This window comes from Anabrus simplex, chromosome 1 (assembly GCF_040414725.1).
Source record: "Anabrus simplex isolate iqAnaSimp1 chromosome 1, ASM4041472v1, whole genome shotgun sequence".
NCBI classification, from domain to species: domain Eukaryota; kingdom Metazoa; phylum Arthropoda; class Insecta; order Orthoptera; family Tettigoniidae; genus Anabrus; species Anabrus simplex.
Window position 1 is genome coordinate 541,226,098 of NC_090265.1, and position 72,089 is coordinate 541,298,186.

The window sequence follows — 72,089 nt, forward strand, 5'->3', positions numbered from 1 at the left end:
GCCTTATGATAGAATTAATTTGAGATTACTTACGACTTACAGTGGACTTGAATTTGCTTATATGGAGATCAGACATTGTGAAATATGAAACGAACATGGAAATTTTCAAACTTATTTTATTTGAAGGCCTAAGGAAACAAACATTGCTTTCTCACACGATTTTCTACTGTGCATGGACACGGATGTTAAGTTTTCAACAAAGTGATACTCATTTCACTAGTCACATGTGAATTAAAGATTAAATGATAGAATTTTTGGTAACTTTTATGAGCAATCCAGCTCACTAAGAAAAGATTCCAGATCTTAATTAATTAATTCATTATTTATTGGTTATTTTCACTGCGTTTTCACATTCTGCAATTTGAACTATAATTTGAAATGTTGTATATAGTAGGGAGTATAATTTTCTTTTCACTTTAACCAATTGGACGCATCTAATTATTTCAACTATATTTAATATGTTTCATTTGATTATATATGTACCGGGCGGTACACCTCCACGCCGCTAATTTAAAATGTGCGCCAATTGAAACTCCTCTGCCGGAGGAAGTCTGAACTTTATCTACGGTATTAATTTTCTACTTTATCAGAAGATGTTACTACCTGGAAATTTTGGAGTTTTTGAACTGTGTAATTTTCGACGTAATTTTGTTTTGCTTGTAGTAAGAAGTGTGAACTTTCTCTTCTAGAGGACACTACTGAAGATCAACAATAGTGCACCCTAGTGCGACGTGAAAGAACTATTTTTTGGAGAATTTTTTTTTCAAAAGTTTGTTTCTTGTTAATTTTTTTTCTGTTATTGTTTAAGTTGGCTGTATACCCCTCTCTTTCCCCTTGTTTTGTATTTAGCCAATCCCGAATTTATTTTATTAATTTCTGACCAATCTGATGTATCTTCCCCAACTTGAATATGTTGCTGTATCCTACCCAATAAAGTGATTGTGGGCGGGTGTTTTCTTCCCTAAAACGCCTTGAACTTTCCGCGAGAGTATATAAACTGCTGATTTTTGGGTCTCTGAGCCACTTCTGTTCCATCTTTTCGTGTGTAAAGTACATAGCAGGGGTCGGGAAGCGCCTCTTTCTTCGGCGGCAGTCAACAACCAGGTAATGGCCGATTAATTACTTCTTTTCTTGCTTGCTCAGCAGTTTAACTCTCGGGGCGGGTCCGAAGTTTTTCCATTATGTAACCTTCCTTAAAATGTAAAGAAACTTGTATCTATTCTATCTTTTAAACTACATATTGGGGTAGAGAGTGCTTAACCCTCTCGAGCTCCCACTCATATTGTTTTGAGGTGAACTTATTTTCTCAACCTATTCTTCCTTAACATTATGTAAATTTGTTTCTTTTCTAAAGTCACCTCCGTAGTATGGGATTAGCCCTTGCATCAGTGGCCTAGAGCCAAATTAGGTTTTGAAACAAATACATTAGGAGTGCAGATCGCCTCCTCTCAAATTGTTACTTTAGAGGTCATTGTAATTACCCTTTTTCATTTAATCGACCTCAGTAGGTTGGGTATGTTACCCCTGTGTCTATGTCCTGAGAGGACAACTTGAAGGTGGAGTTTGGTGTGGCCTTTGAGAGGCTTAAATTTTGAGAGCGTGTGGCTCTTTCTTGAAAATTAAGTGTTGTATGCCTCGAGGAGGCTTTTCTGTGTAATTTGGAGCAAGTGCTCTTGAACATGAATGGGGTTTTCTGCCCCTCTGGTAAAACTTATTTTTGGGCTAATTGCCCTATAAGTGTGAATTCGGGGCTCGAAGCCCAAATACTGTAAATACTGTAATGGCACCTTTTGTTGCCTTGCTACTCTGTACCTGCCGTACTTGTTATTTCTTAATTTTGAAAAGAAAATATAACCTTGTTAAATTTTAAATTAATTTTACTTTCGTAGCTTGAGACCTGTTCACCACCCCGCACCGTCTTTCACGCATAACTACCGCAAAAACACGGTAACAATATATATTTTAATTTTTCTTTTCATTTGATTTTTACGGACATTACCTAACTGCAACCTAGTATTTCGACAGGCCAGAATTAGTGTGTCGATGATTAAGGCCTAGTTTTCAATTACTTGTCAAAGGTTTTTCAAAACCTGTTTTCCTTTATTTCAATGTAATCACGACGCATAGAGATGCTGATAGCATTATGAGACTGTCTACGTTATATGAGGCAATTTCTAACGATATTTTAAATAACATTTAAACGATAATTAGACTGAATTGCCAATAAAAGCTGAGTAGTGAAACTATAAAATTCTTTTAATGCCTACTTAGAATAAGAGCTAGATATAAGGCTATAGTAACTCATTTTCTGATTGCGATTTCGGTAGCAACATGCACGAATTTCCTGAAATGCCGTAATAACCTGGATTTTGCGATAAATTTCGGCGACATGCGAGTATGGTATTCGACTGATAGCGTGTTGGAGACGTCCTTCTGCGTAGGTTGAGATTTACCATAGGCCATCGGCAGACTTTCTCACGCGGAACCCACAACCCAGCAATGTTAAACAGATAGAATCGATTATCAAGAGCTAGTCTGGAACTCATGTATCCTCACCTGGACGCGGGAACGGTGCATGTAGTTTTGTCGCCCATACGCGTGGCAATTTAAGAGAAAGACACCGAGGTCAAGAACCGTTGGTCGCCAGAGCATGTAGATTTGTCACACTTGAAGTTGGCAAAGAGAGAAAAACACCGTGGGAGAGAGAAGTTGGTCATCAAGCCATGTACATTTGATGCCACAACGTGTTCATAATGAAGAGAAAGGCATTAGGGTCAGGAAATAGAGTCGTCGAGTCTTGTAAAATTTGGTTACGCAAACATGTGGCAGTCTGAGAGAAAACTTACTGAGGAAACCTTGATAAGAAGGAAAGGTATTTTAGGAGTTGATTGACAGAGGATTTTGAACGTACGAACAAGATGATTGAATGGAAATGGGAGTATCGTACAAAACTTAGTTGTATCTGGTAAAAGAAGTTGTCGTTTGACCACATAATTATTTTTTATATTGGGATCGAAGAAAACACAGGGGGACAACGAACTGTGAAGTCTAGTAGATGCCCAATAATAATAATAATAATCAGAGGTAAGAGAGAGAAGAAATGGATGGATGAGCTGAAGGAAATGTCCGAGGACAACTGGAAACAATCGAATTTCAGTATAGAGGAAGCTGATGTAGAATATGAAGACTTTACAATTGTAAATATGAATAGTTGGGAATGAATTTAAGGAATGATGTCAATATGTTAGTCACAATTTATTATGAAATAACTGATGGTAAGAAATTAAGTCATTTGAACCTTTTTAAATTATTCATGCCAGAATTAAGATTTGGAATCTCAGTCATTAGGGTAAACGTTTCATATTTCATAGTGTAATTGGGTCAACCTCGTAAGCAAAGCCTAGTCAGAGTAGTTAAGCCTATATTTAAGCATAGTACAAGTACAGTTGAGTGAATTAAGTATAAGAGTATTGGAGAAATTGAATTATAGAGAAGTTAGGGCAGAATTAGAGTATTATTAGGAATAATAGAGAATTCGGAAATAATACGTGAAAGTCAAGATGTCGACGTTAAGCCAATTAAAAGCACAATTTGAAGAGTACCAGAAGGTACAGGAGGAGAAGCAAGAAAAATACCAGAAAGAACAGAAAGAGGAACGACGGGAAATGTTGCAAGCCATGAAGGAAATGATGGAAGAAATGAATAAAAACAGAAGGAAGAAACTAAGAGAGAAAGGCAAGAAGAAATGAGGAAGCAAGAAGAAAGACTAAAGGAAATGATGGAAAAAATAGATAAGCAGCAGGAATTGATGGTAGGAAACCAAAAACGGCAGGAAGAGAAAGAAGGAAAACAGAAGGAAGAACAGGAAGAAAAGGAGAAGAGGCAGGAAGAAGAGAGAAAAAAGAGAAGCAAGAATGGGAAGAGAAATATCAAAGACTCGTGGAAGAAATGAGGAAGGAAAGGAGAGAAGATCAACAGGAGATGATCAGAGAATTGGAGAAAATGGAAAGCACGAATGAAGAGAAGAATGAAGAGTGGCAACAGTCAACAAAGAAAATGATGGAAGAAATCATTAGTAAACAGGAAGAGAAGCAGAAGCAGATGATGGAGGAGATGAAGCAGGAAATGAAGGAAGAGATCCTGAAAATAGGATCAGATATGGACAAGATCAAGAATCACATGGATGATTGGAAAGCAGAAATTAGCGGAAATACGGAGGAGAAGAACCAGAAAATACAAGAAATAAATGATATCAAGAAAGAGATGATAGGGAACAATAACTCTCCAATCTTTAAAGGAGAATGAGATAAAGAACCTGACAGACAATATGGAAAGACTCCATATAGATTCCCAAGAAAAATGGAAACAATGTGAGAAGAAGATTGGGAAGTTAAGCGATGAAATACAGACAACAAATACCGATTTGGAAAATAAATATGAACGAGCTGCAGATCAGATCGGGAATAAAATAACGGAAATAAGAGACGAAATTGAACACAACAAAGAAGAACTAAATCAGAGGATGAATAAATCTGAGGAAGGACTTCGGCAGATACAGGCTCAAATACGAGAGATCCGAGATGAAGAACAGGGAAGAACCGTTACGATATCCAACGGCGAGCGTAGTAAGAACGTTGAATTCCAGATGAATGAGAGAGAAGCTACATCTATACCAGTTACGCGTTCGAATCACAGTATTGTGGAAATGGATACAGAGAACGGAAGCAATGGGAGTCCCACTATAATTAATGTAATAAAAACATTCGACGATAGGCGGAAACATTTTAATAACACAACTAGTATTTCGCCAAAACGTTTTCTTCGAGAAATGGATGACTATTTTAAGGAGCATGGTATTCCCGAGGAGAAAAGACTGAAAGTAGTAGAAAAACACTTGGACGCAAATCCTAGTTTGTGGTTCCAAGCATTCAAGTACACCTTTCATGAGTACAATGACTTTAAAACAGCATTCTTGCAGCGCTTTTGGAATCCAGACGTTCAGCAGAACCTACGTTTAGAACTCTGTTCCCGGAAATATGCTTCACATGGTCAAACAGGGTACAGCGATTACTTTGCCTACCAGTTTCACCATTTTCAGGACCTGGATTCACCACCCAGCGAACTTGAAGCAATTAAGACCATACAACGTCAATTTCCATTAGACGTTCAACGATTATTAGCTACTGCTAACCCGTTAACTGCAGTACAGATGGAGACAACGCTAAGGCAGATTGACATGACCACTGTACCACATCCTTACAGGATAGTTAGGAACAGTTACGGTGAAGAAACTGTTAACATACTTACGCAAGATGACACGAGCAGAAATACCCTGGAAGAACGTAGGAATGCAAACAGAAAAAGACAATGGGGTAACCCAGAAAATGGAAGAAAGGAGGAAGAAAAATGCCATTGCAGAAAGGGATCCTATGGTCAAGGAACATATATGGGAAACAGGAGACACAAGCCCAATATGCGACTTAGGAACCAGTGTCGAGAAGGCATAGGAAGAAACAACTTCAGAGCGAGACCCCGATACGAAAGAAGGAATGTTAGGGATAGCCAAGAAAAGGAAAGTTTCAACAGAAGGTACATTCAGGAACTGAATGAGGCTCGAAACGATAAAATTAAATGGGAAAAGACTATAAGAGATCAAGACGTAAAAACTGACGTAGAAGGAGCCGTGAGTCTTGAACTACAAAGATTTAAGAAAAGAAGACAGGAAGAACAGGCGCTCAACCCCAACACAAAGGAATTCGAGTGTAGGAGAGAGAGCGAAAGGTCAATAAGCAAAAAAAAAAAAAAAAAAACGCTGATTTCAGATTAGAGGGCGAAATTGAGAATGTTGAAAACGCAGGAAATTTCAAAATTAACAGTTATTTTATAACGCAAGTGGATTCGTGGGAGATTGATTCTGAAGAATTGGTGAAGGACCTAACAGAGCATAATGTGAAGAAAAGATATAATTTACCTATTATCGTAGCAAGGGTAGGCGAACTTAAAGTACATTGCCTCGTGGATTCTGGAGCCAGTATTAGTGTGCTATCCAAAGAGCTTTTCCAAGACATGAATAAAAGGATGAAACTACTAACAATACCAGTGTCAAAAATTAAGATACGGGGTATAGTACCTGACAAGACAGTGGAGTGTAACGTACAAACGTATCTGGAGATCAATATAGGAAACAGAGATTTTGAACACCCATTCGTAGTTATGAACCGAATCAAATATAACATCATACTAGGAATAGATTTTATGACAGTCACAGGAATGACCATCGACATGGAAAACAAGAGGTAAGATTTCCTATTTGCGATGAGAATACTGAAGAGAAGCAGGAAAGAATTAAGATCAATGATGACGTTGGTGTAGTTAATAGTGTGAGAGTCGAGGAAGAAGGAGAGGACTCACAGTCAGAAAGGAATTCGAAATTGCAGACAGAAGGAAATGAGATGTCAACGTAATGTGAGAATATACTAGAAAGTATTGAGAAGGTCATGATTACGGTGGAGGAAGAAAATATGCCAAACATCTCAGAGGCAGTTGCAAATGCCAAGATTTCACCTGTTGAAAAATCCAAACTTCACGGAGTCTTGCAGGAATATTCAGATTTATTCAGGAACAAGCCAGGACAGATTCCCAATTTCAGGTACAAGTTGTTGGTGAATGATTGGACACCTTTTAAAGGGAAATTATATGGGGTACCGGAGAAATATTTCTCAGAAGTCAAAGAAATTATAAAAGGCATGGAGGATGATGGAATCATCATGAAAACATCCAGTCCATACCTGAACCCGTTAGTAATTGTAGTGAAAAGCAACGGGAAACTGAGAATTTGCCTAGATGCGGATGTTTAAATACCCGGCTAATTCCTGAATACAATACAGTACCGAAGATTAAGGATATTGTACAAAAATTCTGAGACATGAAGTATTTTTTTCGACGATGGATTTCACGTCTTCCTATCATCATATTGCTCTAGAAGAAAGGTCTCGACTGCTAACTGGATTCATGTTTGACAGTCAGACTTATGTCTACTGTGGCCTGCCCTTCGGTCTGAAGAATAGTTGTGCCGTTCTGGTGAGAGCCCTGGATAGGAATTTAACACCAGAAGTGAAGGAGTTTCTAACTTATTATTATGTAGACGATCTTATTTTGGCAACCAAGACATTCGATGATCATTGTGATAAGCTGGAGAAGTTATTTCAAAATCTAAGAACAGCTGGATTTAAGATTAACATATCCAAGTCCAAGTTTTGTCAGGACCGGGCGAGTTGGCCGTGCGCGTAGAGGCGCGTGGCTGTGAGCTTGCATCCGGGAGATAGTAGGTTCGAATCCCACTATCGGCAGCCCTGAAAATGGTTTTCCGTGGTTTCCCATTTTCACACCAGGAAAATGCTGGGGTTGTACCTTAATTAAGGCCACGGCCGCTTCCTTCCAACTCCTAGGCCTTTCCTATCCCATCGTCGCCATAAGACCTATCTGTGTCGGTGCGACGTAAAGCCCCTAGCAAAAAAAAGTTTTGTCAGGAAGAAGTCACATGATAGATGGCACAGGGGTACGACCAAACCCAGTAAAAATCCAGGCGATATGCGACTTTCCTCGACCAAAACGCATTAAACATGTCCGACAATTCCTCGGAATGGCCCAATTCTTCTCTAACCACTGTAAAGGCTACACTCAAACCGCAGCACCTCTACAGGATATGTTGAAGACAAATAACAGATGGAAGTGGGATGAAAAAGCAGAAAGGGCATTCCAAGAGTTGAAAACTTTGCTGACCAGAAGCATAAAGTTAGGCTATCCTAATTATGAAAAAGAATTTATTATCCAGTCAGACGCCTCGAATGTCGGTATAGGAGCGTGTTTATATCAAGAGGAAGAGGGATCACCTCCTAAAAGAATATATTTAGCCTTCACCAGTCGAAAGTTGAGGAGTCATGAAATTCACTACACTACTACAGAACAAGAACTATTAGCGATAGTCTATGCTTTGCAGCAGTGGAAAAAGACCATCTATGGATATCCAATAACGGTCAGATCGGACCACAAGGCATTGACTTTCGGACTTAAAGCAGCGATGACTAACGAAAGGATAACAAGATGGATGTTGTTCACCCAACAATTCCAGATAAAGATCGAATACTGTAGTGGGAAGGAAAATATCCTAGCAGATGCTCTAAGTCGAAACCCCGTGGACAACGTGGAGGATGTCCATAAAATAGAGCTAGTTCCAGAAGATGAGGATATCCTAGAAAAACTACGGAATATTGTACAATTGCAACGTCAGGATGAGAAGTTGAGGCATATCATAGACAAGTTAGAAAATGGAGATTGTGGATCTGAAGCAAGGTCGAAAATAACAAGGGTATACAGCATTGAACGGGGTATGCTCATGGCTAAGACAGGCAAAGATGAAGAGAAAGTACGCATCGTGTTACCTTCAGTATTGTATAAAGAAGTAATCTGGCACGTACATAGAATCACAGGTCATGGCGGTATGGAGAAAGTGACCCAAGTCATCCTAGAGAAGTTCACTTGGAAAGGAATTAGAAAGACTATAAGGAATATAGTAAGGACTTGTGATATTTGCCAGAAAGTTAAACAAGGTAATTGTCTAATAAGGCACGAACCAAGGGCCATATTACCACAGAAAGCCAGAGAGCTATATGCTATTGATATATTTGGTAAGCTCCCCACGGCTAAAAAGGGAAATAAATTCATCGTGGTAGTTAAGGACATTTTCTCGAAGCATGTATCACTTCAACCAATACAGCGTGCTAATTCAAAACAAGTAATACGACGTCTAGTTAAACGCATATTGCCTAGCATGGGAAAGCCCGAAAGATTGTTGTCCGACAGAGGAACCCAGTTTACATCACTTCAATTTAAAGAGGCTATGGAAGAGATGGGAATCAAACACACTCTATGTTCAATAAGACATCCAGCATCCAACCCAGTCGAAAGATATATGAAAGAAATAGCTAAATTTTGCCGGATATACTGTTCCAAGCAACACTGGAAGTGGATAGACGTAATTGAGAAAATTGAAGAAAGCATCAATAACACAATACACGAATCCAGCGGCCAAATTCCAAAGTTTATTCACCATAATATTCGACCTGAGAGACCATGGGACAAAATAATTCAGCTACCTACCGAACCAAGCCTAGACCAAGACAAGCTTAACCAACTAGTTCGAGAGAGGATGTATAAACAATCCCAGGGAAGACTGAGGAGGATACAACACAAGAAATTTCATCCCGAATTGAAGAAAGGCGACCTAATATTAGTAAAGAAACCCGCAATCTCGAATGTGTCAACTAAAGTATTTGCCAAATTCATGCATTTGTTCGATGGACCATTCGTTATACATCGATCATTTGGGAACAACGCATACGAAGTTCACGACTTGAACGATAAAAGTAAAGGAGTACACAACGCCGCAAATATTAAGTTGTACTTCAAGGAACAAAAGAATTAGAGTCCATCAGGCATCGTGGTTTAACAAGGAATGAGAACCGAAATTGACTACAGCAAGAACGAACGAATTGATCTGTAGAAGTTTGCAATAACGCACTCTAAACTCTGATTAAGAACAGTGAAAAGTCCCATTATGATATTAAAAATAGATAAAATAAATATATAGCAAGCCATATATTTAAATCAACGTGGGAGGAGTAAATGTGCCATTTCACCGTTCTATAGTTGCAGCATTAGGAACAAAAATGGCGTTCCAGCCATTAAAAGATCAATATGAAAGCAATTAACATCAGTACGAGCCGAAAAGATAATCCTTTCAACCGGTAGTCACCGAAAGAACCATTCTTAGAAGGCGGTGAGAAAAGAATGACAGAAGCGGATTATTTAAACTGATTATTAAAAAAAAGAGACTTCCATTAGAACACTAGACTCAATCCAGCACTGCAGCAAAAAGGACGGAATCGAGTAAAGAATCAAGCCGGTTATCTGATTTTATGATCAATTATTGGAGGAAAATTAAATCCGCGGCAGCCCGCTCAACGTCAACTGTATAGATTGACATATATACGCGAAATTTAAGACCAGCGATAAGGAATCGTCAAGTCTTGTTCAGCTACTACGTCACGGTTGGACTTGGAAGCATTATATTTTGTCCGATACTGCACACCGTAGAGAGCAGAATTCAATCAGCTGTAAAGTGCAATTCTAAAGCACGGAAAAATTACATCCGTTCAGCAAGCAAGAGAATTGACAAATAATAGCACATTTAGAGCTGTTATAGCCAAACTAGACGGCTTAGAACACATATATTCCTATATCATTGGCAGTACGAAACGAATTGCAGCATGTCAATATTAACTAATGGATTGTATTATTCTGTTCCTGACGTACTAGAGACCACTATGATGTACTAAAAGACTAAGGCAGAGACTACTCCGACTATGGTGGCGCTTCACGAGATTGATGACCCAGGAGGTTTGGTAATCAGCTGAGAGGACGAGATGGACCCGATTACCTAAGCAGAACCATGAAGCGAGGCCTACCATTCCCGATGAACAACACCGAGATGGGAGATTCGACCCAATAAGCAAAGTTAAGTCCCCTATGAGTCGTTTTTCGTAAGTAGAAACCTTTACTTTTTGGCTATGTGTGACATGATTTGTGACATTGTGCGTGCGTAGATGATATTCAAGTGTAGTTACAAGGAAGTAGGTATTCATCTAAAGTTACCGTTAATCCCATATATAGGCGTAAAATACCAGTGAATGCCGTTCGTAAATTTATCAATGTGATGCGAGAGAGAGTGATTGATATTTTTAAATCGTTGTCAGTGAAGTGTTAGAGTATTATATGAAGGTTAATATACATGTGTGATGGCTTTAACAGAATAACAAGCTTGGAGATCGTATTTAGGGAATGTTTACGACGAAGTATAGTAGCACAATTTAGTATTGTGATGCACTTTTCTTTGATACTATGACGGTAAGGATAATGTTTTTATATGTGTTGGTTATGGCACATATGCAGCGTATTAGATGAGATGAGTGTCTGAGACGCACTAATATGAATGGTACGTGATATTTGAAGTGATAAATGGTGAATGAAGTAATAATATGAGTTGATGTTAAGTTGTGATGGTGATAGTTATTGTTATTTGAAAAGTTGGTCATAGTATTCTTCTTAGAGATGATAGTATGTGTAAATTGTGCATGCTAAGGTATATATTGAAACGTACTGTTTTCAATTGCTATTTTTATTCCCTGATACACAAAATAGGTTAGGATACGATCTCAATGCCATCAATACAGAGTTATTTGACTATGTAGAATCATCATTTGAGCCAAGAGGCGAATAACGTTAATATTTAGGCCTTCACTGACTTATCTACGATCATTTTTTGAGTACTCTCACACACAGTAACTTAATTTATGATTTTTATGGGAGCAGTTTGACACATCACTGGTGACTTAGTCATTCATATATGGACTTTAGATGAAGGTAGAGTCTTCTAGTATGCCAATTTTTCCACTTATGGTATAATTTGTTGGAAGGTTAGTTAAATACACTTGGCAATGCTACATTCAGCCAGGTACGCACTTAAATTGAATTTCAATCATGGATTAAAATAATAATTGAGTGATTTAGCCACATAAGCCTTATGATAGAATTAATTTGAGATTACTTACGACTTACAGTGGACTTGAATTTGCTTATATGGAGATCAGACATTGTGAAATATGAAACGAACATGGAAATTTTCAAACTTATTAATTATTTGAAGGCCTAAGGAAACAAACATTGCTTTCTCACACGATTTTCTACTGTGCATGGACACGGATGTTAAGTTTTCAACAAAGTGATACTCATTTCACTAGTCACATGTGAATTAAAGATTAAATGATAGAATTTTTGGTAACTTTTATGAGCAATCCAGCTCACTAAGAAAAGATTCCAGATCTTAATTAATTAATTAATTAATTATTGGTTATTTTCACTGCGTTTTCACATTCTGCAATTTGAACTATAATTTGAAATGTTGTATATAGTAGGGAGTATAGTTTTCTTTTCACTTTAACCAATTGGAGGCATCTAATTATTTCAACTATATTTAATATGTTTCATTTGATTATATATATTTTAATTTTTCTTTTCATTTGATTTTTACGGACATTACCTAACTACAACCTAGTACTGTATTTCGGCAGGCCAGAATTAGTGTGTCGATGATTAAGGCCTAGTTTTCAATTACTTGTCAAAGGTTTTTCAAAACCATTTTTCCTTCATTTCAATGTAATCACGACGCATAGAGATGCTGATAGCATTATGAGACTGTCTACGTTATATGAGGCAATTTCTAACGATATTTTAAATAACATGTAAACGATACTTAGACTGAATTGCCAATAAAAGCTGAGTAGTGAAACTATAAAATTCTTTTAATGCCTACTTAGAATAAGAGCTAGATATAAGGCTATAGTAACTCATTTTCTGATTGCGATTTCGGTAGCAACATGCACGAATTTCCTGAAATGCCGTAATAACCTGGATTTTGCGATAAATTTCGGCGACATACGAGTATGGTATTCGACTGATAGCGTGTTGGAGACGTCCTTCTGCGTAGGTTGAGATTTACCATAGGCCATCGGCAGACTTTCTCACGCGGAACCCACAACCCAGCAATGTTAAACAGATAGAATCGATTATCAAGAGCTAGTCTGGAACTCATGTATCCTCACCTGGACGCGGGAACGGTGCAAAATTTACATGATATTTCTATGGTGACATCTTCTGAGTAAAGTTCCAAGTTGGTGTAGTTCCAGTTTCATTGTTTCACCAATAGAGGAGTTCATTTAGGTGCTAGTTTTGAATGCGCGGTGTTGAGGTGTACCTCCCGGCACAATTATTATTATTATTATTATTATTATTATTATTATTATTATTATTATTATTATTATTACTACTTCTAGTACATGTACCCGTTCTTCGCACAGGAATTGGTAATCGATTTCACGATTCGTTAATGAATTTTTGCGAAGTTACATGTGTGTATTCAACCGTTTAATATGGCGTGTTAAACTGAATAAAGTGAATAAAGTAGAGACAGAATGATGACGATCACAGAGTTTAGAGAATGATACAGTTCCTGGTCCGAAGTTGTGCGTATTTCTCCCTATTTCTCGGTTACACATTGTTGTTCATCTGAATCAGGGAGTGGCACTGAGGCTGAATATTTATGAAACCAATCGTTGACGATAACCTCTCTCATTATCTGTTCTGTCGAAAAGACTAAAATGGCTCTTTAGTTAAACCATTTAACCCAACTTGAAAAGACACGACAGCCTGTAAAACAGTCCATTAATGAGAATTCCAAAAAAGTGCACATGTGAAAAAGCTCTTTAGAAATTGATTTCCATTAAGGCTAGTAGTTTTCCATTCAGATCGGTCATGTATGTTTTGTGGGAGGGTAACGTCACTGTTTCGGTTTCCTATAAAGCCCAAACCCAATCCGGGATTTAGAAATAATATTGACCCTAATACCTACCCAAAGACAGACATAAAGTTTGGTAGAAATATACAGAGTAGTTTCCCAGTTATAAGAACTCAACACACCGGGAAATGTAGCCGTGCGGTAAGGGGCGCGCAGCTGTGAGCTTGCATTCGGTAGATAGTGAGATCGAATCCCGCTGTCGGCAGCTCTGAAGATGCTTTTCCGTGGTTTCCCATTTTCACACCAGGCAAATGCTGGGGCTTCCTTCCAACTCCTAGCCATCCCATCGTCGCCATAAGACCTATCTGTGTCGGTGCGACGTAAAGCCACTAGCAAGAAGAAAAGAACTGAACAAACGGACGAACAGACAAATCGATAAAAAAAGCAAGGGAAAATAGTCCGCTCGACTTAGACTGAGAAACGGTCCGGTAATGATATCTGCCGTATTAATCCTCATATCACAATGATGCACATCAGAAAAAAAGCTTTAGAAATTGATTTCCATTAAGGCTGGTTGATTTCCATTAAGTTTGGTTGTGTATGTTTTGTGGGAGTGAAAAATCACGGTTTCGGTTCGGTTTCGTATAAACCTCCAGTCAATTCGGGGATTTAGGAACAATATTGGCCCTAAAACCCACCCAAGGACAGGACAGACAAACAGACACCAAAGCTAAAAAGTATGCAGATGGTCATTATTATAGCTGAAACGAACAACTGAATAAAAATTTCGTCAAAATAGCCAACGTACAGACACATGTTCGTTAAGATTTTATTTATATAGATTATTACTATTATTATTATTATTATTATTATTATTATTATTATTATTATTATTATTATTATTATTATTATTATTATTATTATTAAATGTCAGCTACTTGTCGGCTGTTAACGTTACAACACCGAAAATGTATTAGTTAATGTCAAACCACAAACTATGTGTGTACTGGAACTGGTGCACAGCTGTAAACACATGTCATAAGGCAACATTTGTCCAGGGTTCTCGTAAACCAAATATCCACACCAATTAATTCATTTGCTGTCTACATCATTAGTTACCTCGCATGGCGAAAACTTCTGTCCATGAGTGCTCCTGCTCTCACTGTACCCGACTTTTATAACCCTAACTTCGCTTTGAAACATCCACTATGATATAGGGCTTACAGATGTTTAGGTACCGACACAGATCGGTCTTATGGCGGCGATGGGATAGGAAAGGGCTCGGTGTGGGAATGAAGCGGCCATGCTCTTAATTAAGGTACAGCCCCAGCATTTTACTGATGTGAATGTGGGAAATCACGGAAGACCATCTTCAGGGCTGCCGACGATGGGTTCGAGTCCATTATCTCCCGAATGCTAGCACACATCTGCGCGCGCCTTGCTCGTTCCACTAACTTCTCGTCATGAAGTTCAAATCTCGCTGAATACAAGTTAAATTACGAAAATAAAAGGAAAAGGTCCAGTGGTTTGCATTCAGCGTAAAATGGTGTTCTTCTTGATTTGTGCATTTCGAATAATAATAATAATAATAATAATAATAATAATAATAATAATAATAATAATAATAATAATAATAATAATAATCACCCACCTGACTTTTCCTCTCTGATTTGTTTCTTAATTTGATTTCTTACTGCGTGAATGACGTAGTCTCTTAATACGGACTGTGAAAGCATCAATCTTAATTTATTTGTTGTTGACATGAAGAGTTTACCTAGTGAGACTAAGACTTGGCATAACTTTCTCACACGGGAGTTTTAAATGCAGGGTGGCGTGCTTTAGTTAGTAGGCGTAAACACGAAATGTTACACATGATTCTCAGAGACATACGTACAGATCTTAACATAAATATGAATGATTTATGAGGGTAAATTTCCCATAAAAATTGGCTTCTTCAATAAAAAACTAAAGGTACATCATATTTTTAATGAAGATAATTTTGAAGATTTTGGCTTCAAAAGAACTGGAGCCGAGAAAAAGGCGACTTACTCGGGAGAGTGTCCTCGACTTCCCTTCCTCTCAGCACAATGAAATTTAAATTTCAGGTATATTGAAAACGGTATTTATGGAAATTGTTAATGCAAGTAAAAGGTCATTGCGGATACTCTTTCCAACCACCGATAACAGAATATTTTTTTCAAAATATAATCTCGTGATGTCAAGGGGACCCTGCACAAATGCGGGACTAAACGATAAAAAGGAAGTAGTCTCATATTGTCACATATGACAACTACGACGAAAGAAAATACTATAGCATATAGTATAGCATAATGTTTGATGACTAAAAATAAATGTGAAATGGACTTTTTGTATAAACGCAGCTTTATTTTTAAATACTGCTTTTGTATAAGGGGCTGCCTGGCCGAGGTGGTAAAGGCGTGCTCGGTTCGCCCAGAAGGACGTGGGTTCGAATCCCCGTCAGGAAGTCGTAAAATTTAAGAAACGAGATTTCCACTTCCGGAAGTGCATATGGCCCTGAGGTTCACTCAGCCTACACCAAAAATGAGTACCAGGTTAATTCCTGGGGGCAAAGGCGGCCGGGCGTAGAGCTAACCGCTCTACCCCATCACGTGCCGAGGTTAACAATGGTGGAAGCCTTTACCTTCCACTCCTCCAAGGGCCTTGATGGCCTGCTTTGCTTTGTATAACTGATTTATTTCACTACGAATCTTACACATATTTTACAATATGCATAAGATTATTCCTAATTGAAGCCTATGTAAAATGTGTGTTTTGGTAAATGAAATTACTATATTGTTAACAATAAACGCGATTTTAACTCCGCCATTGTCCGGTCCCAAGTCCGGAATGAGAAAGGAGAAGGGTTTGCTGGTCTGGCACCCAGCTGTAAAATTGCCAACGCCGAGTGTTGGGCGGCGGGAAATAACCTGACTCCCTAAGGGGGCCAACGGCTTCGGGCGAATGAGCCCCTTTGGGTGGGGTGATGGTCCCCACAGTGGAGGAAATGCCACTGGAATCCATTATGCAGCGTCTGTTCTCCAGGTTAGGGGCGGCTGCACAAGGCGTCTGTACTCCAGAGGAGCGGCCTCATTATCACCTCACTGGATCACATCCAGAGTTGTAATTCGGGACCTAGTCCCACACAGGTGACACCTTGACAGTCAACCATGGAAGGTCTTTTAAGGAATACTCCACCGGCTGAACCAAGAGTTCAGAGAAGGCAGCATTCGGATACGGTGGGCTGCCACCTGAAAGATACCGTGAAGTCGGAGGCACGGAAATACCCCAGTACTACATACACGAATGAGACAAAATCAAGAATCAAACCAAAGCAGATAACATACTTCTCTACACACAACATAAACTCACTCATGCAAACCGGTAAACTAAAAGTGATCACCGACATAATGGACCAACACAAAATTCTTATCATGGGATTACAGGAAATTAGAAACACTGACCAGGATGCCTTGGAATCTCAAGGGTACAGACTTTATAAAGGTATACCCGGGAAGAGAGTGATGAAGAATGTCCCACAATTTGGAACAGGATTTTTGGTCAGCCTTAAAATAATAAACTCAGTTCAAGAATTCAGATCACAGTCTCCACGACTCTCAACGCTCACCTTAAAGGCATCTAATAAAATCTATACTACATAAATGCCCATGCTCCCACTAATGATAAAAACAACTCCTCAAAAGACCAGGAGGAAACAGGAGAATTTTGGGACCTATTGGACCAGACCATAGATAACATCCCCAAACACCATATAAAATTATTAATAGGCGACTTCAACGCTCAACTAGGCAGAGAAAGAAAATACCGTGACATCATCGGAAAATGGCCAGCACACAAGAAAACAAATAAAAATGGAGAGAGACTAGTTGACCTGTGTAGAAACCATAATTTAATCTCAAAATCTACATGTTTTAAGAGGAAACCTCAAAAACTCAAAACATGGAAACACCCTGACTACACTAAAGGAGAATGGCAACTGGACCACGTCTGCATGGACAAATACCACCACAAAGAGATCTATAACGTCAAAGTCCTCCGAGGAATAGACACAGGTTCAGATCACTACGTAGTTAAAATTAAAATTAAACTCACTCCCCAGAGGAGACAACAAAAGCAAGCCCTTAAAACTAAAAGAAAAATAGATCCTACCCAGCTAATCAACAACAAAAATTACCAGAAAGCAACTGAAAAAATAAAAATCACAGACAAACTTGAAGACTTAGTACACAACCTTAAACAAATTGCAGAAGACCTAGCTCCAATTAAACCACGTAAAAAACACCAATGGTGGAACAGTGAATGTGATGAAACAGTGGAGAAAAGACATCAGGCATGGCTATTACATCAGTCCCAAAAGACAGAAATATCCTATCAAAAGCTAGTAAAACAGAGAAAAGAAACTACCCAAGTCTTAAGAAGAATAAAAAGACAACATCATAAGGACACCCTGCAGTTAATTGAAGAACAGTTCAGTAAAACTAAATCAAGGGACTACTACAAAACCTTCAGAAAGCAGCTCCAAAAATATGAACCCCCGACCCTACTGATGAAGGATGAAGATGGTAAGCTGGCCCATAACAATAAAGACAATGCAGAAATTCTGGCTAAACATTTCAACAAGCTTTTAAATTGTGAGGAACCTACAGAACTCCTTCATTTGGACACCAACACCCCGATAAAAACATCACCAGAAAACATCAATCCCCCCACAATAAAGGAAGTCTACCAAGCTCTGAATAAATTAAAAAACTACAAAGCGCCAGGAGAAGATCAGACCTTTGCGGAAATCTGGAAATATGCAGGAACCTCAGCAAAAGTTGCCCTCCATCAACAACTTGTCTCTATCTGGATTAAAGAAGAACTACCAGAACACTGGACAACAGCCCTCATTCATCCTCTGCACAAAAAAGGGGACAAAACCAACCCTAATAACTACAGGGGAATCTCTCTCCTAGACATAACATACAAAATATTTTCAATAATCATCCTTAATAGGATAAGTTTACAACTTGAGAAAGAACTAGGAGAATATCAAGGAGGTTTCAGACCCTGGAGGAGCTGTCCTGATCAGATCATGAGTCTTAAGTTGATAATGGACTATAACAGGAGAAGAAACAGAGATATGGTGATAACATTTGTAGATTTCAAGAAAGCTTATGATTGCATCCATAGAGAATCTCTGTTTAAAATTTTAAGGCACCTTGGACTACACCCCAAATTAATAAACATGATAAAATTGACTCTCACCAATACCAAGTCAAAAGTGAAGTTTAGGGGGGAAACATCAGAGACATTTGAAATTAAAACTGGACTACGGCAGGGAGATGGGCTCTCACCACTATTATTTAACTGTGCTCTAGAAATGGTAATGAGGGAATGGTTTAGAAAATGTCCCCCCAAAATAAAGATTGGCCGAAAAATCAAAACAAACTGCCTGGGTTTTGCTGACGATTTAGCATTACTAGCAGTGGACATAAAAGAAGCAAAAACCCAGATATCAGAACTTCAAAACATTGCAAATAAAATTGGCCTCAAAATATCATTTGAAAAAACAGAAATTATGCCCCAAAAACCAACACAGCTAAAAGAAGTCACCATAAATGGTAATAAAATCAAAATAGTAACTCAGTTTAAATATCTTGGAGAAGTAATAACACATAACTTAAATGAAAAAATCTCAATCCAAGTAAGAACAAATAGATTAGCTAAAGCACAAAAATTAACATGGGATATCTACAAAAAGAAATGTCTATCAATAAATACAAAAATAAAACACTACAACACAGTTATAAAACCGGAAGCTACATATGCAGCAGAAACACTCTTTTACCTGAATAAACAATCAAAGACTGACAGACTTCAGAAAATTGAAAGGAGGATTGGAAGAACCTGTATCAACAAAAAATATCAGAAAGATGGACAGTGGCGGTTAATACCTAACAAAGTCGTGTACAAAGAGCTAGAACCCATTACAGATACTATGCGTAAGAGGAGACTGGGATTCTTTGGACATATCATGAGGATGCAGGACTCGAGACTACTGAAACAACTAGTACAACACAATCTCGTCTCAAAAAATACCACAACAGGATGTAAATGGATCAGAGAAGTAAGAGAGGATCTGAAGGAAATAGGCCTTACAACAGAAGACACCAAAAATAAGATAAAATTGAATACAAAACTCAAGAATACAAACCTCCGCTTTACCCTTACACAAAACAAACCAACAACACGCACATTTTCAACTGAGGAAAGGGCACGAAGATCGGAGCGTCTGAAGAAGTACTGGGAGGACCGCAAAGCCCGAACAATCCCTTCAAAGAGACCTGAACGACGGACTGACTAAAGTGATCCTATGTGGTCATAAAAGAAGAAGAAGAAGAAGAAGAAGAAGAAACGCGATTTTTCATATTATTCCTGAGGAACATTACTTAAACGTTACTTAAAGTAAAAGAAACAATTTTAATCTTACTTAAAATATACATTTTGCAAAATATTAGTTCAGTAAACTTAAAACAAGTATTAATAGCAGCCCTAATATTTTCGTTGTAACTGCAAGGATACAGGTGCATGAACTTGACAAATGTAGCTTTTGCGTTATAGGGCATTCCAGTTCACCGTCTTCTTCTTCTTCTTCATCTTCTTCTCCTCCTGGCATTTTCCCACTTTCTTAGGGTCGTCACATTGTATGGATTTAGCCCAGTTTTACTGTCGGTTGCCTTTCTCGACGCCAAACCCATGTGGAGAGATGTATTCGCTGTTACGTGTTTCTGTGGTGGTTTTGTAGTGTCATGTGTTGTGTGTAATTGAATATGTGGATTGAGACGAACGCAAGGAGCTAATGCCCGAGCTAGACGAATTACAAGTCCGCCTCCGTGGTGTAGTGGTTAGTGTGATTAGCTGCCACCTCCTGATGTCCGCGTTCGACTCCTGGCTCTGCCAGGAAATTTAAAAAGTGGTACGAGGGCTGGAACGGGATCCACTCAGTCTCGGGAGCTCAACTGAGTAGAGGTGGATTCGATTCCCACCTCAGCCATCCTGGAAGTGGTTTTCCGTGGTTTCCCACTTCTCCTCCAGGCAAATGCCGGGATGGTATCTAACTTAAGGCCACGGCCGCTTCCTTCCCTCTTCCTTACCTATCCCTTCCAATCTTCCCATCCCCCCCGCAAGGCCCCTGTTTATCATAGCAGGTGAGGCCTCCTGGGCGAGGTACTGGTCATCCTCCCTCGTTGTATCACCCGACCCAGAGCCTGAACCTCCAGGACACTGCCCTTGAGGCGGTAGAGGTGGGATCCCTCGCTCAGTCCGAAGGAAAAACCGACCCTGGACTGTAAACAAAAGAAGAAGAAGAAGAATAAGAAGAAGAGGAATTACAAAGTTATAGTCCCCACCCGAACGGGAATCGAACCCAGGGGTCTCTCAGCTGAGGGCACTGCGCTGAACATTCAACTAAGGACCATTCCAATTTACCTTAACAAGTGGTATTTTTAACCGATGTATGTAATTTATTCTGCTCACGTTTTGATTGCAAAAATCTCAGAAGAATTTGAAAAATAATTTTTCTGCTTCTGATTACACTTAATACCTTCATTATTATAGTATTTCTTGTGGATTTTTCATACCACGTAAATCAAGTTACAGCTGTTATGTATCATCAAGATGGCTTTATTACATATACGTGGACAGTGCACCTCTCTTCTAAAAAAAGAAAAAAATGACAAAACGGGCAAGTTGGCCGTGCGGTTAGGGGCGCGCAATGGAGCTTGCATTTGGGAGATAGTGGGTTCGAACCCCACTGTCGGCAGCCCTGAATATGGTTTACAGTGGTTTCCCATTTTCACACCAGGCTATACGTTAGTCAAAGCCACGGTCGCTTACTTTCCATTCCTAGCCCTTTCCTATCCCATCGTCACCGTAAAACCTATCTGTGTCGGTTCGACGTAAAGCAACTTGTAAAAAGAAAAAATACTGGATGTCCTTATCAAGGAACAAGTATGAACTTAAAATTATTATCAGGGTTTCCTTACTAGGATCTGTGAAATGGGCCGTTCAGCCTGGTCAATCTGAAACATTAAAATAGAACAGTTGTTTTATGTATTTACTTATTAAATTGAACATTGATTTATTAGATTGACACTTATTTTATGTTATTACTTTTATTTATTTAGTGTAGTGCAGAACTATTTCTTTCTGGCAGAGCGCTAGTGTAGAATTGAACGTAACTATGACGTAGCATACAGTACGTCATTGGAGTCTATAAGGTGGTCTGTTAGGGGAGGAGAGCACCTTCACTTGTTTTCAAACATGGTAGTGCGCGGTGGTATTTCGGTACCGAACGTGTGTGGGCTATTGGACTGGCGCTTTCGATTCCATGCGTGAGTATTTGATTATTTAGAGGTTTTCCACAAACACTTGTGAAAAAAGATATGTTTTATAGAAATCGTTTATACCTTCTAAAGATTTTCATCAGTGATAATGGCATATCACACTAATTGGTTGAGGAGTTTTGAGAAAATTGAAACAATTTAACGTCTCCGTATATTCCCAGCAACATTATATTCTAAACAAGTAGAAACAGCAAGTAATTTCTTGATTCTAGTTATTCCTAACAATGAAGAAACATTACTTTATTGATATAGAAGTAGTAATTGCTGTGTCATTCCTATTTTCATGTCTGTTTCTCCAGTCCAGCAGTAGAGTGGGGGACTGAAGTATCAACTCCATCTGCTACTTGTCGAATGTTCCCGCATTACTCTTGTCCATAATCATGCGTGAATATTAAATTTTCAATTATTATTTCTTCACTTCTATTATTTATTAATTTTTGTATAAATTACATGCAATTACACTTATACGCAATACTTGGTGAAAGTTTAAACGGACTGACTAATAAGTTTTTAGTGCAAATTAGTCATTATAACGTATGTATTGCTTATATGTCAGCCCAGTTATCATATTCTTGATTTAGATTTTTAAAATTAACGTACAATGTTTGTAAATATAACACGTTTTCCCACTCGTCTGGTGAGATGTAAATCTGGCCTTAATCTTGCCGTAGAATTATATATCATAAATCATTTTATCAATGTCGAATTCGATGTAATATTCATAAAGTTAATCTCAAAGGCATAATTAAATGCAGTTCATTTGTGGAGTAAACGCTTGTCATTCGCATGTACGAAGTACAAAACTGTTACAATGAATACATCGGACTTGGTATTAGTCACCTCGTCCATGACCATTTTATTGGTCACTTTTAATTTCCGTACGGTATTCCTTAAATATTTGTGCGTCACGTAGCTACGCGAGTAGTATCTTTTATATACCGCTATACAATTACGTATTATAAATTTGCCATAAGACTTCCTTCCAGTCTTTAAATATTCATCAAACGTGATGATGAACTTAAAAATGTGCTAAGGTACTTGCAGAGTGTCTAGTTCAGTAAAAGTCTGTCACTGCCAAATCGCAGAGTTTCTTTTCCTTCCCGCGTGTCCAGTTTCACGTGTGTAATTTAATATCAGAAAGTAAATGGTTTTAGTTGTGAAGTATCGGAAATGTAAGGAAATACAATCGACTGGTGCTTAGAGACTATCTTTTTTCCAGAAGTTTAATACGGAGTATTAAGTAGGATTGTTTGACATGTTCGAAAATGTTCATTCATGTACCTGCGTTGTACTTCTTTGTACAATTTTATAAAATATTTCTTTCAGGCTAATATACACGACCGATGTCTTCAGTTATTTTTGAGTGATACACCTGGTTAGCAAGTTGTTGAAACTTGTTTTCCGGGTTTCAAAGGATAAAATATTAAGCGATGTCTAAAGCTCTTAAATTCGTGAGTCCTTTCAAAATAACTCTAGTCTACGAACTACTGAAGTTCGCTGTTCTCAACAGATGTATTTCAGAGTATCGAAACTGGTTCGGAAGAACACTGAAAGCAAATTTAAGTGAGATTGAGGTAAGGATTGTTGGTATACCACGGCCGGTTTCTCTGAACTATTTCAGCAGCGGTAGAAACTAAATAGAAAAGAAAAAATGCACTCAAGTCGTCCCAATTCTACAACTACATGTGACTAGACCCTTCAATGTCCTTGACACGAGACAGGTCTCGCTTTCCGTCTAAACTAGTTTGTAGCCATACGGTACAAAAATTATACCTGGCATTGGTGGTCTCTTTGTGCTGTTATCAATCGTGAAGCTTAGCTTTTGTCCGCGAAGTGTTACAATTGGGTAGCCAGACAGTCCGGCTTTGGAACATCAAACGGCTTTGTACCAGTAGCGGCCAGACCGTAGGGACTTCCGGACGGTGTCCTCCCGAGAGAACGCATGGAATTAATTTTCTCCCGGTATTTCAAGTCAAAAACTGGACCCGAATAACTTTATGAAAATTAATTTTTACGCCCTAAAACCGTAAATTCTCATCAATAAGGAAGACTGTTAGGCAATATCAAACAGGTGAGTGCCTTTTACCGCGCATTTCGCTGGTAAATATTTTCGGGTTGAAGGTACGGTGTTACGGACTCTCGAGCTTCAGTCAGAGGCTGTCGAGATGAGGGGAAGAGATGTAATAGGGGAATCACGTAGATGGAAGGTTTCGGCGAAGGGTGAGGGAAAAGACTTTAAGCTCGGCAGAGTCTGTAGCAGTAAGGTGTCTTAACAAATCCCTCTACGAGCATGCGCCAGCCAAATCTCCAAGGCTGCATATAATAAAATTAAATAATTCATGACCTTGTTTTAGACGGTGCGTATACGTTGATAATGAAGCTATAAAATGAGGACGTATCGAAAAACAGTTCGATACTCAGTAAGCTGATTGACTGCATGAAGTTTTCTGGAACATTTGAGCTCGCAATAAGGAAACGATGAAACCGATTCATCCGATAATCCTGGAATATTTCGTAGGTTTGCTAATTTAAAGGTCGAGCACATTGACAAAACTAAGACAGGTATTTTTATGGGACTAAGGCTATAGAACGAATTTTGACACAAATCTATTCCGCGAGCCTTCGGTTGATATTGCACGAGATTTCTCGGTTACAACCATTCCAGTAATCCAAAATCTTTACTTAAGTTCATTTTTATAGACGATTCAATCTAAAAGACCAATTTTTCGGGATACGTTTCTAAACTTATCTTGTCCAGTACGGCTGTCCCTTTAGAAGATTTGGAGTAAAACGCGGAAAATTTTAAATTGCTATTTAAAAATCTTTCACTTGCTTCTTTTGGGTTGCACAGCGCTCGATAATGAAGTTCAATTTATGGGCGTAACATTGAACAAGGAGCGCATTTTTGTACACGACCTTCAATTCTTGCTTGTACATCTGTGTTTCCTGGTTATCACATTCGAATCATAGTTCTGAGCTGTTACTTTCCCGGGGGACTTATTTACCTTCGATTTATCTAGTTCGACAAATAAATCTTGATTCCGTAGATACGTAATTTTCACATCAGATCTTCGGTGATGGTATCCTTCAAACGTAATCATTGTATATCCAAATGTCAAAAACAGCTGATAAGGCAGTCTTAAGATCTGGAGTCTAAAACTTTGTGATACTTTTCATTTAATATAAGATAAACTCCTGTACGGTTAGGGGCGCGCTGCTGTGAGCTTGCATTCAGGATATAGTGGGTTCGAACTCCACTGTGAGCAGCCCTGAAGATGGTTTCCCGTGGTTTCCCATTTTCACACCAAGAAGATGCTGGGGCTGTACCTTAAGGTCACAGCCGCTTCCTTTCCACTGCTATTCCTTTCCTATCCCATCGTCGCCATAAGACCTATCTGTGTCCGTGCGACGTAAAGCAACTTAAAAGAATAAAAAGCCAAATTTGCTCTTCAATTTTCTGCCAATGTTGTCAAGAAAGAGGCGAGGAAACAAGTAATGTGCCCCCCCCCCCCGACCTAACAGTCCACTGGCCGCTACTGCTTTGTATGTAATCGGAACGAGTTTTATTATAATTTATTGCTTTCTGCAGTTGTTTTAGCCCCAATCACAGCAGCATTATTTGTGATATAAAGTGAAATTACAAATAATTACTTTCAAAATGTTTCCTAGCTTAACTTAAAATCAAATCTAATCATCTCCTGTTACTGTGGGCCCGGGCTTGCAAGTGATTGTTCCATTATAGTTTAACATACAGAGCTAGTGTTTATCTGTTAATGCTAGCCGTGAATTCATTTAAAAATAGTTATGTTCATACTAAAATCAAGAGCATTATTTTTCCGAGATACTGCAGTCTCTAAAGTGGTGAATTTTCATTGGCAGGTGTTCTACATTGTTTTTTATTCGAAAATATTACATGAAATCATGAATTTGGGCGCAGCTCATGGAAATTCAGGAGGAGAAGGAACTCAGGATTATCGATTTGCGAATTTATTATTTTATAAATCAACTTTACCGCATCTTCTTGCCTTCGATCTTCTAAACTTTCCATTTTTAAATTCAACAAAAGCTTGTTGTACGAAACCATTTTCTCCTTTTTGTGTTCCCACATTGAACTTGGATATAGTGAAGGCTGAACTTCAAATGTTTAACAAAGTCCATCGCAGTGGTGATGGTGAATCGTAAAGCCGTAGGCCTGTGTGGTACAAGAGTTCTTAAGTGACAAGCAAGTGAGAAGCAACACACAAGAAATACCATTTGAAGGTGCTCAAATACGCCAGCCTCGCGTCGGTAGATTTACTGGTACGTAAACTAACTCTGCGGGACTAAATTGCAGCACCTCGACGCCTCCGCAAATCTTGAAAGTAGTCTGTGGAACTTCAGGCAAATAACATGATGATGATAACAAATACCACTAGAACTGAAGTACGCGAGTGATTCATATGTGTATTACCGCTTTTTACTAGTCTCAACACCCGTCGCCTATAATCCATCCCCTCACCTTAATTTGACTATTATTTGGGAAAATATAATTTAAAAATCTTTCAAGTGACCAGGCAGCAAGTGCAAGTGTTCAGTTAACAGTAAAAGGTACGCTTCTGTACCACTTGTGCATTAGCCTCGGCTGCTCTTTCCCCTACACTAGATTTCTCGACACCGGGTGAGTTGGCCGTGCGGTTAGGAGAGTGCAGCTGTGAGCTCGCATCCGCGAGATAGTGGGTTCGAACCCCACTGTAGGCAGCCCTGAAAATGGTTTTCCGTGATTTCCCACTTTCACACCAGGCAAATGCTGGGGCTTTACCTTAATTAAGGCCATGGCCGCTTCCTTCCCATTCCTAGGCCTTTCCTGTCCCATCGTCGCCATAAGACCTGTCTGTGTCGGTGCGACCTAAAGTTGCGCGGGAAAAACTGTTACAAAAAACTTACTCCTACCGATAGAAATGATATATTGCAACAACCTACCTCTCACGGCTTTCCATGTACCGGTCAGTCAATGATACATGCCATTCTATCTAATACAAATAAGAACTGATATAAAAAAGTGAATTTATCATAACCCTGAGGTATACACGGGGGTGCAATAAAATATATATACACTGTTCATGAATAACTTTGACAGAGATAAGTTTGAAATTTGGAGAAGATACACAGTAGCTCAACGGCCAACTTACTGAAATCGAAGTGGCCACAATCGGCAGTCGGTCAACGGTGCCATGAACAGCATTCTGTAGTGTGTCCAGTGGGACTGCTTCACACCATAATTCAATGTTTTGCGTAGTGGAAGCAGTGTAGGTGGCTTTGCTCGATATACATCCTTCAGGGTCACTCAGAGGGACCTAAAAGACACTGAGCTACTCTTTCACCAAAGTTGACTTGTATCTCAATTTATTATAAAAGTATTGAATAGTGTTTACATGTTGTTGGAATCCTCTGTATAAATATTACAACGCAAGCAAGAACTCATTTTTCCAACCACACAGCCCAGAAAAAGTTACCGTACATAATTGATAACGGCTTTTTCTCGGAAACATACCATTCTGAAAGTTATAATGTATAAAACACTCTATTGTATATTGTGTAATATTTGGATTGATCAGATGACGGGTTTTTGAGAAATTTTTGAAGTTGAGGTAGGCCTATTTTTTCTTAACATACTTTATTCATTCTAGTGATATAGTTAGCTTAAAGTATCTTATCATTAAAAGTACGTACAATCTAAGATGGTTATTATGACTTACTGTGTGTGTGTGTGTGTGTGTGTGTGGGGGGGGGGGAGGAGAGTGTCCAAGAAAAAAAAATAAAGATCTGCAGCTACTGTAGTTTTGGAGTTAAGAGTAATGGTAGTAAGGGCAGTTTTGGGCAAGTCGCGGATGTTGAGCAGGATAGGGAACAGGAAGGCGACACCCCTAAGATGTCCACCATTTTGGTTTTGATATCACGGTCAGATATTGTAGTCTATCCTTTTAGATTCGGCGCTTTCTCGAATAGTCTCGTCTAAATGATCTTCATCAGCCAGGCCTTTCAGTTTAACAGTTTTAGAACAGTGCGAAGGTATGTTAGTACATCATTTTCTGTAAGCTTAGGCATTTTTCCCCAGTACTCTATCAACTTCCCTTCTAACGTAGAAACAGGGGCGGCCGTGCCTTACGTGCTGAAGTGCTACAGCACATGACGTATTTGAAAAATAAATTACTTTAATAACATTATCTTCAATCAAATGCAGTGCATTGAAAAAGACTTAAGCCAAATAATAGGAAATTATTCAACTCCCCTCACAACCAGGTAACTAGTCGTGTGCTCCACCTCGGGTGGCTGTGCTGCGCTGTGCGATCACAGCTCAGCGAGAATTTCTAAGCTTTTTTTTGTGTGTGACAAAGCAGGAATTCTGCCTCTTGCGCATGCGTGCCCAACTTTTCCGATAGGCTGTGGAAACAACAGCCAAGACTGCCAAGACATCACTTCACAGCGATTCTTCTTTCAACCGCAGAGGCAGCACTTGCGTTACGACTGATATGAGAATGCGGCAGGTGGCACCCTCATGACTCAGCGGTAATGTTTGAGGGCATCGTTCAAAGCAAACGGGGAACCAAAATACTGTAGAGCTGTTCCCGTCAGGTCTTGTAATACCAAAGAGGATAGAATACTCCCAACTTGCCTATTCCACACCCACCTTTCTAAATCGATGAACTATAAAAATTGTACTATTTATGTTGTCCAAATAAGGACATGCAATTGTGATTTTCTTTAATAATCATGTCTAGTTTATAAATGTACATAACATGTAATTTTGCATTACGACGTTGCTGCTTTTATTTCAATGATTTTGGTAACATTGGGAAGTTCTGTTTTTGTTCGCTTACAAAAAGTGTTTTGAGTTCGTGAATATTTTGCCATTGCAGATGTTATTGTGAGTTTAATTATATAGTTTTATAGTTGTTTTAATGAGGGATGTGTATATGTGTTGGGGTTGCTTGCGTGTTTGTTCAATGTGGAAAACTCAGTGGAGAGCCTCTTGAAAACCGCATACCGGTATGTTTCTCAATATTTCTATTTTTTGGAGGGGGGGATGGGTTACGGCACAAAACTGATTTTCTGCACCAGCCGCCACTGCGTAGAAATCCTGGATATTCTGATAAATTATTCCGAAAATTTATTGGTGTATACAGCGGGATGTTTGATCAATTTTAATTGATAACTACACGTGAACACTTCTGAAGGTCTAATATATGCCTGCCCCTTAGTTCCGTTCCCTGATACAGAATCAGGGATGAGGAGAGATTAAATTATGACATGTTTTAAGATTGAATTCCTTCCGGTCACCCACCTCGGTTGAGGAGCTAATACGGATAGAATTAATGATTGTCAATGGAATTTGGTAAGGAGGAAGTTTTATCTGCTGCTGTTTAACGTCAGACTAACACAGTTTACGGCGATGGAGGGGTGTAAAAGTAGCATCCGTGGCCCTAAGATGCAGCCTGGTGTGAAAATGGAAAACTACGAAAACTCATATTCAGGGCTACCGACTAAGGGTTTCGAAACTTCCCCCCCCCCCCCACACATCGCCCGAATGCAAGCCCACACATACACGACCCTAACCGCATCGCCAACTAGCTCGGTAGGTGAAGGATTGGTCTATGGACAGGAGCTGCCCCAGCATTTGCCTGGAAGTGAAAATGTGAAACCTCAGAAACCTTTTTCTCAGGACAACCGACGGTGGGGTTCGAACCAACCCGTCTCCAGAATGCAGAGCTTTACTTCCTACCCGTTGTACGATAACACGCGAGGTCACACCGCTCGGACGGAAGGTCTAATATTTAACAACAACGTGTATTATTTAACAAGTTAAATAACTTGGGCAAGTGCGTGAATCTGGTACAATTTATGCACTGGAATAGGTATTTAGCCTAAGTTTTAAAAGGATAAACAGCAATTTATGTGGTCAATTCTAACGAACCTGTGGTTAAAAGTGCCTTCTATTAAATTTGTATGAATTGCTCTGTGGATTGTTGCCTCAAAGTAAACGAGTCTTCGGTTCGAAACACACTTCTGTTGGAACATTCCTGTTTAACACAGTCGAGAACGCCAATGTAAGTTGCCATCTTCTTATCTTTATGGAGGCAGAAAACCAGCGGGATATAGCCTAAATTCCATCGCTATATCCATGAATTGTAAATAACTGCAGGCTGAACTTAAGAGCATATTCAAACATGCCATCCATCAAAACTGTCCTATTCATAAAAGTGGCGAAGTTTTGTGTTGGCTGCATTGACGGTAAAGTATATGTGGCCAAGTGTGCTGATCTGGACAATTTCGGATGTTACTTCCGAAGTCTTTCACTGTGAATATTGTTCCTTATGTATGTAATGTAGGGGCTGCCTGGCCGAGGCGGTAAAGGCGTGCTCGGTTCGCCCGGAAGGACGTGGGTTCGAATCCCCGTCAGGAAGTCGTAAAATTTAAGAAACGAGATTTCCACTTCCGGAGGTGCATATGGCCCTGAGGTTCACTCAGCCTACACCAAAAATGAGTACCAGGTTAATTCCTGGGGGCAAAGGCGGCCGGGCGTAGAGCTCACCACTCTACCCCATCACGTGCCGAGGTTAACAATGGTGCAAGCCTTTACCTTCCACTCCTCCAAGGGCCTTCATGGCCTTTACGGAGGTGACTTTGCTTTGCTTTTATGTATGTAATGTCACTATGAATTACTTTTACACTGTTCTCCATCTTCACTATCTCTATGCTCTTCTTTCAGCATCACTATCCTACACCTCTAACAACATTTTTCAGTGCCTTAAGCTGACTTTACACTATGTAACGTGTAGCAGTGTCATGACATTTGCTACAAGCAAATGCTACATAACATTTTGTTTATAGCATACGTTGAAGCAGATGAGTTTTCTAGCAAGTTCTAGGAGTCATTGAGATGGGTACCAAACAGAAAGCAGCTATTTTGCCAACTGCCTATGTAGTTATTGCATCACAGAAACTAAAGGTAGAGAACTGTACCTTTTATGGCAAGGCGGTGACGTAAAGCAGATTTAAAAGAAAATATAGCCCATACCAGATCGAAATATCAGAACAGAAGCGTGCTAAAGAGCATTATATACAATAACAAAGGTGTCTCCCAAGGAACTGTGACCCCAGTCATAGAGTATAGAAACGATTTTAGTTTGTCGACTACAGAAAAGAAAAAAATATGTAGTTTGAAAACGAAATAAGAGACTCAGAAAGGAAAATGGTAATACGGCTCTGAAATCGTACAAAGTGGTAACTATGTGGTATGTACATCGAAAGCAAGGAACGGGTTGGAAGTAAAGTGCCTTGTCTCGCTGCATTTCTTCAGATCAAATTAGCTCTCTCTTGCAGGCATTTCCGCGGTTTCTCAATTTTACACCAGGAAAATTCTGTAGCTGTACCTTAAGACCACGGTCGCTTCCTTTCCACTCCTAGCCCTTTCCTGTCTCATCGTCGCCACAAGACCTATCGATATCCGTGGGACGAAAAGCAAATTGTAAAACAGTTCAGCACTAATAAGAGAATGATGTGTGGGGGAGGGGGGAGTGCTTCCAGGACTGCAAATGCACTTACTTTGGGTTCTCTCCTAAACCCATTGTAGCTGGAGGCGGTAGTATTTTTTGTAGCAGGTTCTGTGTCCTATATGAGAGGGGGGGGGGGGCTAAAAGGGAATCCCAGGGGCTCTCAACTTCGTAACTTACGTTGGCGACCACGGTACTGCTAACCAAGCTTGGCATTTTCCATTTACCTGTTCTAGCCTCCTCACCTTTATTTCCTATTTGAACTTCCTTGGTCAACCGGTTTTCTTTCCTGACTCCGACGGCATTAACTGTGAGGCCTAGGGAGTCTCATTTTCACACCATTCGTTGTCCTTCAGTTTATTTTGGCTATACCTTAATTCTTCGAAGTGTCCGACCTCTTCCCTCTTCAGTACTGAGGGCCGTTGTCCAGTTGTACTTCCTCTTAAAACAATAATCACCACCACTAGTAGCACTAATTTTGCGAATACAAATATACCCATCCATCTTATCGCTTATCCGTTTACAAATGGGTAAAGGTCAGATATCAATAAATTATTTTCCAAGAATAAATTAATCTTATTTATATATTGGCAGTGTGAGACAAGATCGAGACTTCGAAATATCTTGCAGGTTACCTACCGTAACTTGACTGAAAGCTTACTCGTAGAACTGTCAGTCTGTTTACATTTCAACAATGCAACAAGAACAGAAGTATATACCTACTCCCGAATGGAAAGCCTTAAAAAATCGACTATACAAAATATGTTACAAAAATATAGGTTTATTTGAATATAAACATGTTTCAATTTTTGTTTGTTATTTGCTTTACGTCACTCCGACACAGATAGGTCTTATGGCGACGATGGGACAGGAAAGCCCTAGGGATGGGAAGGAAGCGGCCGTGGCCTTAATTAAGGTACAGCCTCAGCATTTGCCTGGTGTGAAAATGGGAAACCACGGAAAACCATCTTCAGAGCTGCCGACAGTGGGGTTCGAACCCACTATCTCCCGGATGCGAGCTCACAGCTGCGCACTCCTAACCGCATGGCCAACTCGACCGGTTATTAAGGTACAGATCCAGCTACTATTTCATAACGATATGTTCTTAAATGGCTGTAATTTCTGCGACCTCAAAAGTACAATAATGCTCGTATTTCTTTCTTTAAAATGCGACAATTAACCTATGATTAGAGGCACGATTTTTTTCTCATTAACGATAAACGCGACGAAAAATATTTTGAAATGATTTTGAGATACCTTAACGAATCGTATGATTATGGTTAAGAAAGCAGTGATTTTATTCTTGAGAATTACAGCGAATTAAAGCGAAATGACCAGTTTATAGCGAACTTGCTTATTTTTCTATAAGTGCGAAACTGCAGCGAAATTATGGAAAATGAGCTGGAAAATGTATTCCAAATTCGACAGAAATACCCGTTCGTTTTAGTATTCTAAAATAATATCCCTTAATGGTATGGCCATACAGGGTGAATGCCAAGGCAGCGTAGGGTGAAAGGGTTGTTTATTATGTAACCTTGATTAGGGGTATATTTATTCCTATGGCTCATTCCACGTTAAGAAAACAGTATTGCTCTTATGGACCTACAAGGAGTGAACACACACCCCCTCTGAGACACCCATGATTCCTCGTGATTAAGAGATATTATACTGTATTTAATAATCTATTATGAAAGATAGATAAAAAGGATGAGGCATTTTTGCCTGTGAGATATTAAAATAACTATATAACATCTTATTTTTCATAAATACATTCGAAGGGACGAAGTACAATGGCGGGAACAGCCATCGCTTCGTTGCCTTGCTTCATTTGCCTTCTATGCTGCTCTGGTACAAGCATCTGTGAACCACGGGCAGCTCACTTCTGTAGTGAAGTCACGTACAATGTTTCTTTATTGCATGTGTGTTTTAGGCTGTGAACTTGTCTTCTGTTGAGTGAGTACCATAAAGTTGTCTAATGGCAGACATTTTACTTTGGTTGTATATTACATAGTATGTGTGTTGGTTGTATTATTTTCGTACTGTACAGAAGTTGTTACTGAAGATTTTGATGCTGTGGTGTGCAGCGATAGTCATGGCATAACTTGTACTGATACAAAAATTTGTCATGTGTTTTGTTTGTGCTTGGTTTTGTTATTTAGCTCTTCTTTCTTAAACGTATTTTAATTACCGCTGTTTTCTTTCAGACCGTATTTAATTTTAATATTGTCTTTTGTTAAGCGATACGACAGCGCAGTAGTACCCCGCGTTGCCTGGTGAAATTCAATAATAATAATAATAATAATAATAATAATAATAATAATAGTTTTACGTCCTATTAACTTTTACGGATTTCGGAGTCGCCGAGGTGCCGGAATTTTGTCCCGCAGGAGGTTTTGCGTGTCAGTAAATCTACCGACACGAGGCTGAAGTGTTTGAGCACCTTCATATAGCACCGGACTGAGCCAGGATTGAACCTGCCAAGTTGGGATCAGAAGGCCAGCGCCTGAACAGTCTGAGCCACTCAGCCCGTCTGGGGAAATTTATTATATGCATCCTTCACCCTTCGATCCCATAAAAATATTATTTGTCTATTTTCTCCGCCGATTTACCATACACTTCAGTGCTGAGGTTTTTTATGTGCCGTAGTTTACCTCTGATTCTGTACAAACCAAAAATAGCCCCTGTAAACGCCCCGTCCCCTTTAGTCCATACAAATTATTTGCAGCTTAGTTTATTCCGCTTGTTATCTTGAAGTTAAATATTGAATTTCACAGATTTATGTGCCGCCGTTTCCCCGTGATTGTGTTGCGCAGAGCCGTTCGATATGGCAACTCTGTTGTCATAAGAGCAATACTGTTTTCTTAACGTGGAATGAACCATAGTCAAGATTGCATAATCATGAATTATACATAGGCCTATTGTTTCTATTTATATAATATGTATGTTCGCATAAATAATTCACAAATCACACGAATGAAACATCTTATGAATAATTTCAGAAAACGATTACAGCCAAATTAAAGATATGTGCAAAGCCGTATTTTGCGAAATACCTCGAAATAATGTTTCCTTTTCGCGAAATAGAGCATAACTTAATGCGAAAATATCATACCTCTACCTATGATCAATACCACTGTCATTTTTTTAAAGATAAGTATTAGACGCGGAGTTGCTTATTAGTTCCAGTATTTCGTTCATAATAAAACATTCATCTAAAGATCCATTACTTGTATTTCATGACTGATTGCAGTGTGTTCGTCTTCGTCTTCTACCATATCCTCATTGGACGTCGTCTGTCATTACAGCAATCTGGTTCTTGTTCTCAGCAACTCGGAAAAGAGTGGGGATACTGAGCCCAGACATTACCATTCTCATAGATTACGCAGTCAAGATGTTCTACTTCTCCTTTCTTCAATTTTACCTTGTAACATAAGTGTATCAGAAAAACAAAATTAACTTAAAGCCTGCTCACTGTACCTTACAAGAAGCTATTCTATCTGGCGTAGCACTGTATTCTCCCTCTCAGTAACATCAGGTGCATTAGCCAATAGCAGCGCAGCTCTTCAGAGTGTCCTACCTGGCTGGGAGTTCTTCCTAGTTTGTAATGAAAGTGTCAACAGTCCTTGCCATGTGAACTGTGAATAAATACCGGTTTAGTGTCAAAATCATTGACACTGGACGAGAAGTACTAAAGAGCTGCACCGTGATTGGGCTAAAATCTGTGAGAAATACCGTATAAATTTTGTATGTTGTAGTGATTAGCATTGATAGCTCATTAAGAAGACTCTCTAACGGATTGCGCGGAGGTACAATTAAAAACTTCCTGCGAAGAAGACCTTTGAAGAAAGTTTTATAATTGTTACTTGATGTGGATAATTCACACAGATCTTTAATAGAAAAATAGAGGACTTTTTATTATCCATTTAGGAGTTTGAAGTTTCTTTCTTCGTCCACAGGTGTGCGCGGGTGATGGTGTAAATAGTGCGGTGCAGTGATGTGATGTGTTCTCTACGGTAAAGCAAGCTTGGATTTACCTCAACACGTCTTCAACTTTAAACCCCACCTTCATCAAGACTTCGACATCTGGAGACAAGGTGGGGGCGGTGAGTCCATATTTTCTTTAAACACCTACCCTCTTTTTGTTTATAATCCTCCACCCCGTGCCATATCTCTCTTCTTTGAAAGTCTCTTACAGTGCCTTCAGCATACAGTGGATATGTTAAATGCTTTCAGCACATAGTTTGTGTATTTTATTTTACTTGGTGCCTTCAACAAAACTATTTTTATGATCTTTGAATTTGGATAGATTTATAAATCAATCCGGGCCTTCCTGCCATGAAAAAGAGCAAGGTAAGGTAAAGTTAGATTAGTAGAGGGTAGGTGTTCGTGTGAGGAGTCTTTCTCAAAATTTCTTATAACTTCAATGTTGTAACATTTCTTATATGAAAAGTAAAGATAAGGAAAGCTCCTCACATGGCCGAATCTTGGTAGTTAGAGCACTTGGTGGTGGATTTCATGCAGCCAACAATGAACGCTAACATAATGTCCCGTTAGGGACATCACGTTATATGGTCTTGAAGATCATTAAGCTGAGAGCATGAAACTTTTCCGCTTGCGATCGTGGGGGTAGGGGGGAACAGATGTAATCGGCTCTCACGCCAGATACGATAATGAACAAAACATAGCGCTCGTTATGTTTAGCTGTTGTGGAACTGACTTGTTCTATGCAACAAACCACCTTAGCCCCGCGTATCGTCGAACAAAAATATGCCCGCATGCGTATTGTTGAAAGCCGGCTAGGCAAATAGAGTACTGATAGGCACTTAGCATGTACAATTTTATGACTAATGAAATTAATCTTTCTTTAACGTAAGCTTCTTACGTCCCTTATATTCTAAAAAATTCCCCTCCCTGTTCTCTAGAAAATCCAGTTCGACGTCCTTCCAAGGAATTCCTTGAAATTTCCAAATTTTATCCACCTCTCCCCTCTGTCATAGTGCGGGGGAGGGGTCTACTAATGCCATTTTCTAGACTGTTCCAGTGTGAAGTATGACACGAATGTTGCAACTCACACGATTCGTTGGTCTGCTACTATTCAACAGCGCTGGAGGGTCTGAGGACGCCGCAGATTTCCGTGGATTTCTTTTTGTAAGTAGAGCAGCAATATGGGCATTTACACTTAATTGTACGTTGATCGAATTATCTAATGGTGTTAGTTGTGGACCACATGACGTATTTCGTAGACAGTATAGCAGTGGAAATATTTCTTCGCAGGTGTTTGGAGGAGAAAGTAGAAGAAAGCACAAAATTGCAGAGTCTCGGAAGAAAATTCGAGTTCGAACTAGATCAACTACAATCGACGACAGTCGACTCGTCAGTCCCACCTGTATTAGTACGTCGTTCCGGTGACAGCAGAAGCAAGGTTCACCTGGTGAGATATACTGTATATTTACTTCCCACCTTTCCTCTAATACCCATTTCCTTCTTAGCCCTTCTCAGCAACACGTTGCACATGTGAAGAATGGTTGAAATTTGAAGTTGTACTCTCATAGCCAGTGATGGGCGCTAACCTAATTTTCAGTCAGACGTAGGTTCGATGGTCTTAGAAACCCTCGAGTCGAGAGCATGTCGCTTCTCCGCGTGCGATCGTCGGGGGGGGGGGGGGGGTGAACAGAGATGTTGATATGCTCTCGCACACTAGATAGTAGTATCCAGTTGTTAACATGATAATGAAAACTTAGCACTTCGTATGGGCTGTTGTGGAACGGATTTGTTCTGTAGAACACAACTTTACCTCCGCGAATCATCGAAGAAAAATACACCCGCATGAAAGCTGGTCAGGTGATGACTTAATTTAGAGCTTGATTCAGCGTAAGCTCGTCCAGACTTGTTCTGAAACTTCTAGACCCATAATTCTAAGAATCCATTTTCACATATTTCTTTAAAGGAATTCAAATTTCCCAGTTTCAATCACCTCGGCTCTTGCCAGAGCGCAGGAGAGGGGCCTGTACTAACTTTATTCTGTATACTGTTTCAGTATGAAGCATAACACGAGTGGAGTGGCTTCAACTTTTCGAGGAACTGCCTACTTCTCAACTGCACTCATAAATCCTGCAGATCTAAAAATTACACGCCCATCATACTCTACAAAGGTTTCGATTTGTCAAGTTCTTCCTTTCTACGAATCCCTTCAGCTTCCTCCGCCTTACCTTTCGCCGGAGTGGGGGCGACGAGGAGCCTTTATTTTGTTATTTTCAGACTGTTTCAGTATGGCGGATGAAACCTCCACGGTATTCCATTCAACAGACTAAAGCCGCAGGCAATTGCAGGATTCTGTAGATTACGGTATACTGGAAAAAATATGTATATCGGAAATATGCACAATTACTAAAATTTATTTACTAATTCGAAGCTAAAGTATATTAACATTTCAATTCGGTTGTCACGCAAGAAGTACACTGGCTTTCACAGATTGTTGAAAACTACTAAACTGTAATGGAAAATAGTCATACATTTGAAATAATGGGATCAAGCCATAACCGAAACTTGACATCCAGTTGAATTCATTGGTATATGGTAGACATTGAGGATGTGAGTAAGGAAGATCGCATGCAGTACATTACGGGAAGTTACCCGTGGATAATGATTCGAGGAATTAAAATGAACTCGCGGAGGAACTTTTTCCTTGTTCAACTGAGTTTTCAGTTTACTGCACTATATATTTTCTGCCATCTTCTGTAATTGTGAGGAACATTTTCGAGGTCTGGGGACTTCGCTGGCGATTATTTTCAAAGACTAAAACAGAATCTACTCAAAATACGTGACTAATATTAAATCTAGAATGTATATGGGACGTGGTGTCGTGACAGAAAATAACTCAAGACGATCCCAGGTCCGAAGTTAAACCTCTTTTAGGAATATTATCAGAGTGGTTTGGATCAGGTACCTATCATATTTTATTCTGGAGAGTGGGTTCGAATCCCATTGTCGGTAGCCCTGATAGTTTTCCGTGGTTTCAAATTTTCATACCAGACAAATGCTGGGGGATGTACCTTATTTAATGTCGGTCACTTCCTTCCCACTCCTAGCCCTTTACTATCCCAACGTCCCCATAAGACCTGTGTTGGTGCGACATAAAGCAAATTGTTGAACAATTACACGCAACTGAGTAATTTATCTTCACTACAATGGTTTAATTCCAGAGCTCTTGCTTTCAAATTCTCTTCTATCACAAATAAAAGTTAGTAAGCCGAAGGTGGGTGTAGCCGCTGAAGATAAGGACACAACGACTATGCTTTATTCCGGTTAATCTATGTACAGTAGTCTCTCTAAAGTCCCACACCAGTTTCTAGACAGCGTAGTGATTGCCAGATTCAGGTTTCCTATTTGGCTTCCGAAAGTAACATAATGGTAAGATATTAGAAACTGCTGCTTTAATCTTAAGACTCCAGGCTCAGACTTTTTTTAACGCAGACCTCAAGGAGAGAAAAGCAAATTCGTTTTCGTAAGATATTGTCTGGCCATTGCCACTGAAACTAATTACCGTGATGTAGTGAAATTCAAGGATATGTAAGTAACCTAGGGAAGGCTGAGACCAAACTTATAATTTATCTGATATTTTTTACTAGAAGAAGAACATTTTTCGCGATTCACTGCCTATTTCTCGTATAAAACTTACTTCGGTATTTCGAGCTTAAAATATGCTGCTTTATGTCTTGAACGGTCTTTGTGGTTAATCGTCCGTAACAAACACAGACCAGGGTGAACAAATTGCACATAAAACATTATATATATTTGAAGACAAATCCTATCTCCATTTAGGCTCGTAGGCAAGATAGTTACTACATAGTAATTCGTGCATAACAAGAAACGCTCACAATGCCTGAAATAACCGTGTGAAGAAAATGGAAAAGCGTAACGCGGATGATTATCAAATGTAATATTCTGTCAACCACAGAGCAAGTTGGCCGTGCGGTTAGGAGCGCGCAGCTGTAAGCTTTCATTCGGAAAATGGTGGGTTCGAACCACACTGTCGGCAGCTATGAAGATGGTTCTCCATGTTTTCTAATTTTCACACCATTAAGTCCACGGCCACTTCCTTCCAACTCCTAGCCCTTTCCTATCCCATTTTCGCCATAAGACCTATCTGCCAGTGCGACGTAAAGAAAATTGAAGGAAAAAAGAGATAACAAATCTGACCCAACGTACTGGAAGCAAACTTGACTGTTTGTTCTACCCTCACTGTAGAGGAACTAATATCAGTAGCTTCCATAGACGGCACAAAGCAGAATCAAACGTAACGATTAGTTCTCGATAACTATGTGAATTCCCAATAGGCAAAAAAGAGCAACGAAAAACTCCGTGAAGTTTGATTGAATTGTTACAGACGGGTGGTAGTCTTTCTCCCGTTCTGTGAACTGCTGTGTGAGAAACCAATATGAGAACTTATGCTGGGCTTGTGAATTGCATTGTACTGATTCCTTCATTTTTCATGTAAAAAACACTATGCTGCATTAACAATCGGTATCTTTCTTTGCAAGTGGATATTGGAATGATCCTCCAGAGAACATAGCAGCGAAATGATCTTGCGAGGGGTGAGAATTCTTGACTGGATTCGGCATCTTCCGACTCAAGCTTATAGGTGACAACGAAAGTAAGGCTCAATTAATAAGATTTCAATTTCCTTTTTGGCTACCGTCTTTCATACCTTCCCTGTCTTCTAACCTTTTCCACAGCTGTTCATGCGAGGTGGTCGTTTCTCCGGAAACATTTTTCGAAGTAAACTTGTCTGTGCTTCCTCACTGAACTCTTGGAGAGAAAGTAGTATTGGTTAATGGCGCACTGTACTCCTCACGAGGACAACTCTTGTTAGCTGTTTGTGATGGATTTCACACAGCTCACGATGAGCACTTATTTCAGCCGCGGTCCTAGGTTTGATGATCTTGAATACGCTTTAGCCGAGAGTATGTAGCATCTCCGCGTACGAAAAACGGGGGTAGGGAGCCAGACAGTGATCTGCTCTCACGATAATGAACACAACTTAGTGCTGATTTTATTGGGCTGTTGTGGAACTGAAATGCAAATATATGCTTTCACTCTGGAGTACTCAATATTAGTCCGCAACAACGTCTGGATGCAAATTCTTGAAAGCTGGTTAGGAAAATAGATTAAGGTACTGTTAGACATAGGAACCTTCAACATTGAGGTCCATAAAGTACGATGTTAACATTGGAAGTGCTACACAATGTCTAGTTTGCGTAAATATGTATTAGCTGCTAGTGTAAAACCTCAAATACTGTACATCAGTCGGGGCGATCAGATATGTATGTAATCACTCCTGAAAAATGCATATTGAACCACTTCCTTTGTGTCATCGCTTCGTGATCACCAGTCCCAAGATCCTTTAATTTACGTTGCATATCGTGTTCGAAATATTCAAAGTTCTGACATTTGATGAATAACGTCAGCAAGTTCTATTTATTAATCACATCTGTACAGCTCAATTTAGTAATCGGCCAGTAAATCAACATTTCAAAGGTTTCTACTTTCTTTCAAAAGACCTTGGTCGGAAACTCTTCCCCTCACAATTTTATTCCTAAGATCTAGATTAAAGTTCTGCTTACTGAGAACATTTTTACACACACAAACTTCTCGCATACTCAAACCTGAACTTGATTTCGAGGCTATACTCCCATTTTAATTGAAACCCTTTGCAATACAAATGATCGTACCGACTGGTTTACTGCACTGAAAGAGGCCATTTTTGATGTTGATTGATCACGTTTTTGATCAGTGCAATAACGCTAGCTTCGTTCCCTCTTCATGGTACAAGTAGTGTTCTATTTTTGTAAACTGTAACTATTTCTTTACATAGTGTTCCTATTCAAAGGTAGATACTTCTTCCACAACCTGAAATTTTCCGTCTGTGGATGAATTCTTCCATTGGTAGCTAATATTGTACATGTGAAGTAGAAGTCAGGTGACGCTTTCAGTGATATCAACATTGTGCTTTCCTTGCCTTGATGTGGATATGAAAACTTACAGGTGAGCGTGTGTGTCTAAATGTAACGATATAAAATATTGTTGCTAGGCTCTTACAGTGCAGTCTATGAACTATTCAGCCCGGAGGCGGTTTGGATCCATAGCATCATCAAAGTTTATGCAACCGGTTGTCTCACGGCGATTCATAGTTTGTGTTCAAAGGTTGCCAATACGAACCTCGAAGATTGCCGAGGTCTACAGATACAGGAACAGGGAGTCCAGGAATCACTAAAAGTTTCGCTAGTAATAACTTAAGGCTCTTATATCTGAAACTTGTGGATATATTACTTACATTCCGGAAACCATAATCCTAATTCCATCTAGTTTTCTTAAGAATGTGTGAATTTTAAGAGTAGAACAGTAAAAACCTAGATGACTTACATTTGAATGATAAATCCCTTGAATTTTTCACTGTAAAAGAAAAGATCCAAAATTCAAATTACGGGTCATCTCCTTTATTTCTAAAACTATCTTCTCCATATAGAAATTCTTGCCATAATCCAGTTTCCCCTTTCTGCCCCTCGCCAAAGAACGTGCGAGGGAATATATACAAATGCTATTTCGACTGTTTCATGACGAGGGCACATATGGACAACACCCTCTCGATGGCACAGAAATGTTGGATTTCCCGTAGACTAGTGTGGGTTGTGGAAAACTCAGGACTCGACTCTAACGGTGATGGACTGCGAGAAGTGGTGGACTGCAGGGATGTCGAGCATCTCGCAGTTTCCACTAATTCAAATGATATTAGTATTGCATTGGCATAACGTTTTGTATTAATTCCAACGAACATTATCGTGCATTTTTATCAAGTTCGAAAGCGAAATCATACACAACAAAAGAACTTTCCAGCATTTTTGAAGACTTGTATACTAGAGTTTTGGTAAAATATTGTTACAAAAGTTAATTTCCTTGTCCGCCTCTTTGTGATGTGTTGGTTAGTGTAATAAGCTGCCACACTAAGAAGTCCGGGTTCAATTCCTGGCTCAGCCACTAAATTTGAAAAATAGTACGAGGACTGGAACAGGGTCCACTCAGCCTCGGGAGGTTGAGTAGAGGGGGTTAGATTACCACCTCAGCCATCCTCGAAGTGGTTTTCCATGGTTTCCTACTTCTCCAGGTAAATGCCTACATGGTACCTAACTTGAAGACTACGGCCGCTTCTTCCCCTCTTCCTTGCCTATCTCTTTCAATCTTTCATCCCCTGTAAGGCCCCTGTTCAGCATAGCAGGGAGGCTGCCTGGGCGAGGTACTGGTCCTCCTCCATTTGTATCCCCGACCAAAGATCACTTTCCAGGATACTGCCTTTTGGTAGAGGTGGGATTCCACGCAGAATCAGAGGGGTGGGGGCGAACCTTGGAGTTCCTAAAAAAGGAATACTAGATGGATGTGTAATATATTGGATACTACTGCAACTCCATCTCTTCAAAATTCTGTACCTGTAATGTCAATAATTCCAAATGGCATAAGAGTCCATGCCACGAAAGTAACCTGTTAATAATTGCACCTTGCCAGAGTACTATTGCATACCATAAATTGCAAAATTATCTACCTATCATTATCTTACGCAATTTTGTTCTGGTACCTTAAGTGCAACTTTACTTGAAATTCAAAGGACATAGTTACGCATAAAGTAAACTGCTAAAGATTAAATTTATATTATATACTTCTAAATGTGAAACTGTAGATTTTAAGTCCTCGCTTTTGCTCGCTATTTCTTTGTATAGAAAGTGCCTGAGAATGTTCGTAGTTTGACTGTCAATATGAGTACTTACCTGATTTAATAATTCTGTACTTGTCAATCGCTGAAAAGTGAACCAAACTTCCTTCCCCTCTCTTCACAAATACATCTTATACATCTTCATTATAGACGGTCACGTCTTTCAGCATTTAGTCTACAATACTGTATTTGAATCAAGATGTTGCCTCGTTGTGTTCCAGACCATTTATCGGTAGACGGTCTAACATTAGTCACATTGGTCTTCCTCTACTCCTACTCTCCTTGGAAGAGCTAATTCTATTAGGTAACTTATCCTCCTCCATTCGCCTTGAATAGCCCTACCACCGAAGAGGTTATATGCACAGCTTCATCCAAAAGTTTATTCCTGAATCAGTTTTTCTCATTTAAAGTACCCTCCTGCCATTGTTATTACCTATTCGCACCTGAAATTATTATCGCTTTTCATGTCTGTTAATTTTAAATTCTAGGATATAGTCCACAAAGCTGTAAGTGCTCGCTTTCCCTTTATATAGAAGCTGCCTGAGAATGTTCTTACAGTTAAATATGAGTAAACCAAAATTCCTTCCACAACATGTTCATGCAGATGCTTCAGTTTCTTTCTAAAACATTCAGGTCTTTGCTGTGAATTCTTTTCTCGATATCTACTCTTAAATCATTTGAAACACGCGTCCACGTAAGACTATCTTTTCTTCATACACTTTAAAGCAACAACCCAAATCCCTACTCGTTCTTTTGTTTTAAATTTTTCAGAAATTTTTCAGTCAGTGATGGTTTTGAGATCTTCCAAGGAGGCGAGAGTTACTTGATGTTCTTCACTGTACTCGCAAAGGTAGACCGCATGTCTTGACGGCAGGCATTCTACTTGTCTGTTCGAGGACAAGGGAAGACTCCCCAAGATTTTCTGGCACAGTAGTAATTTTGTAACTAGATTTTGTAAGTAGGTAATTTACTTGTGAGCTTTCGTGTCAAATACTTCCTACTTTCTCTTTAATTACGAAGATAACCGTAACAAAGTAGTCGGAATCGTTCGAAAGTTCATAAAGCTGAACTATTTTTTAAACTTAAATTTCCCTATAGCTCGTGTTCAAAACTAGGGACGTAACTTGCATCAATCACGTGTACTTAAAGCCAGAGAGGTACCTTCTCTGCGCTTGAGTCTTGCCCTGTTTTAGAATTACAGTAAGGTTTCTTAGCAGTCGTCTACTATTTCCTTGGTTTGAGTGTTAAATTAGCAACTATGACTCCAGAACTCACTTGTGTATTTTTACTTTTAGTCTAGTGGACCCAACAAATTTCCTCATTCCTAGTTTCACTCGGTGAAGATGGGACACGATGTGGTTATGTCGCCAAGAAGCTGGGATGGCCTCACTGCAGCGAGTAATCTTCCGTGTATATTGTATTTTTAGCAACCTGGTTTTACAAAAGCTCATAGTTCATTTTGAAGGTAAATATTTGTAACGATGACCTGTTTACAACAAATTACTACTGATTTCATAAATTAGATATAATTATTCTACGGTGAGTAGGCTAATAAGGTGATTCATATCCTTTTAAGATTTCATACAAATTATTCGCTTGTCTACTTGTCTAAGAATGTTTGCGTAAACAAGCGGTACATAACTTGTGGAACGCCTATCTTGTATGCAATGTTCTACAGTATTAGCAGCTCCTAATGCTAAGCCTTTTCGTTAAAACGATAGTTCACCGGGCGAGTTGGCCGTGTGGTTAGGAGCGCGCAGCTGTGAGCTCGCATCCGGGAGGTTGTGGGTTCGAGCCCCACTGTCGGCAGCCCTGAAGATGGTTTTCCGTGGTTTCCCATTTTCACACCAGGCAAATGCTGGGGCTGTATCTTGAGGCCACGGTCGCTTCCTTCCCATTCCTAGCCCTTTCCTGTCCCATCGTCGCCATAAGACCTCTGTGTCGGTGCGATGTAAAGCAGCTAGCAAAAAAAAAAAACATAGTTCTGTTTCCGGCTAAGACTTCCACCTGCTCACACAAACTGCAGCTCATTGGCTCGAAGTTACTCAGTGTAAACCTTCAGTGATCTTCCAGTTTTGCCCAGAATTTTTCGGTACCTATGCAACAGATGAAATCGTGCTTTGTGCCCTATTAATGCGGCTTTCCTCCACCCTATTCCACTGGCAAGACTTTTGTTTCTTTAAACTTCCATTCCTCTCGTCGGTCTGTGTTCTGGTCACTTTGCTCCTGAACTACAATTTGTGCTACTTCCAGCTTATTTTCTTGTACGCATAAGGTTCATCTCTAGTTCTCCTATGTAAGGACACTCCAGAGATAGGAATGATTCTTTGCCAGTGCTATTCTTTTCGCTTCCTTCATGCATTTATCACTAGTAATGTTCCCAAGGTAGCAGAATAATTACTTCCCCTAGTTGTGCATTTTCAATTGTTCGGGAGCTGTTCCTTTGTTTAATTTTACGTACTGCCATAGCCTGTGACTTTTATATTGGTATAACATTTCAATATTCTTAGTATTCATGTCTTTCTGCGAATCTGCAATGACAGTGTTATATGCAAACCCTTCAGTGTATCTGCAGTGTACGAAGTTTTAATTTGAATTCTTGAGTTCATTTTAAAGGGCCACTTTCTATTATAGACAATAATTATCTCTTGATCCAGCAGTTTTACATTTTGCGAGACTTAAGATTGAATCATTCTCAGGTTTCTTAATTGAGGGACCCAGAAACTGAAGTGGATACAGGATTGAGATTTCATCACAAGACGAGTGAGGAACCTGGGACTCGGAGAAGGCAGGCCGCTTAGCTAATATAATTTTTCAGTCTGTTCAATACAAAATAAAAATTAATAAAAACACTAGTATAGAAAAGCTATCAATAGGTCTAATAGAATTAGAAAATGCTGAGATTCTTTAAAGGGGCTGCCTGGCCGAGGCGTGCTCGGTTTTCCCGGAAGGATGTGGATTAGAATCCCCGTCAGGAAGTCGTAAAATTTAAGAAACGAGATTTCCACTTCCGGAGGTGCATATGACCCTGAGATTCACACAGCCTACACCAAAAATGAGTACCAGATTAATTCCTGGGGGCAAAGGCGGCCGGGCGTAGAGCTAACCACTCTACCCCATCACGTGCCGAGGTTAACAATGATCGAAGCCTTTACCTTCCACTCCTTCAAGGGCCTTCATGGCTTGTACGGAGGTGACTTTGCTTTGCTTTGAGATTCTTTAAATATGTAAATTAAGAGATTTGAAAGGACATTTGCAAGTTACAGAAATGAGTCTTTCTTTGATCAGGTATGCACTGGGAGTTCTCTTAAATTTGTATTTTGTGTTCGACGGAGTGAAAAATTTAAATATTATATTCAGAAAGTGTCAAAACTCTCTATATAGATACTGTCATCATTACAAGAATATAATTACATTGTGGCACTGGCCTGTAATTCTGGTAAAAATATTCAATTTGTAAATTTATATAGTGCTTGCAAGATTCGATCCTATGTGCCTGCAGAATTTAAACTTTACTAGACTCCAGGATGGAACACAAACGTAAAAGTAAAATTGGGGTAGGAATTTGGGGTTTATGTAATCCCAATTTTCAGATATGGCCTTAAGCATGTCTATTGAAATCCATTGTTTTCGTACTGCTTACGTTCACAGTATTAAGAAAGGGTGTCAATACTGCGAATTTTGGCCCGAAGGAGTTTGTTCTCTATTAATACTGTACCGGGCGGTACACCTCCACGCCGCGAATTCAAATATTGCGCCAGTTGAAACCTCTCTACAGGAGAAAGCCTGAACTTTAACAAACTGTATTAACTCAACGGTTTCCCGGAAGATGTCACTACTGTAAATTTGGTAATTTTGAAGTGTTCTGAACTGTGTCTATTTTGATTTGTGTTTGTTTGCTCCGTATCAAGAAGTTTGAACATTCTCTAACAGATGTCGCTACCCAAAACTATGGTAACACACTCTGGTGCAATGGAATGAACTTTCTTGAAGGAATATTATATTCCTAAGTTTTATTTTTACTAAATTTTGTTCTGTGGTTTGTGGGTTGGCAATATAAAACCTTTCTTTCCGCCCGTTTTGAATGTAACCAATCATGAATTTACGTAATTAATTTTCCACCAATAAGGTGTTTCTTCCTCATCTTGTGTATTAGTTTTTGCTGTTGGCCAATAAAAGTTTGTGGGCGGGTTGTTATCATTCATGAAAGGTCTCGAATGTTCCACGAGGGTATATAAACTGCTGATTTTCTTGTCTCGGTGCCACTTCTGTAACATCTTTCTTAGTGTGTGGATATGTAGCAGGGGGCGGGAAGCGCCTCTTTCTCCAAGCAGCAGTTCATCTACAAGGTAATGGCCTGTTAACATCTTCATTTCTTGCTAGCTCAGCAGTTTAACTCTCGGGGAGGGTTCGAAACCTTTAGTATGTAACCTACCCTTTTAAAATGTAAATTCTTTTCTGTCTATCTACAAATTACAAATCTGTAAAGCGGGGATAGAGAGTGATTCACCCTCTCGAACTCCCCTTCATTTTGAATTTGAGGTGACTGTTTTCGTAACCGTTTTTCTCTTCCTTCTTAAAGTCTTAAACTTATTTGCCGACTAGTCACCTCCATAGATTGGGATTAGCCCCTGTATCATCGGCCTAGCGCCACATAGGTTTTTAGACAAAAACTTGATGTAGGAGTGCAAGTTATCGCCTCCATTCATTTTGTATATTTTGGGCCATTTTTCTTAACCTGTTTGTTTTCTTCATGCGAAGGCCCCGTAGGTTGGGTATTAATTACCCCTGTTTCCTTGTGTGCCTTAAGGGCAGATAGAAATGAAGTTTGTGGTAGCCTTTGGTAGGCTTGTAAAATCGAGAGCGGGACAGCTCTTTATAGTGTTGTGGTAATCGTGCCTTAGAGAGGCTTGAGATGTAAAATTGGGAGCTAATGCTCCATGTAATAAAGGGTGTTCTGCCCTTTGGTATCTTGTTATTGTGAGCTGAGAGCTCAGAAATTATTTTTGGGGCTCGAAGCCCAGATCTTGTAATTACCCCCTAAATCTTGTGATTTCTTTGTATCTAATTTTGGCTTGTTGTTGACTTGTTAAGTTTACAAATTCTATGTCATTGTTAAGTTTTGAAAATGTAACCTTCGTTAAAGTTTTAAATTAACTTTAATTTTGTAGTTGAGACCTATTCCAGCCGCACCTTCTTTCACCTCTAACTACCACGGATAACTCCGTAACAAATACCTAATAAGTTAAGAAAATTATATTGCAGAAAGCTTATTGTGAACACTAGATATTTTCCTGTGTAAAGGCTTGTTTGTAGGCATTGCAGTAAGTACTGTATTAAAACACGTGAGGAAGAGGTGAGCATTTTCACCACCCGGTCTATTATGGGCCAGCAGCATCCAAATTAGTCTCAATAGTTGACAGTGGACGGTTCTGCAGTATCGACTCTATTTTACACATGTTAATTACCTTATGCTCTACACCAACAATGCAGCGGAGGAAATCTTCCATATTTATGCGCGTAACGTACCGTGATGTTTGATCATATCTCAGGGAGAAAGTGTTGGCTCAATGTGCTTATACAATTACTATTATTATTATTATTATTATTATTATTATTATTATTATTATTATTATTAATAATAATAATAATAATAATAATAATAATAATAATAATAATAATAATAATAATAATAATAATAATAATAATAATAATGCTATTTGCTTTACGTCCCACTAACTACTTTTACGGTCTTCGGAGACGCCGAGGTGCCGGAATTTAGTCCCACAGGAGTTCTTTTACGTGCCAGTAAATCTACAGACACGAGGCTGTCGTATTTGAGCACCTTCAAATACCATCGGACTGAGCCAGGATCGAACGTGCCAAGTTAGGGTTAGAAGGCCAGCGCCTTAACCGTCTGAGCCACTCAGCCCGGCTATACAATTACTTATCGGAAAAATACTCTCTTAAATTTTGCGTATCGAAATGGATGAACCATGCATAAACTTACATTCTCTTCTAGAACGTATATTTTACAGGAATTGCTATATCACACGTTCTTGGAACCGAATTCTCCTTTCAGCACTTAGGTATGGAAGCTGGTTTTATGGGCACCAATCTGTACGTAATGAAATGTTCCCCTTTTGGTTGTCTTTATCAGATTTATTCCGCATTCATTAAAACTTAAGTATTGACAAATTAAAACAAATTAAACCTTGCGCGCACAAGCTGAGCATTCTTCTGTGGGATAATCGGCGTTATATTTTGTATACATTGTCGCGTAAAATGATTTTCATCTTACTGAAATGAAAATCCGCAACCTTTTTTTCAGTCATTTGACTGGTTCAGGAATGGAATGAATGAAGCCCCCTTCAGGGGCGACGATGGGAATTGTATCGGCTTCCGAAGTCTGTAGCACACATCTGGGGCAAGGATTAATTAATGAAATGAAATGATATTGGAGTGCGTTGATGGCGTAAAAGATGACAGGGAAAACTGGAGTACCCGGAGAGAAACCTGTCCCGCCTCCGCTTTGTCCAACACAAATCTCGCATTCAGTGACCGGGATTTGAACAATGGGACCCAGCGGTGAGAGGTCGGCGCGCTGCTGCCTGAGCCACGGAGGCTGTCTGATCTTAATATTAAATATAAATGTATAAGTAGAATTCAAATCTTGCCCACTTTATATAGACTTAATAATTATCTCATGATATGACAGTGAGAAGGAAAATGTAGGGCAATTTGCAGTGAATGAATGTTACATTCATTCTAAGAGGCATTCTGTTGGGAAGCATCAACGAATTAGCCAGCCAAGAAATCTCTAATGTGTCTGTTTTTCGCTCGTACTTCTGCTCTCACTTAATTTTGCTGTCGATCGCCTTTTTTTTCGGGAAGTGTACCCCACAATAGCTCGAAATGACGCTATGTCCCTAGTTTTACGCGGAATCCGAACCATGCGGACGTCTTTTTCTTGATTCATATAAAACCTAACATTGCACTCAAACGACGGCTGTCTTTCTGAGAAGCCAGATTCTATAAACCTCAATGAAAGCACACCGGCAGTGACTGTCGGCACCAACCAGCTAGAAAGAGGACTAGAGTGGCTATTGAACCGCTATATATGAATCTACTTGAACTCCGCGTCCGCCATATTCTAAGCGATCAAATCAAGTAGGCGTGGTGATGAAGAAAGTGATACACAGGGTGTAGGAATAATAGGGTTTCAGTTTTCTTAATTAGGAAAGCACTCAAAAGATGCGTAATGTATTTTTAAAAGACCGCTAAAAATACAAAATGCAGGCTACATACTTGCATTTATGTATAAAGAATGAAAATGAACGTATTTCCAATAATTACAAAAAATCACAATACATAGCAATTTAAAAATAATAGCCCTACTTACAGAGAACTAAAATATAGAGCAGAAAATCTTGAACAAAATAATATAACATAGAGAAATAATTTATAACCTATCACTTGAATAATAATAATAATAATAATAATAATAATAATAATAATAATAATAAATCAGAACAATAAGTTCTAGGATAAATAATTCAATTATTTTTTTAAAAAAGAGGACAGCCATTCTAGTGTTAATGATCTTAAATCATATACTTATCTCAATTTTGGACGAAGATTCTGAAAATGCCGATTATTTTTTTTGCCTAATGTTGCACCCACTCATAAACGTCGTATGGCTAGTGTGGGATATGACAAGGTCAGGACTGCGATGGAAGTGGCAATAGCCTTAAGGTACAGCTGGTCCCGCATTTGGACCGATGATCTTCGATGTTAGGCCCCTTTAAACACCAAGCAAGGTCCCGCATTTGCCTGATGTAAAAGTGGGAAACACCGAAAACCAGATATCAGGTCTTTCGACAGTGGCATTTGAACCCACTATATCCCGAATGCAAGGTAAGAGCTATATGCCACGAACAACGTAGCCAACTCGCTGAAAGTCCTCATATTACTCCGTATCGTAGGCAGAGCGTATGAGGTGACTAGGAAATTCAAAATATCGTAGGTGTGGCGTTGGACAGAAAGTGTCTTGTATCATCGTTGTTCACTATTATATTTATTTTCAAAATGCCATGTACTGTGCTCTGTGAGACACCATTTGATAGTAGGGCGAAAAACTAATAACACGATTTACTACCTTCTTTTTACGTTTTTTGGAGAAGCTGAGGTGCTGAAGTATTGTCCCGCCGGTATTACTTTACTGGAGGTAGATGTACGGACACAAGGATGACGTATTGAGCACCTTCAATACCAAATCTGCCAATTTCGCCTCAGAAAGCCAGAGCTGTACTGCCTGAGCCACTCAATCCAAGCAGGAAACAGTTTGTGTTTCGCTGTTTGGTCAGTTCCAACAAGAAAATAAAAGTAGAACTATTGTACACATGCTGGATTGTGTTAAAAGCACAGACAACGTAATTCGGCTAATCGCCAACTGTGTAGGCCTACTTTACTAAAGAAAAAATTATTTGAAATATGATATATCCTTTGTGTTTTCTCTACAATTTATGTAATTGTTGGCCCCACGCGTAGAGAGCATCATTTATGCAGTTAATTTGTCAGATTTAATTATTAAAAGTAACGCACCGTAAGCGGAGGAAGTATATGGATGACGCTTGAACTATGGCGTCGGTATTTCGCCTTGGCACCACCCAAAGCGCTGTAGCCACTCTATAGTCCTCTTTCTAGCTTGTTGGTCGGCACCCTTTCAGCGATCTCAGGTGTTTAGATACTGAAAAAACCTTCGTGCACGCACCTGCTTGGTCAGAAAACAGAAAACTGAGTCCGTGGCTAGGGTGAAATTTCACAGGCACGACGTACACGCGAGAGCTAAGAGCTGATTGAGGTCTGTATCAATATCCAGTTACAACTTGAAAGGTAAGAAACGAGCTGTTAAGAAATATACATACGATATTCTCTCTGAAGGAGCTGTTTAGGTTTGGACCAGACAGATTGCAACCAATATTAGTAGGGTGTTAAATTAAGACGTAAGTATATCGCTGGAAACCCGCTGTTGTTACATAGGCTGTCCACAGCATGACATTTACTGAATCTCAACAAGGATCAGTCAGTTCTTCGTTTGTGTTAGTGCGACGTAACTCTTAACCAGCCCTCTCTAACAAATTAAGTCTTCGCAGCCTCATACACCCGTAATTCTAGCAACCTTTTATGCAGAAATAATTCAAAGGTTGTCCTTAAGATAAAATAGTTTTGGGGCACTATGTTAAAAAAATCGGCTTTACCTTGATCGTATGTTAATTTCCTGTCATGCACAGTGACTAGGCTCTATAAACTAAGACCTAATTTATAGAAAGTATTATGTGCTGGAATTGATGTGACAGGTGATGGGCTAGTAATTTAATATTCACAATATGCAAGAGAATTCTGAAAACTACCTCAGAAATGTGGATCTTCTTTTCAGTTTTTCTTACTTTCGTGAATTACAATTTTCAGTCGTACACTTTTTGTATGAGGAAGGGTAGATAACAGAATGAGATTTATTTCAAATATATTGCCGCTGGCTTTTTCTCTTTCACAAGTGATAGTTAACAATGAAGTATAGAGGATGAGTCCTCTCTTCTCCATGGCATATAGTACGGTCCAACACTCTACCACTGTTTGTTCTACTTTATCAAACTTGGAGAACGCGCTTTGTGTTGCTTAGCCTTCAGCAAGTCAAGGTGGTATTTGTCTTGTTCCCAGAAATTGTGTATATGAATATTAACAACCTGCTTCCAGTCATTTGACCGGGTCAGGAAGGTAATGAATGAAGCCCCCATGAAACGCAGCAGAAGAAAGACGTCTGCCCGAGAGTGGATCGTTTTCCTAATAACTGTATTCCAAACAAAGAAATATTCTAGCGATTGCACGTACGAGAGAGCGAAAGGATTGTTTCAAAACACTGGAAGACAGGTCATTGTCAGAGGTGCTGCTTTCGAAGAGAGCTTTTGAACACGTTAAAGGAAATGCAAATGTACGCGAAGACGGCTGCCGACGAATTCCAGACACCCAGTACATTGAAAGAGCGCAAAATTCTACTAGACGACGTCTGTATGCTTGCATTCAAGCTACCGATGATCATTTTGAGCATCCCTTACAGTGGTCTGAATCTACAATTAATGCAGTAGGACCGGAATGTTAACTTGGAAAAGCGGCACGAAGGAATGCATGTCTTATGACCTGGTGCGCACCCTTTATGATTATAATACAACAAACTCTGTTCGCGATAAAGTTAGTAGAACGTATCACCGCCTCAGAACTGGGAAAAGGCACCAATAATGTGATATTTGATTCAATTTATTACGATTTGTCCGGGAAAAGCTGATCGGCTATGGTCTACCGAGTGACGGCTATTCAGTAGTGATGGGCAACTCTCTCAATCGAGACTCTCGAGACTGACTTTGCAGATCTCGAGACTCGCGAGAATTCAGAGACCGATCCTCCTGTAGCGCAAGCTGTGCGACGTCCCAGTAACTACGAGTGTAAGCTTGATAGTTATCAGCAGTTCTCACAAGGAAACGTGTGTGACGATTTTTTTTGTCAAAATCCAATGAAAGCACTACATGTTGAACTATGAACTCCTTACCATTAACGAAAGTGAACAGAGAATGCCAGCATCTTAAACTGTTCAAGAGTTATGTCAGGTGGACTTCTTAGCTGAATAACCCGTATAATTTGTTAATAATTATTAGGATGTAATCCTACCTGGATGCCTCACAATCGTTGTCTGCAGGGTAGTTTCTTGTGATTCTGACCGGGCCGGAGGTGTTCTGTGACGATTCCTCTTCATTGATATTATGCATTTATAAGTGCCGGATCATCCCAGAAGTATTTCTGCCGATGTATTTTACTTCTTTTGAATAAGCAACACAGTGGGCTAAGCTATGTGACATCTCTTAAAAATAACCGACATCCACGACTTACGTTGCGTTTCGGACATCGTCTTCAGGTTGTCGCGTACAGTTCGACACAGTTCACATTGCACCGTCATATATCGAAGTACCTACCTAATTATGACGCGAATACTCGATAGCAATTTAGATTGCACATTCCACTCATCCGTATTGGCGGTTGCATATGCAGCAAGGCGCATCTTGCCTCGTCTCGAGTTCGAATTATGCACGCCTCTAGTATCCAGTTACGTGTACCTACAGTAGCAGTCAGGTTCTGTACTTAAACCACTCATTCGTGTACCTACCAGTGCATACAATGCCCGAATGCGTATCCTTTATAATTGTTATACTGCGTCTAAATAGACCTCGGTATAAATGAACGCCCTAGTCGGTTGTTGACACGTATTTACGAAAATGAGAAGACCCGTGGTTGGCTATTCGCATATTCGGAACAAACAACATTCAGCTCCGACTACCTGTAGACCTACGACACGCTGCTCGCCACACAATGTGCGGACAACGCTCTCGTGATTTCTCTAGATTTCTCGAAATTTCTCGCGAGAAATCCCGAGAAATCTCGAGACCTCGTCTCAGACTGCCCATCACTACTATTCAGCCCGAGGTTCTGCAGATTGAGGTCTCACGTGGTCAGCTAGATGAATCCTCCCGGCTGATATTCTTGGCTTTCTAGATCGAGGGTGCTCTCTGTCTGTGAGCTGCTCAATTGGTCTCGTGAAGACTGAGTGGATCTCGAATCAGCCCTTACTTAAAAGTACCTATCCTGGTCGGGAATGGAACCCGGTGACTTTAGTGGCACGTTTGCTATTCCTACATTGCGGGGCCGGCTCTAAATGCCTCTGTGAATGGTCAAAAAGCTAGTGGGGACGCAAAGATTTTAGGACAGTGTATGATGAACGGCAATGTTATATCCCATCATGAAAGGGGAGGTTATTGTGTAAATATTGACAAGTTACGGAATAATCTTACAGTTTGTATACAAAACTAGCCATCTGTTTCATGAGACGTAACTGTTTCTGTATGCACATTCTGTTAACTGGAGACGCCTTCCGAACTTTGTAGCAATCTCCTTCGAGTGTGCTCTGTAACATGACATGCGACATACCGTCTGTCAGGTTTCGCTGACAAGGGAGTTGTCACAACCTTAATACAGAGACATACTTTAAACTTTGCTGCTTACATTCGGGAGATCGGTGGGTGCGAACCCCACTGTCGGCAGCCCTGAAGATTTTTTTCCGTAGTCTCCTATTTTCACACCAGGCAAGTACTGGACCACGGCCGCTTCCTTTCCACTCCTAGCCATTTCCCATTCCATCGGTCACCATAAGACCTATCTGTGACGGTGTAACGTAAAGTAAAAAAAAAGAAAATTCTTTGCTGAATAACCGAAGTGTTAGAAGACAATTGAATCGATTATTTCAGAAAGCAGTCAAGTGCCAAAAAATGAAAAAAATGAGTTAATTGCAGAATATGTTACTAGGAGGGTATATGCACATTTTGGTGCTGAAACCAGTCAAGAAACGTCCTTCTATAATGGTCAGGCGTTGAGTTTCGTATTTAGTTCAGAAACCAGTTAAGTGACACCACTTGGCTAGTACATTTTGTGATGTGCCGTACCTTGCCGGTTGGTGCTGCTGCTCTAAATCAGAACAGCCAGCTGTTCAGCTGTTTATATTGTCATTGTTGTGTTTCTTGAATGGCATACTCGTAGTTTTCTGAACAACTAATTGAAAAAGTGTTTCTTTTGTTTAGTGCAGTGTTTTTATAACAGTAGTATTGATATGTCTGAATGTTCAGAAGACGAACCTGTACCAAAAAGGAAATGAGTGGTAGACACACAAACTCACACGCGTAATATTATTCGAAATGCCAGGATAAAAGGAGAATGTTTTCTTACTCAGGAAAGGAAATACCTGGTCTGAGCCCTACATTATTCTTTGTTATTGTTTGTTTTACATGCCCATAAATATCAAGAAGATGCATGACTTAAATGCCTTAAAACCTTACATGATAGGATATGAACAGTTTTAGGAGGGCATTTTACAATGGCACAGACAGAATATGGTGTGGAGTTCGTTTATGGGGATTAATTACCTCCTGTCATAATAAGCAGGCATTGCTGATTTCATCCTTTTAATGATTATATTTGTAGTCTAAACCTATTCAAATATTTTCTGTTTACACAAATATGGAGTTAATGACAAAATAATTTCAAAATTCAAGAATTATCCCACAAAAATGTTTGCAACACTCGTTTATTTCAGAAACCAGTTAAGTGGAAAATATTTCGGATTTTTTTACAGCAAAGTTAATAAGCACAAACTACCTTTCCTTAGATAGAAAGTATTAAATGGTATAATACTTTCAAGCTAAAATATTAAAACCCCTACCATAACATTTTGTCTGTTGCTAGACAGTTTCTTTTCATTTTCCCAAAAATGATCGACTTGGCGCTTGACTGGTTTCTGAAATAATCAATTCAATTAGTTGCCTATTACCACTCCAAAGTCCCGAAATAAACCCCTTGAATTACGCATATAAGCAATGTACAAGTGATTACTAGTCACTGCAGGTTAGACTGTACTGTGGACAAGTCAGCAGAGCTGTGGAGAGCAGAAAGCATCGGGTCAAGCTCAAGCTTACCAGTATGGCGGAGATTTCCAGCCGCGTCATGTTATACCGTCTGCCCACGTAGGATCTCAGCTAGCGCTGTTTACGGAGTGGTTGTTTACGGAGATGAGGCTCTGGGGCTTTCAATCGGTGCCTCTGGAGGACCTCCGATTGAATGACAAGCGCGTAGTTTGAATTTGGTACGGAAAAACTGAACGCGCATTGTTTTTACAGGAAATTAATAATTTATCGCTATTATTGCGCGAAACTACGCCCTTCCGTTAAGTTGTTACTTGAATTATTTAGCGGTATTACAGAGATCAAGTTGATAGCTACTTACCCAAACAAAGCGGCCTTTTTTGAATGAGTGTATGTCTGGTGGAACGATTCAGTAAACTGTTTAGCTGTCCTCATCGCTATTGGACAGAATTATGTTCTCCTGTGCCGGTTCCCATCGTCGGCAGTCCTGAGAATGGTTTTCCGTGGTTTTCCATTCTCCTCCACTAAGACGAATGCCGGAACTCGTCCTAGTATAGTCAACGGCTGCCAACCGATAAAATCTCTCTGGTCTGAGATACGTGTTACCGTATAGGAGGCCCACCGTCACCATCAGGGACGAAATGTAAACTTGGTGGTAGTAGTAGTAGTAGTAGTAGTAGTAGTAGTAGTAGTAGTTCAGGGGCGTAGCCAAGTGGGGGTTACTGAGGGTTATAACCCCCACCACCATGGAATGTTTACCGAAAGGAAAACGGAAAATGACTATACACAATAATGTAAATAAACATTCAGCGCTAGGGGCCGATGAGCTTCGATGTTAGGCCCCTTAAAACAAGCATCACCATCATCATCAAAACATTCAGAGCACCAACAAATCTGTTGAATCTATTTTCTAAGAAGCCTCGAACGTTCCATTTTAAATTGTATACCGAACATGGTCCGCCTCTATGGTGTAGTGGTTAGTGTGATTAGCTCCCACCCCCAGAGTCCCGAGTTGGATTCCCGACTCTGCCACGAAATTTGAAATGTGATACGAGGGCCGAAACGGGGTCCACTCAGCCTTGGGAGGTGAACTGAGTAGAGGAGTGCTCGATTCCCACCTGTCATCTTCGAAGTGGTTTTCCGTGGTTTCCCACTTCACCTCCGGGATGGTACCTAACTTAAGGCCACGGCCGCTTCCTTCCCTCTTCCTTGTCTATTCCTTCCAATCTTTCCATCCTTCCACAGGCTCCTGTTCAGCATAGCAGGCGACGCCGCCTGGGGGAGGTACTGGTTCTCCTCACAGTTGTATCCCCTGATCGATAGTCTCACGCTCCAGGACACTGCCCTTGAGGCGGTAGAGGTGTGATCCCTCACTGAGCCCGAGGGGAAATACCAATCCCGGAGGGTAAACAGATTAAGAAAGAAAGAAAGAAAGAAAGAAAGAAAGAAAGAAAGAAAGAAAGAAAGAAAGAAAACTTACCATTCGCTGTAAAACTGTTGATTTTAATCATCTTGCTCTTGTTCAGTATTTTAATGTAACGTTTTGTAGTGTACCGGTACTGCAATCTGAATATCAACATAATTCATTTGTATTCATAATTCACTTTGTAAAGGGATATTGTATGCAATATCATTAATAGAAATCAATTTCTGTGTTTGTAGGCAACGCTTTTTATAGGGTGCCTACATTCATGGGCATAAGTTTGAAATTATAGCCCAATACGTCCGTACAGTTAGAACGAGTACTGTGAACAGTAGGCGGCCCTCCGGTTAACCTCCGAAGCTCTGTAACTGCTTTGCCTCCGTCGGTAGTACCGGAGATCACCGGAGGAGCACTGCAAACGTATTATCCGATTCAGTCAAAAGGAGGACCACCCCTTCACAGCGCTAATCTCAGCTTCTATTACATTGCCTTGCAGTAGAAGGCTTCCCTTCTGGTTAATTTTTCTGGCTCTGGGACTGGGATTTTTGTTTGTCCAAGTACTCTCCTCTTCATATTCAAACACCTCACTACCAACCACTACAGAAACACACAATAGTGAATACATCCCTCCAGATCAGGTCGGAGGAAGGAAAAATATCGAGCCGTAAAACGGTGCCAAATACACTTGTGTGCAACTCCGCGATAACACCAGGTGTGTGAAAAATGGTAAGAATATATACTTTTAATTAACAGATACTGTTGAACGTAATTTTGAATCGAATTTACCTCTCTGAACTTAGTGTTGCTTTTCTGAATCCCAGATCCAACTAGATTCATGCAATATTAAAAGTTCATTGGATTCAGGTGGATGAAAACTTCGTAATGATCACTATTCATTTGTTATTTTAAATCCAAAAGTGAAGCAGAACAACTTATTTCTTTGTATAAATCGTGTCTCCAGAATCTTATGGGTTTTAGCTGGTCATCCACCGGAATCGTATTTTTCGGAGTAAGGAATCGCTCGACTATGGCCGAATTTTGCCGACTGATCAAGACATGATAGGGCGTCGGCGCACGACTTGCTCAGCCGAATGCCGGATAGATCCCATTGAAATGGAATTAGTCGGATGTATTCAGTCGATTGGTAAAAACCTGTTGCTCTCTTAATAAGAATCTTGAATTTTCTTGATTATATTTTCAAATATTACAATTCAAACTTTCCGTGCTTCTCATCAATTCTTCATGGAGGTGAAGAAATTCTCCGAAACAACTACTTTTGCTTAATAAGGGGCCAACTCAATGCTCCCTTCGCTTTCGTTACATTCTCCGTCTCATGAGGTATGGATTTTCTAGGAAGTATAAATAACTATCATTTTTGTAAAAGAAAACAAAAGAGAAGGTCACTGGTGATGGAGGCGACACTGATGAAACAACACTACGTGTGTCGGATGTAATTCGGATGTAGTGGACGAGGTTTACATCGGGTGATCCAGTTTTTCGTAAGTCTGGCATTATAACGTCGCAATCGATGTTTGTTTTCCAATAACGGCATAAAATTCTGCGGTGCTATTTGAGGAACCAATCAGCCTTGCGGCTGAGAACGTGAACTCACCACGAGCAATATGGATCCGGTTGTTAGTACTTAGTTACGTGGCGTCCAGACGAAGAAGTGGTGGTAGTAGTAGCCATTACGTTATACGGAAACCTTTCGGAGGCCATGTAGAAGTTGAAACGTGCAGGGAAAGAAGCTCTAGATTGATGAGGTGGAGAAGGGGAAGTGGCTAACATTTGCAAGGGATTGCATTAAAAAGATTAAGAATGGTAGAAAGATGTAATATTCACAGACGGATGCACGTTTAATGTCATCCAATTAGATGAAAGAGCACTCGAGGGCGCAGACTAAATGAAAAACTAGAGAAATGGAATCTCTGTGAAATGTAGCTTTTGTGTGAGATTGTATGACATAAACTGGGGTGGGAGAGATGACTTTTGCTTTTCTATGGACCATAGTCAGAAGCTAAAAGTAGTTAAGATGAATGTAAACAATAGCTCGGGCAAGCTTGGGATAAGACGGTGCTTCACAATCTATTTACTTAGCAATTTGGCTACCTGCTAGAGGTTCTGAAGCTTGCATTCAGGAGATGGTGTGCAGTCTTCACACCAGGAAAATACCTAACATGCATCATAATTAACTCATCTGCTACTTGCGGAACCGTTCCATGCATGGTTACCGCTGACCCGAAACCGACGTACGGAAGTGTTCCATTTGAGTTTAAAAAAACTTTTACTTCGCGGGACGGGCAAGAGGTGGATCTTACTGTAAACAATTTCAAAGGCTTCAAAAATTGAATACACTCTTTCAAGTTCAAAAAATCTTTCCTAATATCTACAAGCATGCGAGCCAGTGAAGATATTCTGAAGAAGTGTAAAAGTGGGTGTGGTAATGAAAGTGTATCAGCGAGTTTATTCGACAAAAGTGCTTACAGCGACGGGGATTGTTCACCTGAGCGCCAGGACATAAATTACGCAAATTATAATTATGGTAGAAAGGATAATATAAAAGCGGGAACTGCACATGAAATGGCCACGCATTTCTAATACACCCAGAAATATACCATTTTCTGTACTCTGGCTCGCTAATAAGGACTGAATCACAGTTATTGAACATTCAGACAATGGTTTGTAGAAACACATCTTTGTAATTAATATTTTATGTTACCGGCTACGTGGTTTGTCACGTAGCTGTCGGCTGCATTCCGGAGGTAGTGGGTTCGAACGTCACTGTCAGTAGTCCTGAAGATGATTGTCCATTGTTTCCCATTTTCATACCAAGAAAATGCTGTGCCTGTAGGTACCTTAAGGCTGCTGTCGCTCCCTTCTGAGTCCTAGCCCTTTCCTATCCCATCCCTTTCGTAAAGGAATCCGATCCTTCTTGTCCATGATGGTTAATAAGCAATTAAGGAATGCATTTATTATTTGACCCACATACGATATAAAATGAACCATTTGTTAAAAATTAAGTTTTCTACCTGTTGGACAAATGTTAAATCTCAAATTTAATGTATGAGATAATATTACGTTACATCAAAGAAAATGTATTAGGTAATGAGAAATGACAATCTAGAGCCAATGTGTATATTGGAACGGGTACACCGTTCTAATCACATGATGTAAGTCAACATTTGTCCTGAGGTCGGTAAACTAAACATTACGAGACTAATTTATTTGTTGTCTACTTGGTTAATTGTCTCGTGTGTGAAAACATTTACACACATACTCTCTCTCTCTCTCTCTCTCTCTCTCAATTCATATTATGGCTATTAAGTATGTTACTTATGTTTAATATTCCATTAATAGATCTAATCTACTCTAGTGGTTACTGTGCATAATTGACATCTAGGTAGTTTCAAATTCCTCGCTCTAAAGGACCAGTATTTTCTAACAGGGTCTTAAAATTTCGCCGGCTCCGTGGTGTAGGGGTAGCGTGCATGCCTCTTACTTGGAGGCCCCGGGTTCGATTCCCGGCCAGGTCAGGGATTTTTACCTGGACCTGAGGGCTGGTTCGAGGTTCACTCAGCCTACGTGATTAGAATTGAGGAGCTATCTGACGGTGAGATAGCGGCCCCGGTCGCTAAAGCCAAGAATAACGGCCGAGAGGATTCGTCGTGCTGACCACACGACACCTCGCAATCTGCAGGCCTTCGGGCTGAGCAGCGGTCGCTTGGTAGGCCAAGGCCCTTCAAGGGCTGTAGTGCCATGGGGTTTGGTTTGGTTCTTTAAAATTTCAAAGAGGAGGTCCATCTGGGTTAGAAGCATATTTGAAGAAAACAATGACATTTTCGACGAAATTGTGAGTGGTGAAAAGACTAGAGACTGTGCATATACGTACTCAAAGACGTTTGGCTACACACATACCTATAGACCCTTCCCTTACTGCTGTTTTCCATAGGCCCTACATGTGAAGCTTGTTATACTAAAAGAATAGACTTCGAGTACAAGGATAATATTTATGCATCATGCGCAAGTGTGTGCCGAAAGCAAACCATTCTTCTGCGAGGTAATAGCAAAGAAAACAGAGTTTCTTTCTGAAGTAAAAACCCCTGATATGACCAGAGAGGTTCAAAAATGGAACAATTGACAACAGAACAAGCTTGACTTGTGATTAGTGCCTATTTGTCAGTATGTAAATAAATAGGAAGAGCATTAAGAGGAATTAGACTCTTCTTTTAGTAATTTAGTGTAATGACTACTTTGCCCCTGCGATGAATCCTCTCCAACTGGATCGATCTTGTGCAGTACGATTTGCGTCTGCATAGCTTCTGCATGCTGAGTTCACAAGAAATGTCATCACGAATGTCTTTCTTGGTCTTACACGAGAGCGTTTCCCTGGTATTTTACCTTCCGAAATTTTCATCGACACATTCCTGTGTCGAACCCTATGTCCCATCCAAAAAGGTTGTCTCTTCCTAACCTGGCAATTAAATTATATTTAAATTTTCTCTCCTACCTTCATTTTTGATATTTCTGTTAATAGTGCCGGTAACATGGCTTCCTTTATCTCTTCATTCTCTTTATATTTGCACATCATTTTCTGAATTAGGATACTTCACAGCCAAGAAAGTAAAGATTTAGTAACCTTTAGACAAAATAGTAGATGTGAGGAAAGCAATGGAAAAACCGCACTCCTCAGAGTTTAGTAAACGGGTGAATTATCTTTGCTGAACTACAGACTGATCTCATTTATTAATTAATTTAATTTCTATCTTCCTAACTAATGAATGAGAAGAGTGGTGCTTAATGGAAAAATAAATCAAAACAGATTAGAATGCTTCACAATCATTTTGAAAAACATTTCATGTATTATATCTTGGTAAATTTTGTTAAAGCGGAGATCTTTCAACGCAAAGCCCTGTGTAAGTGTAAGATTCTTCTACCTCATTGTTCCCCACTCAGTGTTATATGTCGACAGTTCAGTCCTGCAGTTGTTCACATTGACCTAGGTTTCATTCAGACAAATCATCTTCGTGAAATGATGCTTTGGTGATCTACCTCAGGAACCTATATTGCCAAGCAAGAAAGTCCGATATTTTTCCCCATTCGAATTTTCGTAATTGATTTGACTCCCGTAGGCGACCTGCGCGTCGTGATGAGGATGAAATGATGAAGACGACACATACCTCCAGCCCCCGTGCCAGAGAAATTAACCAATTAAGGTTAAAATCCCGACCCTGCCGGGAATCGAACCCGGGACCCCTGTGACCAAAGGTCGGTACGCTAACCAGTTAGCCATGGAGCCGGACATGCGAGCTAGCGATTCTCTATTAATGGAGATATATAAAAATGGTTAGTTTGCTTTTTGTTATTACTGATTTGCATTTAGTGCCATCATTTTTTCCCATGCAAGTCCGAATGATCCAAAACGTACGGCGCAAAAAAAAAAAAGAGCGAGAGAGAGAAAGAAAAAAGAAAAACACACACTTTGGAACGAAATTTTAACAAATAAAGATTCAACCTAAGGAAACATCGTTACCAACGTTGTCAGGAGGTGGTGATATCCGGCTTTCATTGTCAAAGGATTCTCATCAAGCTAACTGCGCTTTGAACCTGGCCAATGCACGTGAGATTTTTGATATGAAACATCTCGTCCCTGTTTGGATTGCATGCAAAACTGGTCATAACGATATAAACGTCACATAAAACTACAAGCTTGCTTGCATTTATTTCGAATCCACTAGGTTTTATAATAAAACAAACAAAAACAAACCCCATGGCACTAAAGCCCTTGAAGGGGGCCTTGACCTACCAAGCGATCGCTGCTCAGCACGAAGGCCTGCAGATTGCGGGGTGTCGTGTGGTCAGCACCACGAATCCTCTCGGCCGTTATTCTTTGCTTTCGATACCGGGGTCACTATCTCACCGTCAGATAGCTCCTCAGTTATAATCACGTAGGCTGAGTGGACCTCGAACCCGCCCTCAGGTCCAGGTAAAAATCCCTGACCTGGCCGGGAATCCAACCCGGGGCCTCCGGGTAGGTTTTATAATACTTCAATATTTTTATTCTATTTAAGGGAAATTTTCTCGTTGAAACGTAATGAATGTCGATATTGAGAATGCTCTTCAATGATGTTTATCTCCAACTAAACAGAGCATACAACACCACACAAACATAACTAACGCAACAAAGAATAGAACCAAGACTATAAAGAAACAGGGACACAAGAAAACTGTTAGGCTTGAATGGCATATTTCCACTTTTCTCCATACTATCAATCCATATTCAATATGTATAATAGAAATTTACACACACATTGTCTACAACTTGAGATTAAAACAATATTTTTGAACTGATACCGACACTCATGGTTTTCACTTAAGGCATCATCAATAGAAATCTATCCAGAGGTTACAGCAACGCGTAACTCTTATTTATTGAGTTAAGAAGAAGAAGAAGAAGAAGAAGAAGAAGAAGAAGAAGAAGAAGAAGAAGAAGAAGAAGAAGAAGAAGAAGAAGAAGAAGAAGAAGAAGAAGAAGAAGAAGGATGATGATGCCAGGCTGGGCGGCTCAGACGGTTGAGGTGTTGGCCTTCTGACCCCAACGTGGCATGTTCGATCCTGGCTCAGTCCAGTGGTATTTCAATATGCTCAAATACGTCAGCTTCGCGTCGATAGATTTACTGGCACGTAAAAGATCTCCTACGGGACTAAATTCCGGCACCTTGCCGTCTCCGAAAATCGTAAAAAGTGTAGTTAATGGGACGTAAAGCAAATAACATTATTATTAATGATGTTTGACTTCTTGGTTGAATGGTCTGCTTTGAGGCCTCGGTTTCAGAGGGTCCCAGGTTCGATTCCCGGCCGGGTCGGGATTTTAATCGCGTTTCATTAATTCTTCTGGCTCGGGGATTGGGGTTTTGTGCTTGTCTAATACTCTCCTCTTCATATTAAGACAACACACCACACTACCCACCACCACAGAAACGCGCAATACAGCTTACATCCCTCTACACTGGTAGAGTTGGCCGTGCGGTTAGGGACGCGCATCTGTGAGTTTGCATCCGGGTCGAACCCCACTATCGGCAGCCCTGACAATAGTTTTCCGTGGTTTCCCATTTTCACACAAGGTAAATGCTGGAGCTGAACCTTAACGTCCGCTTCCTTTCAACTTCTAGCCCTTTCCTATCCTATTGCTGCCATAAGACTTATCTTTGTCGGTGCGACGTACAGCCAATTGTAAAAACTAAGCATGCCTCTAAGAAGGGTCGGCGTCAGGAAGGGCATCCATCCGTAAAAGAGGGCCAAATCCACATGTGCGACATAGTTCACGCCCGCGAACCCACATGTGTGGGAAATGGAAGAAATAATAATAATAATAATAATAATAATAATAATAATAATAATAATAATAATAATAATTATAATAATCCTATGGCTTTAGCTTTCATGTGCAGGCATTTTTTTAAAGAATTTTGACACCATTTGGCTGCTTGCTCGTCAATTTCGACGTTCTGTTTTACTCTAGGCCTACCAGATGGCAGAGTAAACTGAATCTCTCTCGGGTGTCTATGGCTGATTTCTTTAATTCATTTTGTCGGGTGGACACCAAACGTGTCACCAGAGATTTTTCACATGGCGACATCGTACTTTTTTTGCCCTTCAAAATTGAACTACCTCTGCCGGGTTTGAACCCGCTATGTTTGCATCCGGAGACCGACACTGATCCACAGAGGGAGCTCTTTATGTATTTATTTATTTAGTTAGGTCCTCTAAATATCATGTTTAATTAACTATTTTATTTTTTACCTAGCTCCTGGAATTATGATCTGAAGAATGCGTAATCATCCCAAGTCGAACGACGCATCGCATTCCCACAATTTTGCTATTATAAAATAAGGATAATAATGTAGGCATTTACATATATTTGGCGCTAAGGACTAATTCGAGTGCCAGATTTACACTCTAAAATGGTGTTGTTTTAAAATACTTGGTGGTATGTAAAACTAAGAGTATTATTGATCTTTAAAGTGGCAATAAATCTACTGAAAGTTCTCCTGAATTTCTTCTTGTTCTTCCCGGCCTTTCCCAAATTACCTGGGGTCGGTACTTAGGATGGATATAGTACAGTTTCATGGCCGGATGCCCTTCTCCGACTTCACCCCGTGTGAAGGATATATTCACTCCTGCGTGTGTCTACGGTGGTTTGTCTTATGTGAGTGAATAACATATTCTTTTGCATTTGAGCACTGTTAAATGCCTTACGAGTGTGGTGGGTTAAATGTCGCCACTTACAGCGCTGGATGTGAGATGAGCACTTCTTGACTGACAAGGTCAATTTATTAACCAGGCCGAAAGCGGTGATCTGATGAGGTTTATGATATAACGTAGCCCCTGATAACAGCAGCAACAGAGGCTTTTCTCGTTGTGGGGAAAATTCGTCGTGCTTTCCGAATGGAGGTAGAATGCGATAAGCTGATATATTTTGAAACGTCACGTACTATATTGCACTTGTTTATGGTCACACCACCAGCTGTCGCTATTGGACAGGGGAGTTCCTTTGTTCTGGAAAACATTCACTCCATAAATTGTAGCATGCCAGCCCATAGTACAACGTGTAGTTTTTTCCTTTCTCTTTGTTAGTCTTGCCAAACTGGCAGCAAGTAATGGACAGTTCAAGGTTCGTTTAAATTAGATTGATTTTTGTCACGCTTCATAACGTAAAAAGTACGGATGTGGAATAAAATAATCATCATAATATGCTTTCACTACCTGGCGAATATACTGTAATAATATCTTCCGAAAGAATCAAGATCGCCAATTACGGGTTCTTACATGCACAGCAAATTCATGATAAATAAATAAATAAATAACCTGTCAGAAAGAGAGGCACTGTTATCGAGAATCAACAAGATGAACTTGGAATATAAAGTAACTATGATCGCTTAACAATATCACTTACTACAGTTACTCAGGGACATCCTTCCTGTTAACAATAACGCCAAGAGAGTGTCTTGTCATACCTGTTATCAAGTTAAATGTCCTGCCTGTTAACAATAGACCAGGAGAAAATTTTAAAGGTTCCAGTAAAACTCTTATAATGAGGCGGACATGTATGCTTTCTCTCTGAAAGATGGGAATACATATAATTCTAACATATGTGCTTTAAACCTATTTTTTCCGAAAATGGATATGTGTGGTTTCTCAAATAACCGATTCAATTAATTCCAGCCCATACCAGAAGAGTGCATTGTAAGAATTTAATCTAGGAAAAGATGAATCTGAGCCCGTTTAGATAGTTATTTAGCCTACAATAATATTGTATTCACATAAAAGATAAGTTGGCTTTATTCCAATACTAGACGCGAGGTTTCACTTTAACAGTTCGTTCTTTCATCATTGCTAACTTATTAATCCTTTTGTGGTGGTTCACTCACGCTTCCCTTAATTTACGTCCTCATACGCCCCTAATCCCCGCGGCTGCCTTCCTCTTTTTCTGCGGAGCAGGTGGACTGTAAGCCGTTTGAGATAAAGTAGATGAATGTGTTATAAAGCATGCTGGTCTAATTAGTGGCCTGCAGCATCTCATCACCGTACACTAAGTCTCGTAATCGTATGTAAATGTGTTCTTGGTTGCCAAGCAAACTAAACAACTTTCGAAGAACGTTGCAATTTTATATCCGTTTATTGAATTCAGGAGAAAGAAGGAACAAGATCCTTTGCATAAAGAACAAACAAACCATCGAGCTCAAAGCCTGTAAGCCCACTTAGGATAGTTGTATTGAAGACGACTGTAGCCCAGCCAAATTACCAACAGATATTTTAACATCGTACGGCATGATCGATGTTAATAAGCAATAATAATTTTACGTGTCCTTAACTTCTTTTATGGTGATCGGAAACTCCAAGGTGCCGTAATTTTGGTCTGCAGGAGTTACTTTTTGTGACGGTAAATATACGAACACTAGGCTGTTGTATTTTTGCACCTTCAAATATCAAATATTTTTCTGAGGCTTTGTGTGATGCTTGCAAAGTTATATCTACTGAGCCGCTGTGTGAGAAACACCATTGATCTGCGTTACCTGTGCCTACTACATCACCTGTCAATAGTACCACAATATGTGGAATAACGTGAGTTTACGATAAATACCATTATGAGGGGCCGTTGACCTGTATTTTAGACAACAAGGATCGAGTTAGAATTGTGCTTTGAAAGCAGTTCCTTGGGCAGTAATACTACCGGTATTGTTTTAAGATAGTTTATGGGAAGGTGGGGCATTGCGTGTCGGATCTACTGAATGCTTCAATTTCATTATCATTGGTCATCGTCCTCGTTTTGAATACTAGTCAGTGGATTAATTTTGGAATTATTTTTAACTTTTAATATTGTGAGTTGGATCTGCTGATTATTTTACATTCATTCTTCATTATCATGTTTTGAAGTCCGGCTCCGTAGCGCAACGGTTAGTGTTATTAGCTGCCGTCATCGGGGGCCCGGGTTCGATTCCCGGTACTGCCAGAAATTTAAGAATGGCAGGAGGGCTGGTATGTGGTTGAAATGGTACACAGCTCACCTCCAATGGGGGTGTGCCTGGAAAGAGCTGCACCACCTCGGGATGAGGACACGAGTTTGCATTTTTGCATCATGTTTTGAATTCCTGTCAGTGGTTGAATTTTAGGATTAAATTGTCATTACATTTAGTCTCATTTTGTACCATTAGGGGACGATGACCTAGATGCCAGGCCCCTTTAAACAACAAGCATAATCATAATCATCATTATATCTACTTACGTCATGAATAACGTGATCGATGCAATGCCGAGATGATATTTGGCTGCCATAACTGCAGCTGGTGAAGAGAACCGAACAGTACCCACGTTAAGAAATGTTACAATAAATGGTTATGGCAACTGTCAAAGTACGTATGAGCCGTTAAATGTTGGTAATTTTCACTTTTCGTTTTTCGAGTCTAGAAAATATGAACGTTTCTTATCGTTGTGTGAAGTACCTTTTGATACTGTTTATACATTCCGCACTGAATTAAACTCTAATAAAATACATACACACAAGAGCACAAAACACTGTAGTTAATCGAAATATTTATAAACTTTACTGTATTTCACATTCCTTTACGTTCTGTAATATGCGAAGCAGTGTCCTGTTTGCTCCGCAGAGTATATTGTTACTGAGGAGGTATTTGAGGAAGTTACTTGCGGTTCCTTATAAAGCAATAATCACCACCTCCTCGACCGAGTCCATTATTCTGATAATCTGATAATCCTGACGGCTTTTAAAACAGTAACCACAACTATTCACGTAACATATCGCCCACCTGCTAAACCAATTCACACGTTCTTCTTCACCCCATTATATCTTCGTTATGAGCTATTATTCCCAATTATCCTTCGTTTGTTTTAAGTTCTAAGAAGAGAAATACTGTGTGTGGTAGTATGGACATCGGATAGAAACAAGTTATCTTAGCTTATAAACAGCGAATGAGTTGGCCGTGCGGTTAGGGTCGCGTTGCTGTAAGTTTGAATTGGCAGATTGTAGGTCGGCTGCCGTGAAGATGGTTTTCCGTCGTTTTCCATTTTAGAATCAGGTAAATGCTGGGGCTGTACTTTAATTAAGGCTACGGCCACTAGTCTTCCAGTCCTTGCCCTATCCCATCTTTGCGCCACTGAAAGCCGTCGGTGTGTTAGTGTGACATGTAACTAATAGCAAAATAAAAAAATTAAAAAATGCTAACTTAGCTTGTACCGGGACAAGTAGCTTAGACGATTCTAGATTCGTCCAGTGGTTTTCGAAGATCAAATATGTCAGCCTTGTGTCGTTAGATTTTCCAGCACGTAAAATCAACTCTTGGGGACAAAATTCCGGCACCTCGGCGTAAAAGTGGTTAGCGGGACCTTTGTTATTTTATTATTATGATTATTATTATAATAATATTATTATTGTCCTACTCGTTGGCTGAATGGTCAGCGCACTGGCCTTCGGTTCAGAGGGTCCCGGGTTCGATTCCCGGACGGGTCGGGGATTTTAGCCTTCATTGTTTAATTCCAATGGCCCGGGAGCTGGGTGTTTGTGCTGTCCCCAACATCCCTGCAACTCACACACCAAATATAACACTATCCTCCACCACAATAACACGCAGTTACCTACACATGGCAGATGCCGCCCACCCTCACCGGAGGGTCTGCCTTGCAAGGGCTGCACTCGGCTAGAAATAGCCACACGAAATTATTATTATTATTATTATTATTATTATTATTATTATTATTAACGTTGCTTTAAGTACACGGGCTTCGACAGGGATGTCCCTGCCTCTTATTCCAATAAATAGGATTTTCATATGGTAGTTCCATGAGATTCGTGAAATGAGTATGAATATCCATTTCGATAACTCGAATATGGTGGCCGCGTTGACAGTTGTTAATTTGACCACCTTGATAGGAAGCCAGCGACATTTTAAATGGGCAGTCACACCCTAATTGGGAAATAGATCATTCTCCAGGTTTATGAATCTTACGTGATGATAACTTTTGCAGGCTTGGGACATGCTTTGTAATCAGTCTCGCGTACTTGTTAATGTAAAAGCTAGAGCTCTGAGAATCCGTCCCATTTTCTCTTCCCATCCTATTTTAAAGCACGGGCTGTCCTTCCGGTCCTGCCCGCCACTACACTCTACATTTCACGCCCCGACCCGTCCCGTCCCGTTCCGTGCTGCTATTCTTAAGGTAACGGACGAACGAACGAACGAACGAACGAACGAACGGACGGAAGGACGAATGAGCGAATGGGATTGCAAGCAGGTATTGTTTTGTGCGCGGAGAGATCTGTGCAACTGCACACGGAGATATGAAGGGAAAGGACACATGCTCTTGTATACGTTACTTGGTGCGTACTATTTGATTTCAGCGGTGAACCCACGCATATCATCATCCCCATCTCTTTAGTTCAATATTTTAATTGAAGGTTGTTAGAAAACATATGTAGTGAAACCTGTCTAAAGCGGTCATCAGTCGTTCTTCTGAGAAAATGACCTTTAGTACAGTTCACAGCTAAATTAACCTTACATTTTGGAATTGGGAAGAGGTCTATTTTATAACACTTAGGACCTACAGTATATTAACCCGCGATCGCTCGCACATCCGCATGTCACGCGATCACTCGCATTGTTAGGAGGAACCTAACATCTGTATTTCTCTTATATAATCATTAATTTCGTATGTTTTCGCTTTTATTTTATTTTAAGGTTTTTATTGCATACCGGTACTGATAATTTTAACATATTTTATGATTTTTATTGAATACGACATACAGTTAAACTTAAACATGACATTTATTTCAAATGAAATACCGTAGCACCAACTGATAAAAGTATCCTATAAACGTATCAGCTTACTTACTAAATCACAAATACAATTTGGAATATTCGTGAAATCTATAGTATACTGGTTTACTGTCTAAAAGATAGGTTTATCCTATGGTATTAATGTTATTTTCAGCATCTTCACACAAGCAACACATAATTATTCCCAGGAAAACTCAAGTGATCAAAGTAATTTTCATCTAAAAACCAGCTAATAATTTGCTGTCTTTGATTTACACACACATTGCCGGTTATAATAATAAAAATCAATCAAATTGTTGAAAATCACACACACGTGATCACTCGCGCTGTTAAAGGTAATCGCCCACTGCAGGGAACCGCGCCGCGCCGCGCGGAACAAGCTTGTGGAACATTCCACGGGCCATTTTCCGAGACTTCGCCCATACAGCACACCTCAACGCGCCGCCTCTCTCCAGTTGGGGAAGTGCAGCTCACACAGAAATATGAGTTCCAGTTCCGAGGAGGACTTATTATTTGCGGTTGCGATATTTGCAAATGAGGAAGAAGAAAAACGCGAAAGAAAAGTTTGGGTCCACAACATTTATGAGAAAAGGGAAACGTACGGAGAGTTTCACCATTTATTTCCTGATCTACTAAAGAACCGAAGTAAATTTTCCCACTGCTTTCGTATGTCCC